Here is a 72,089-nt window from a genome sequence, read left to right on the forward strand (position 1 = left end):
GGTCCTGAACAGTCATTCTGAAAAGTACCTTTTCTCTCATGGCTAACTACCAAGAACTTTGAAAAGACAGGCTGAGTGGACGGGGAGCTTATATTCATGAGCTTGCCTTGACTGACAGCTCTGTGAAATGTCAAGCAACTTGGATACAGTGAGCAGTGTTGCAGTAAAATCATCTCAAGCTAATTTGGTGATACATGAAGCAACTCAAACATTGAAATTGCATCAATGATATATATTTTTTTCATATAGATCTCTCATTTGGCATGTCTCTTGTGATGCGTTTCACAGCAGCACTGACGGATGTGTTGACTTGACAACTGTGTCAGAGTTTTCAATAACCCTTCCCCCCTTTTGTTCTATGCTGTCTGAAACACCTAGCTAGCCAGTAACTAGTTAACACCAGACACAGATGAAAGGGGAAACATATAGTATCTTTGCCATAGGCGAATAGGGTAAACTTTTAATGATAATTTCTGACACCCTACAGTCAAATTCCAAATAACATACACGACTTAGTCTACAAAATACTAATAGACTACTTAGGCTACTTCGTTAGTCTATTCTTATCATAAGTCTCGGCTAAATAATAGGCATGTGCCCCCCCCAAAAAAATTTTATCATTCAGTATCATAAACATAGGCCTAGTATTACGTTGTATGCTCTTTAAGCCCTATGCCCTATTATACAGGCTGTTATACACTGAGTATACACAATCCACAATCCATGTCTCAATTGTCTCATGGCTTAAAAATCATTCTTTAACCTGTCTCCTCCCCTTCATGTACACTGATTGTAATGGATTTAACAAGTGACATTAGGAGCGGATCATAGCTTCCACCTGGATTCACCTGGTCAGTCTGTCATGAAAAAGCAGGTGTTCTTAAAGTGTTGTATACTGAGTGTATTAAGATGATAATATATGACCTAAATTCAAAGCACACAGTAAATGATCTATTTCAATCATCCATGTTTTTAACCGAAAATCATTTGCCCATCTGAAACCACTTGCTTGCTTTCACCTTGTCCTCACCCAAAGAGCTGTCCAATGCGGTGGTGCTGAAATAGCGTCTACACTACCGTGACGTGCGCTGCATAAATGCGTCACCACAGTGAGCTCTCCTGCGGGGTGGGGGGGGGGGGGGGGGGGGGCAATCGTCAATCTGAAGACAATCGTCAATCTGAGGTATTGAAATTAAGTCGTTCCATTATCTTACACATCTCGAACACCCACACAGTATACTGCAATGCTAAAAGAAAATAGTGCCTATTCTTGCTCTTGCATTTTCCTTGCACAATAACAACAACAAATCATAGAGAACGCAATAATAACATAATTATTAAGTTTGGGCGTGCTTCAGGTGATGGTCTACTTGGCTGACGTAGTCTATGGTTAGGCTCTGCACAGACATATTTGGTGCACATACATTACTGTTATAGTAACCTAGTATTAATTCTTATACTCCTGCAAACTTGAATAAAGAAATAGAGGGATATTTTTAGATATAACTTTTCCCTCTGACGCTCTTTCTCCCCAACTGTCTCTCTCGGGACTCGAGCATAGACCCTATCCCAGGTATACCCTCGTTGACGTCAGAGACCCTTCGTAATTTGACGTGTAAACATTCTCGTCCCCTTCCACAGTTTACTCTCCGCTTGCTTTCCTTGATGGTTCAATAAGGCAATAACGCGGTGACAGGACCTCTCATTCCCACCCAGCACGTTGAAGGAAAAAAGACACGAACCAAGGGGAACCAACAGAAATTTATTTATTTAATATTACTTACATTTTCGTTTTGAATTGTCTTATATGCTTTCTAAGAGCATCAATCTAGTCGTATTTTCTCTGAGATGGAAATGAGATGTCGCCCAACAACGGTAATGTGCTGTGCTTTTGTGGTTCTGTTCTCCATCGCTCGTTCCGTGGATGCTTCATTCGGGGACAGACAGTACCTCAACGAATGGGCGGTGGAGATTCCGGGAGGACCGGACGCCGCAAGGTCCATCGCCAAAGAACTGGACTACCGACTAGTCCGCCAGGTATGTTAGCGCCACAGCAACGCCCCGAGACCACGTTTATCCTCGAGTAGTATTTGAACTATGTACTTCTCTCTTTACACTATACAATGAATATGTTAAATTTGGCCCAGGGAACATCCTTGGTCTCAGTAGCCTATTCAGCTTTGTTTTATCAATTATTCAGTTGGTTGTATTAATACATAGCTGTTGAAAGCTCATGGAGGGCGCCACGGCAGCATTGTTGCTGATGTTGTAGCCCGTACAGCAGCATCCTTACTGAACTTCTGCTTCAGCCAAGATTAAAACACTACAACTATAGTGATTGGTGTATTCTGTCAATCATCTTCATTATTCTGGTCAGAGTGAGCAGGGAAATGCAATTGTGTAACCTATGAAATTTCCATTATTGACTTTTTTTTACCATCAGTGTATTTCGGTATCACTGTTACTTTATATTAAGTAAATTGATATCATCAATCAAAAACAAATCATTTAGTCTATCAGTGTATTTGGGAAAAATATGGGGATCCAATCCATATTTTAAGACTTATTCTTTTGAACAAGTTCATTTTGTACTGTATACAATAGCCCCCTTCTGTAAATATGTCTATTGCCAATGTTGTAATTCACTGTCTACCTTGTCCAAAACATTAGGCCTGTACACCCCCTGACGAGCTCTCTATAATCCACTCAGAGGAACCTAGCTCTCTGACTACACAGGTCAACAACCTATGTTTCCATTCGGCCAGGGGGGTGGGTGCCATATCAGCATTATCAATATAATAGGCCTGAACTGTGGCTTAGAATAATTTAAAGGTTAGGCCTAAATAATTTCTGCAATTTTATTTTTATTTTCTCCCTTGACAAAAGCACCCTCTAGTGGCCTCATGGGTGGGTGTTTTAAATATTTTTAATAATTTCGTAATGAATAAACTTATTTTTTTTAACACAGAAAATCTGGTGTTTCTATGTCAAACAGTTTTGTTATATTTCAGTCTACTGTGATGTAAATAAAATCTAATATTGGGATGTAAACTCAAAATGCAATACATTTCAACTATATCTGACATGGTACAGGTTTCTTCTTTTTTTGTGTTAGGCATATGCTTTTGTTTCAAACTAGATTTATTTAAGAATACCAAGAAACACTCTGTGTGACCCTGATTTAAAAGGTAAACAGTAATATCTGTGATTGATTCATTATTTGCACATTTGCACAATTTGTGTGATATCGTGACAAACACCTGTAGATTCCGTGGGTTCAGCTGTGTTAACCTTGCTTTCTGAGGAAATTGCTGAACAAAGCCTGCTGTAAATACAGTCAGGTCCGATATTAATTTGCACCTTTTATAAAGATGAGCAAAAAAGACTGTATAAAATAAACAATACAAATACTGAGCTATAAAAAAAAGGGAAAATTATATTATTGTATATTAATACAATTGCTCAGAAAAATAGATTTTATCAAGTTATATAAAAATAAATCTCCAAAATATAGGGGTCAGAATCATTGGGAACCTTTACTTTCAAACCTTCAGCCCCCATCCCCTTTTTTAAAAACATTTATTCAACTAGGCAAGTCAGTTACAAACAAATTCTGATTTACAATGAAAGCCTACTAGGAAACAGTGGGTTAACTGCATTGTTCAGGGGTAGAACAACAGATTTTTTACCTTAAATAATACTTATTTTCCACCATAATCTGCAAATAAATTAATTAAAAATCCTACAATGTGATTTTCTGGATTTTTTTTCTCATTTTGTCTGTCATAGTGGAAGTGTACATATGATGAAAATTACAGGCCTCTCTCATCTTTTTAAGTGGGAGAACTTGCACAATTGGTGGCTTACTTACTTACCACTCTACAGTGGGGCAAAAATGCAGTCTATGCAGTCTTTTTTGTTCATCTTATCAAGGGGGCTAATAATTTGGGTCCTGACTGTATAAGTACCAAGGAAACTGGCACGGCTATTGTGGTATCTGCCTTCCAGTCACATAAATATAATAATATAATATCAACATCTACCGACGTTTGAGAACGATCTAAGGTAGCCTATTGATTAAACAAGCTGCTCAAGACATTCAAAGTGAGACTGGTGTAACAAGGCGCTTGTATGGCGATGCCAAAGGAAAATGTCCATCCTGGGTGGACCAATAAGGTTCTATTCTTTGATTCTATTCTATAATTAAAAAGGATTGCATTGATAATAACATGCAGTCCTCTGTTAGGGGATTGACAGGAAGAGGTTAATGGTGTTACACCACTGCTGTGAAATATTCAACAACCCACCACTCTCCTCGTCTGCAGATTGGGGCGCTAGAAAACCATTACTTGTTCAAACACCAGAGTCATCCTAGCAGGACGAAACGAAGTGCAGATCACATCACCAAACGCCTGTCTGAGGATGATCGGGTAAACAATCCTGTGTCTGTAACATTGTCTGTGGCTATGTTTGAACTTGTACCCTATGTCCTATTTAGTGCTCTACTTTTGGCCAGAACACTTGTGCGTGTGCATTAGCAACGTAAACAAAATGACAGTATGAACATAAGTAATTGACAGAATGTTTTTGCCTGTGTGGTCCAGCGGTTATAGCTGCAGAACCCGGGCACGCAAGTATGCCAGAGTCGGCATACGTTTGAATCCAGCCCACTGTCCCTTTGACTTTAGCCTGGGTGCCAGTCTGTTTCTGCTATCATGCTAGCTACTTGTGAGATTGTCATGCCAACGACAATGCCTTGGCTTGACAACGACAATGGAGCAGGCAAAATCACAAACAGATCTGAGACCAGGCGACTTTGAGTCCTCCTCCCCTCTATCTTCCCATTTCTCCAACTGTACTATCGCTTAAATAAAGCTCAATGAATATGAAATGAATGGGACTGCCCCACCCCTTATAAAAATGTAGATTGATTCTCTCATCTCGTTGGGTGTCTAGGTATCGTGGGCGGAGCAACAGTATGAGAAGCAGCGCAGTAAGCGGGCGTCGCTGGCATCATGCCGGAACTGTCCAGTGGACAAGCTGTTTGATGACCCCATGTGGAACCAGCAGTGGTACCTGGTATGTCCTGAAGAGCTACACATTCCTTTATCTTTCTCATAGGCTAAGTCATACCCAGTTGGTGACAAATTAGTTTGGATATTAAGATTGGTCCATTAAGGTTGTTTTTTGGTTGTCTGGTGGTCCATGTGGTGTTTTGGTTATTTTGGTTGTCATGGTGGCTAATAGCTGATGGCACAATGTTAGAATTCAAACATAGCTGGTGCCAGAATTGAAGTCCTACATAAACTACAGAAAATGTGTTTTCTGACCCGACCATCAGTTCAGATCCAGCTGGTGTCTTCTGCTGCCTTCTGTTTGGCCTGATTCACAAACACAATCCTAGCCTGGTCCCAGATCTGTTTGTGCTGTCTTGCCAATTCCTAATGGTCATAGTCACTAGGTATTGGCAAGACAGCACAAACAGATCTGGGACCAGGCTAACACAATCCCAGAGCCTTCTGAGATTCAGCGCTGGCAGGGATGGACAGCTCCCCAAATGCTGAGTGTGTCACAGTGCGGAGACTTTGCCTTCACAACCCTTTTGGATGTACAGTCATACATATTGTTTAGTGATGAGCTTGCAGGTCTTGTATTAGGGGTTTGAATATATGTTGTGGGTTAGTTTATATCACAATTAGCACCTGTCAAAATGAAAGGAAAACTTTATATGTGCGAGGAATACTGTGTGTGTGTGTGTGTGTGTGTGTGTGTGTGTGTGTGTGTGTGTGTGTGTGTGTGTGTGTGTGTGTGTGTGTGTGTACATGCGTTTCATAGCGAGAGAGGATGAGACAAATATCTTCAGCGATCACGCATGAATATGTATAGGAAACTTGAGAAATGTGAGACAATAGGTTTTTACTCTGTGATAAACAAATGAATTAGTAATCATCCAAAATCCCAGGCAAAGGACCCATTTGTTGAATTGAACATGCTGGCCTGGTAGGCGATTGTAAGGCAAATCAACTTCCTCCCACCTTAATCCAGTGGAACGGAATAGGCCGTCACGCATTAAGGCCCAATTTAGCGGTTATTTTAACCCATTGAAGCCAAGTGGATGATAGTGTCACAGCTGTGTATTCCCTACCGGATACATTACAGACAGCACATTCACTTTGTCCTGTGTTCAGGATTAACCTACGGTAGTCCAATTGGACTCCTATTCCATGTCATTAGTGATGGATTTCTTTCATCGGTTATGTTTCAATAGCTTCCAATAATAGCATTTTAGCAATTATTGTGAGAGTGGAGAGAGCAGTTTGTAATGGTTGATTCAAAGTACTCGGCCATTTATTAAAAGCATTGGCCGTGTCCGGATACCTTGCGTGTAACGCTCGTCTGAAGAAGAGGAGCATGGTACGTGTTCATGATCATTTATTCAAACTGAACACTGAAACAAAATAACAAAGTGGAGCAAAACGAAACAGTTCTGTCTGGTGCAGACACAAAACAGAAAACAACTACCCACAAACCCAGGTGGGAAAAAGGCTACCTAAGTATGATTCTCAATCAGAGACAACGATAGACAGCTGTCCCTGATTGAGAACCATACCCGGCCAAGACAAAGAAACAGAAAAACATAGAAAAAATAACATAGAATGCCCACCCAAATCACACCCTGACCAAACCAAAATAGAGACATAACAAGCTCTAAGGTCAGGGCGTGACATTGCGTCCTAAATAGTAAGCCGTTTGGGTATGCTGAAATAGAACATTTTATAGTATGTGAAATGTCAAAGATTGTGTATGTTTATGTTTAGATGCCAGGATGTGGTACTCATTTCGGCTTTTTATCTAGTGCGAATTCGCTACGTGCTACCGAGGAAGATAATTGTCTTTTCAGACCCACCTGTGTTTGACAACAGGCCTAGCTAATAATCAGCTGATAATCAGACAAGGGGATTGAATACCGAAATGAACGAATGGTGGTAAACAAAGCAATTGCGCATAAGATGACACATTCTCAGTATGGGTGAGCCTACTATGTTGATATGTGTTACTTACTGAGTATATTTTTACTAAACAGTATGTTCTAAGTAGTATGATTAACACATAGTATGTCATTTCAGTAAGTAGTAGGCAAGACATATTTCAGACACAGCCATTAAGTCACTGTTTCAAATGTCTTAATCAGTTTTCCAGTCAACACCTGTTATTTTAAAGATAGGACGTGTGTTGTCTGTCTGTTTACATGCGTCAGTGTGTGTATTTTATCGGCTCTTTCCATTTTCCCTGAACTTGATGTTATGAGTCACTCATTACAGGAAATAAGAAAATAAATCGAGATGGCCCCTTTTTACTTATCTGGGCTGATGATCCTAATTGAATTGGTCATGAAGTGCTCTCATTTACTGTGCGTCAGTAAACGGCCATGGCTGACAAACACCTACTCCCGCCCACTCACTTGTGACGGCACTCTGATTGGCCTGGGGTGTCCCTAGGGACTGTCAGTCAGGGACATCGAATAGGCAAGAAGCAACGAGACAATGTCAATGTTTTATTTCTTACATTTCTTCTATGACGGCTTTATCATTAGGAGGGCATCTACTCGACTATAGATCGGTAGATATATAGAAAGAAAGAAAGATAGATAGAAAGAAAACAGTAGTAATAACCAAGAAAATAGAGATGTGAGGGAGGGGTGGGTGGGAGGAGATAAAAGGAGGGATAGAGGAAGAGAGAGCAGCAATGAGACCGTAGTTATTGAGAGGATAGAGTGATCGTGAGAGGAAGGGAGGGGAAAATGAGTGCGTAGAGAGGTAAAGGGATGGCGGGAGGGATGGAAGAAGAGGACATGGACAAAGGTATGGCTGTACTGATGGACAGCAGAAACGAAGGGAGGTTGAGTTAGGAGCAGAAGGAAGTGAGGGAGAAAGACACAATTGAGAGAGGGAGAGATGGAGAGAGTGATGTGGAGAGAGGAAAGATGGAGGGAGAGATAGTGACTGCGTGCAGGGAGAGTGTCTCTTTGTGTCCCAGGAGTGGGTGACTGCCTGATAAAGCAATCAAAGGAGTGACTCATAATAGATTGAGATTCCTAGCTCCGTCATGGGCTGTGTGTGTGTGTGTGTGTGTGTGTGTGTGTGTGTGTGTGTGTGTGTGTGTGTGTGTGTGTGTGTGTGTGTGTGTGTGTGCGTGTGTGTGTGTGTGCGTGTGTGTGTGTGTGTGTGCGTGCGTGTCATGCGTGCAGGTCTCAGTTTGTGCGCGTAAGCGCATGTGAATGCCGATGTGTTTGTTTACCGCAAGTGTCCATTCTAAATATATGCTTGTGCGTGTGAGCTGGGCTGTTTGGAGACAACAGGTTATGTGCCAGTCAATAGATGAGTCATCCAATAAGATACCAAGACAGAAGAGCTACAGAAGCCATCAATAGGACTGCACAGCTTGATTTCTGATATCTCCGATATGCTGCCACATTCATACGTTTTATCATATATGTCATATATGCCACTGTTTTGTCAACCGTCCCTGTAGCAGAAACGTATGGTGTGGCATCTGTGTGGATGGATGAATAGGATGGTTTTAAAGATCATTCTAAACAGAGACAGTCTCCCACAACCACCCTGATCCCTTCACTTCCTCCAGTAGCCAGAGGGAAACAGAGAAAGGGGGAGCTAAAGAGGAGAGAGAGAGGGTAGATGGGCAAGTGAGAGAGAATCATTGGGGAGGAAATGGAGGAGGGGAGAGAGAGAGAAACAGAAAGACATGGTCCAAAAGAGAGCGCAAGAAGATGGAGAGACCGGGGTGAGACGGAGCAAGAGGAGAAGAGAAAAAGAAGGCGAGAGAGAGAGAGAGAAAGGAGAAAAGGAGAAAGGATAAAAAAGAGCGAGAGAGAGTGGCGTTCCGCAGTGTCTGTGCATAATGCGGAAGCAGAGCAGCTCCAAAATGTTCCTAGTCTTTTTTTTGTCCTGTCTCCTGCTCTGAATCATCCCATCTGCCCTCAGGGAGGACTGCTGCTAGCACGGCACTGCTGTACTCTTACTCCCCACTGATTAGCCAATTAACACTAGTTGGGCGCCCCACACATATACACACTCATTACATGCATTAAAGGGACCACTGATTATTAGATAGAGGTAGAGGTGACAGAGGCTTAGCCTTGCACTATGACACATAATCATGACATATTATCATTTTATTTTCACATCGCAAGATTCACAACCTTAGCACGGTCTTCAGTGAACCACTTATATAAATAATTTAGTTCTGGGCTGAAATATTAGTCTGAACACTCTACACAAGGTTTTCTACCGTAAGCAGTCAAGAGAGCCAGGACAAAGCAACATATTAATAATGAATTGCTAAAGGTCCATGTGGAACATGACTGTCTCCATTAGCGAAGATGGAGCTTGTGTAGCCCGACGGCCGTCTTAGGTTGACCTTTCTCCATTCTTTTCTTAATACTTGATTTTCACAGAGGCAATTTAGGTGAAGTACCTCATTCCTTAATTGTTAGAATGCCTTTTTTTCCAGTTTCAGTATAGGTGTGCTACTTCCTGTATTTAAATTCTGTGCCAATGTCATGCGTATGTCAATGAGCTTATAAGCTCTATGAACACTGTATATATGCTTTAGGAATAGGGTTCAATAGTTCAACAATTGTCATGAAAACCGCTCTCTCTCCTTCTCTTCCAGCTTATATGACCTTAATGTATGCTTTAATGCTATATGTACTGTAAACATGATTTAATTACAAATAACTAAAACTACTCTCTCTCCTCCTCCTCCTCCTCCTCCTCTCCTTGGTCGGCCATTCCAGCAAGACACTCGGACGTCGTCCTCCCTGCCCAAGCTGGACCTCCACGTAATTCCCGTGTGGAGGAAAGGGATCACAGGGAAAGGAGTGGTCATCACCGTGCTGGATGACGGTCTGGAGTGGAACCACACCGACATCTACCCCAACTACGTAAGTCCACATTTCCATGGCAACAGAAATCACTAAGGGAGACCGTTCCCATAGCAACATCGGTGACACTTACACAGCCATCCATGAAGCACTAATAAGCAGTAATAAATTGCAATATGATAGGTGGTGATGATGGTTGTAAGCGTGCATAGATTATAGAACTGGAAATCAATAATAGGTGGAATTATTATGGTCCTGGATTATTTTTTTGTGGTTGTGTTGACAGGAACTACAGTATAGGTGGCTTGGAGGCAAACAGTTCTTTCTCTATGAGACACAAGGCATTGGGAGACAGCCCTAGGGTCTTTCTAGAGAGGCAGAGAGAGAGAGAGAGAGAGAGAGAGAGAGAGAGAGAGAAAGAGAGAGAGAGAGAGGAAGTATGACAACAAGGCTGATAGAATCGACTCTGACTATAATTAACGCGACTGTGATTAATCAAAGGGACATAATCAAGCGAGACGCTTATCCATCTTGTCTCGAAGCAGACCTGTTTCAGTGATTCTGATGCAGTGTAGGTATAAAAGTGCCGCCTGACCTCAGAGCCATACGAAACATACTATACACATTTTTCTGCATCGCCAAGACTTATGATATGTACTAATCGTGTAGTTACTTTAGACAGAAACAAAAGTAGGTCGGTAGGTCCGCGGAGGATGGGTGGGCATATACCTCGAACCGACTAGCGATCCAAAGGTTGCATCGAGTCGCACAGGGGACAACTGTGGCATTTTAGGTAACCCTTCCCCTAAACCTTTTTGTGTTTCTTCGTTAATAAATAGAAGAATGTCTTCACATCACGCTGCGCCTTGGTCTCCTCCATTCAACGAACGTGACAGTAGCAATAAACCTTTCAGACGAAGACATATTGACAAATGTTCGACATTCCCCTTTCTCAAAAATAATGGCTTTGTTTCAGCCCTAAATAATTTCCTACCTCGCCCTCTTGCCTGGTGTTCAACCATCCATGTAATTTACAGTCCCTCTCAGTGACAGGTCCCCGGTGCGGTCACCTAAGTGGGTTAAGTGGGTTGACAGATTGGGTTTTGGAGCGTATGGTGATTTTCCCTTCTCTCTCTTTCTTCTCCAGGACGCAGCAGCCAGCTACGATTTCAATGACAACGACCCTGACCCCTTCCCCAGATACGACTCCACCAATGAGAACAAGTAAATTGTCTATTTATTTTAGGGATATGCCTGCTATCATGTTTTTGTTGTTGTGAGAAGCGTGTAGCATTTTTCACACACATTTGTCTCTTTTCAAATCCTCACTTGTATATTCATTATTTACATGCATTGGCATATTACTTAGTAGCATAGTAGCCAACAAAAATGATATTGACATCCAGTACTAATGGAAAGTACATGTTCCTCATTGTTCGGGTCCCATGCACTCTGGTGACCACTATAAAACCCATGTAATCCTGTTCCTAGTTACAGCATCCTCACTGTCGATTACACAACTAGATAAGAAGGGGAGCAGCCAGCTATCCTGCTAGACACACACAGGTCACACTCGCTGGAAATGGGCATATCTGGTACACACAGATGGAGCTGTTGATGTAACAACAGTTATATATATATATATTTATTTTTTTCCGCCGATTCCCAAGGAATTTATAGATTTACAATTTTTCTACATTTAACGTAAAATACAGTATTTATTGTACTACATACAGTGAGTATAGAAAGTCATCAACCCTTTTCAAAATGTTCACCCTTTGTTGCCTTACAGCCTGAAATGAAAACACATAAAATCAGACGTTTTTCGGCTTTATTTACAATATCCAAAACATAAAAACTCTGAAAATGAATTACAATGAAGACAGTAAAATACCGTATTTGGATAAGTGAACAACCCCCTGAGTTAATACTTGGTGGAACCACCTTTTGCTTGAATTACAGCCATGGGTCTCTTTGAATATGTCTCTACTAACTTTGCACACCTAGACTGTGCAACATTTGCCTACTCTTCCTTGCAGAATTCTTCAAGATCAGTCAAATTGCATGGTGACCGCTCAAGGACTGCACTCTTCAAGTCCTTCCAAATTCTAGATGGGATTTAGGTTGGGGCTCTGACTAGGCCACTCAAGGACATTCACCTTCTTGTCCTTCAGCCACTGTATGGTTGCTTTGGTGGTGTTCTTTGGGTCATTGTCATGTTGAAACGTGAACCATCTTCCCATTTTCAACTTCCTGGCAGAGGGCTGCAGGCTCTCCTCAAGAATTTGTTGGAATTTTGCACTATCCATTTTCTCTTCTATCCTCACAAGTGCTCAAGTCCTTGCTGAAGAGGTCTTGGAATTTGTGATTTTTGGAAAAGCTCAAACAAGACTTGATGTGGCTTTTTTTGAGGAGTGTTTTTTTTCTCTCGCCACCCTCCCATAGAAGCCAGATTTGTGGAGCGTTTGTGATATTGTGGTCACATGCACACATTGACCAGTCTTTGCCATAAAGGCCTGAAGTTCCTTCAAAGTGGCCATTGGCTTCTTGGTAGCCTCTCTGATCAGTCTCCTCCTTGCCCGGTCATCCAGTTTGGAGGGACAGTCTGATCTATGCAGGGTCTGGGTGGTGCCATACTCCCTTCTACTTCTTAATAATGGTATTAACTGTGCTCCGAGGGACAAAGCCTTTGAAATCTTTTTATATCCATCCTCTGACTTGTGCCTTTCCACAACTTTATCTCGTACATCTTTCCGCCCATAGTGGATTCTTTGCTTTGAATTGCACTACTAAGCAGTAGAGTCCTCTGTGAAGAACTGCTTTTAATCTGACCTAATAAAAATCAGTACAATTGATCACAGATGGATGCCAATTAGCTTGATTTGTGATCTGGAAGGTGGTCGGTTATGCCTCAGAAAGTTTGCAATTGCAATTGTAAGGAGGGGTATTCACTTATCCAAATAGGTTATTTTACAGTTTTTTCAAATTTTATACGTTTTCATTTCAGGCTGTAAGGCAACAAAAGGTGAACATTTTGAAAGGGGGTGGTGACTTTCTATACCCACTGGACATGCCCATAAGATTGTAGCCTGGGAGCCATATATGTTGTACTGTAGGTTAGTGTTTGAGTCAGTAAAATTAGTGCCAGAATGACATTCAGACTGGAAAGATTTAGTTGATAGCCTATCTCCCATTGTGCTTGTTAGCATTAGCTTGTGGTAGATCCCATAGATGTAGAATTACAGAATTACAGATAGTAGAATTATATTAGTTATATGTCTACAGTACAGTGGCTTGCGAAAGTAATCACACCCTTGGCATTTTTGCTATTTTGTTGCCTTACAACATTGAATTAAAATAGATTTTTGGGGGGTTTGTATGATTTGATTAACACAACATGCCTACCACTTTGAAGATGCAAAATATTTTTTCTTGTGAAACAAACAAGAAATAAGACAAAAATATGGAGAGCTTGAGCATGCATAGCTATTCACCCCTCCAAAGTTAATACTTTGTAGAGTCACCATTTGCAGAAATGATAGCTGCAAGTCTCTTGGGGTATGTCTCTATAAATTTGGCACATCTAGCCAGTGGAATATTTGCCCATTCTTCAAGGCAAAACTGCTCCAGCTCCTTCAAGTCGGATGGGTTCCGCTGGTGTACAGCAATCTTTAAGTCATACCACAGATTCTCAAATGGATTGAGGTCTGGGCTTTGACTAGGCCATTCCAAGACATTTACATGTTTCCCCTTAAACCACTCAAGTGTTGCTTTAGTAGTATTCTTAGGGTCATTGTCCTGCTGGAAGGTGAACCTCTGTCCCAGTCTCAAATCTCTGGAAGACTGAAACAGGTTTCCCTCAAGAATTTACCTGTATTTAATGCCATCCATCATTCCTTCAATTCTGACCAGTTTCCCAGTCCCTGCCAATGAAAAACATCCCCACAGCATGATGCTGCCACCACCATGCTTCACTGTGGGGATGGTGTTCTCGGGGTGATGAGAGGTGTTGGGTTTGCAACAGACATAGCATTTTCCTTGATGGCCAAAAAGCCCAATTGTAGTTTCATCTGACAAGAGTACCTTCTTCAATATGTTTGGGTAGTCTCCCACATGCCTTTTGGGGAACATCAAACGTGTTTGCTTATTTTTTTCTTTAAGCAATGTCTTTTTTCTGGCCACTCTTCCGTAAAGCCCAGCTCTGTGGAGTGTATGGCTTAAAGTGGTCATACGGACAGATACTCCAATTTTTGCTTTGCAGCTCCGGGTTATCTTTGGTCTCTTTGTTGCCTCTCTGATTAATGCCCTCCTTGCCTAGTCTGTGAGTTTTGGTGGGCGGCCCTCTCTTGGCAGGTTTGTTGTGGTGCCATAGTCTTTCCATTTTTTTATAATGGATTTAATGGTGCTCTGTGGGATGTTCAAAGTTTCTGATATTTTTTTATAACCCAACCCTGGTCTTCTCCACAATTTTGTCCCTGACCTGTTTGGAGAGCTACTTGGTCTTCATGGTGTCGCTTGTTTGGTGGTGCCCCTTGCTTAGTGGTGTTGCAGACTCTGAGGCCTTTCAGAACTGGTATATATATATATATATATATATATATATATATATATATATGTACTGTATATATATATATATATATACTGAGATCATGTGGCAGATCATGTGACACTTAGATTGCACACAGGAGGACTTTATTTAATTAATTATGTGACTTCTGAAGGTAATTGGTTGCACCAGATCTTATTTAGGGGCTTCATAGCAAAGGGGGTGAATACATATGCACACACCAGTTATTTTTTTCACTTCACTTCACCAATTTGGACTATTTTGTGTATGTCCATTTAATAAAATCCAAATAAAAATCCATTTAAATTACAGGTTGTAATGCAACAAAATAGGAAAAATGCCAAAGGGGATGGATACTTTTGCAAGGCACTGTATAGCCAACCATAGCAACTCAAAGCAGTCCATTTGACCTCTGACAAAATGCCACATCGTCGGAATCTCTCTTTCTCTCTGTCTCTCTCTCTCCTCTCTCTCTCCCTCTTTCTTTCTTTCTGGGCCTTTGTCTCACAGACAATACCTGTAAATGATGACTCACTCTAAGCCAGCTGTGAGGGTTACACAAACACACACTCAGCCCCCCTTCCCACCCCTGTTAGTGCACTCTTTTGTTGTCAATGTACTCTGATCACACACTGTATAATTTAGACTCCAGCAGTAGGCTGTTTATTGTCTCCTATAGTCATGCCCGAATTACATGAAACCAAAGGGCCTTCCATTTTTGGTTGACAAGATTCTCCCTCAATATCAATATTTTCTATGGCAAGCACATAATTAAATGAAGAATCTCACATAACCACATGAAACTAATTGAGGGACACTGGCACTCTTTCAAGAGGTTTTATAATGGATTCAATCTGTTTGAGATTTTTACGTTTACTGTTAACAATACTGAGATATACTATAAACCAGTTTGTAAAGGTTCCAGATCAGACTTGTTTATTCTGAATTCACTGCTACATGTATATGAATTCAAAGAAATTTGAATTTTGTCAGTTAGTGGGCCAGTTTGTAAAGAAAAAAGCAGTTATGTATAGTTAGTTGTAAGTGTGTGTTCTGTTTCTGTATGTACTCAGGCATGGAACCAGGTGTGCCGGTGAGATCGCCATGCAGGCAGATAACAATAAATGTGGAGTTGGGGTGGCGTACAACTCCAAGGTTGGAGGTAAGAGATGTAGCTAGCAACGTGCATGCCCCACCCACCTGATGATCTTTCTTTTTCTATTTCTGTGTTTGAGGGCTGCAAAATCCCCTATTCACTTAAATATGCCTAGATTAATTGTTCGAATTTGACTCTGGAGACTCCTTCCCACTCTTGCTATAACTACCGTTGTAATGACGTGTCAAACACTCCAATAATGGCTGAAATGGGCTCAATGGAAAAACATTGTCTTTCCGTTGCACCTAGAAGAATGTTAATGCTTCGTCAGGATTTAACGCGCCGTCTCAACACTTACATCACAACAAAGAGAAGAAAGATAACTTTATTTTGGTGTGTGTAGATTTTTTGTACAATTGATATAAAAATCCATGATTTAATGTAGTTGAAATGATTATAAATGAGATGTGCTGAAATGAAAGCAACTTTCGAAAAAGAACACTCAGATTATAGTGATATTATCTCTAATCTCACAAAAAAAAGGTATAGTACAGTATGTACAGATAGGTGTTATCTAGAGCCAAGCGTTTTGATTTTAAATCGTGTGGCTATCCTTCTCTTATGCAAGAGAACATGACAATGACAGTAGTGAATTAATCATTAATGAGGAAGTCTAGACAGCACAGGTGAGCACAGGTAGGCCTAGACAGAGCCCGTTTTTGGTGGTTGCAGGCAACTTGCAGCCCTTTATATTAAGTTATTAATGTATGCAAATACACCCAGTGTATATATGCAAATGAGGCAGATATAATTTTCTTTATTTTATCCCAAAGTATTACAAAGATACCTGATATACTAAGAAAGAAAATATGTATGACTGCATAATAATATTTTTGTGGGACATTTTACAATAAATTGAATACCTGAACTCCCACCAATGCCTCAATTTATTTATTACAGAACAATCTTTTATGTACTATAATTCAGTCAATATCTGAGCGATTTGTGTGTGTGTGTGTGTGTGTGTGTGTGTGTGTGTGTGTGTGTGTGTGTGCCGGATTATCAAACGTGACCCGGAGGTCGAGGGGCACCCAAATAGCATATGTGTAGAATTGCATGAAATATGCTTTCAAACTGCTACATTTTATCTCTGCCCCATGGCAAAAAGTGTAGAATTGCAGGAAATGTGTTTTAAAACTGCGACATTTTCTCTTAACCTCATGAAAAATGTGCAGAAAAGCATTGTGAAACTACACATTTTTCTATCTGTATATATAAAAAATGGGGGGGTGGTGGGGCCCCTCAGAGGTTGGTGCTCCAGGGCTCCAAATGCTGTAGTCCGGCCCTGTGCGTGCTGGTTTGTGGGACCTAGACAACAGCTGGAAGATGTCCTGGTGGTGGCCTACTTTTTTGAGCGGATGATTACGCAATACCACTTAACCAAATGACTGAGCAACAATTGGGCATCTGTTCCTCAGGGGGCTAAAACATAGCCACAGAGGAGGCAGCTCATATATAATATTAAAATGAGAAAATCTATTTGGGGGCACAAGACCACTCTACTTTCGAAGTATGACTTAAAACACTTCAACTACAGTTAAAAACAACTAGTTGCTGAGGATTTTCATCATGTTGACCCTGCAGGGATCCGCATGTTGGACGGTATCGTGACGGACGCCATCGAGGCCAGTTCTATTGGCTTCAACCCAGACCATGTGGACATCTACAGTGCCAGCTGGGGACCCAACGACGATGGCAAAACGGTGGAGGGCCCCGGTCGCCTGGCGTCAAAAGCCTTTGAGTACGGCATCCAGAAGGTAACACACCACAGTCCTCTCTTTTTTACCCCCTCAAAAAACATATTCATTGTAAAATTTACTCAAATTATTATTTACCTACAAAGCAGTCAAAACAAACTGAAATCCAAACAAATGGCCTATCTAAATACATTGAAATTTGATAAAAAGGGAAGATAGAAAAGGGACCTAGGCTAAAGGCTACTAAAAACAAACTTAACACTAACTCCTCACCTGTCTCCTTCCCCTCAGGGCCGCGGCGGGAAGGGCTCCATCTTTGTGTGGGCATCGGGGAACGGGGGCCGTCAGGGGGACAACTGCGACTGTGACGGCTACACGGACAGCATCTACACCATCTCCATCAGCAGTGCCTCCCAGCAGGGCCTGTCTCCCTGGTACGCTGAGAAGTGCTCCTCCACCCTGGCCACCGCTTACAGCAGCGGAGACTACACCGACCAGAGAATAGTGAGTTAAAGTGAACTCCACACCACACCACTGGATAGTGGAGATTGGTATTGTGCTACATTTTGTTATGGTACATTGCGTTTTTAACTTGACTTTTCTTTACTGTACCTGTGGTTTCTTTGTTTACTTCTGTGTCCCTGCAGACCAGTGCTGATTTACATAACGAATGCACCGAGACGCACACAGGAACCTCCGCCTCCGCCCCACTGGCTGCTGGGATATTTGCCCTGTCGCTGGAACAGAAGTGAGGCAACAATCTTGACTTAAACAATGTCAATGGAATATGTGTTTAGGACTCCCTGTCATAATGAAATATGTGTGCAGGACTTCCTATCTGATTTCTTATTTGTCCATCCCCACTAACCCCTCCCCCAGCCCTGAGCTAACATGGAGGGATCTGCAGCACTTGGTGGTGTGGACTTCTGAGTTCGACCCGCTGGCCAACAATCCCGGCTGGAAGAGGAACGGGGCAGGCCTGATGGTCAACAGTCGTTTTGGATTTGGCCTGCTCAACGCTAAGGCCCTGGTGGACCTGGCCGACCCGGCCACCTGGAAACACGTCCCCGAGAAGAAGCAGTGCATCGTCAGGGACGACTCCTTCCAGCCCAGGTACAAATACACTGCACTAGTCTAGTAGATCAGAAACATCTAATCCTCCTGACATAACATACATGTTGTATTGTTCACTTCAGACTAATTCTGGTGGGCAAGCAAACTTAAAGTGTACCAGTAATTCCTTTATGGACAGAGTCCCGTGTCCTAAGATGTCCCTGTGTTTTGGCTCTTCTATTGACGCAGATCAAGAGCTCTTTGATAAGACACTATCTCTACTTTTGACTAGTTTCCCATATGGAACAATATATCAACAGTAAAATGAAAGCTAGAGGTTTGTGTTTGCTCAAGTGTGTTTTTGTGTATTTTATGTTTATGTGTATGTGCGTATGTGCACATGGTCCGTATTGGTAGGAAAGCTGGGATTCCGGCTTTGATTTCTGTAACGGAGGGCTCAAAAAATCTTTGGAGAAATCTTTCATTTGTTAAATCACTTTAGGTTTTTAGGCTTTAGGATAAGCTAAGGCTAGCTGGTAATATTGCTATGTCAACATTTATCTCCAGACTAAATCTGTTCCCGGAGGAAGGGATTTTTTTATCTGAGCAGATGTTTAGTGCACTAACTACAATAGGTTAGCCACCAAGGCTAGGCTACATCATCTAAATTACCTTCATCTTAAAGGATAGGTTTGGTATTTTAGAGCTTTGCATCATCATGATGATTTAACATGTTAAAATATGTTTTTTGAAAGTACTATATAATCTACAAAAATGACATGAAACGGTTTCCCAATCTGGCCCATTGATTTGTGGTTAGTGAATAAAAAGTTAGTAATGGCTGTTTAAATAATTCTCTGGCCCGTAGACTACTGTCAGTATGAGGGACCATATAACTGTCAATTCTAAAATACCAAATGCATCATTTAAGTTTGTTATCATCTCTAGCTAATAACTAAATTATTGATGATGTCCCTATTTTATTTTTATTTTACCTTTATTTAACCAGGCAAGTCAGTTAAGAACAAATTCTTATTTTCAATGACGGCCTAGGAACAGTGGGTTAACTGCCTGTTCAGGGGCAGAACGACAGATTTGTACCTTGTCAGCTCAGGGGTTTGAACTTGCAACCTTCCGGTTACAAGTCCAATGCTCTAACCACTAGGCTACCCTATGCCAGGCAGCTTGGGTTAAGCGACTCAGTGGCATTGACACCCAGTTTCCCCTTTACCTAGGCCATCATGATCATGCCATCTCAGCATCTCAGGAGGATTTAAGACTCCACTTGTGTCATTGCTCACTGGTCTGCAGGCCCCTTCCTCCAGTCCTGTATGCCAGATTGTTGTGTTTGACTGTATTCGTTAATATATGAATAATGACCATTATATGTTAAGCTAAAGGTTTGGTATGTTGTGCTGTGTTGCAACCACAGTACTGATTTCTCTGTGCTGTGTCTTTCTGCCAGGGCATTGAAAGCAGCAGGGGAGATCACCATTGAGATCCCCACCAAGGCCTGTGCCGGCCAGAACAACGCTGTCCTCTCACTGGAGCATGTGCAAGTGGAGGCCAGCATCGTGTACACCAGGCGAGGAGACCTACACATCAAAATCACTTCCCCATCAGGTTCGTTAGACACACGCACATGCACGCATGCACACACAAAATCTATATGTATACAGTACCAGTCAAAAGTTTGGACACACCTGACACAGGGTTTTTCTTTATTTTTTACTTTTTTCTACATTGTAGAAAAATAATGAAGATATCAAAACTATGAAATAACACATTTGCAACCATGTAGTAACCAAAAAAGTGTTATTCAAATCAAAATATATTTTATGTTTGAGTTTGCCTCAAATTTTGCCTTGATGACAGCTTTGCACAATCTTGGCATTCTCTCAAACAGCTTCACCTGGAATTATTTTCTAACAGTCTTGTTAGAAAAGCATTCCAGGTGAAGGAGTTCCCACATATGCTGAGCACTTGTTGGCTGATTACAGCGTATCGCTGCAGAATTCTGTGGTAGCCATGCTGGTTAAGTGTGCCTTGAATTCGAAATAAATCACAGACAGTGTCACCAGCGAAGCACACCCACACCTCCTCCTCCATGCTTCAAGGTGGGAACCACACATGCGGAGATCACCTAATCTGCGTCTCACAAAGACACAGGAATTGGAACCAAAATATCTCCAATTTAGACTCATCAGACCAAAGGACAGATTTCCACTGGTCTAATGTCCATTGATCGTGTTTCTTGGCCCAACTAAGTCTCTTTGCAGCAATTCGACCATGAAGGCCTGATTCACGCAGTCTTATCTGAACAGTAGATGTTGTGGTGTGTCTTTTACTTGAACTCTGTGAAGCATTTATTTGGGCTGCAATTTCTGAGGCTGATAACTGTAATGAACTTATTCTCTGATGCAGAGGTAACTCTGGGTCTTCCTTTCCAGTGGCGGTCCTCATGAGCCAGTTTCATCATAGCGCTTGAGGTTTTTTGCGACGGCACTTGAAGAAACTTTCAAAGTCTTAAAGTAATGATGGACTGTAATTTCTCTTTGCTTATTTGAGCTGTCCTTGCCATAATATGGACTAGGTATTTTACCAAATAGGGCTATCTTCTGTATACGTTGTCAAAACACAACTGATTTGCTCAAACACATTAATTAAAAACGAAATAAATTCCACAAATTAACTTTTAACAAGGCACACCTGTTAATTGAAATATATTCCAGGTGACGACCTCATGAAGTTGGTTGAGAAAATGCTAAGAGTGTGCAAAGCTGTCATCAAGGCAAAGGGTGGCTACTTTGAAGAATCTCAAATATAAAACATTTTTTTGATTTGTTTAACACTTTTTTGGTTACTACATGATTCCATATGTGTTATTTAATTGTTTTGATGTTTTCACTATTATTCTAAAATGTAGAAAATAGTAAAAATAAAGAAAACCCCTGGAAAAACCCCTGGGTTGTCAAAACTTTTTACTGGTACTGTATATATATATATAAAGCTCTGGAAAAAAATAAGAGACCACTCCAAAATAATCAGTTTCTCTGGTTTTACTATTTATATTTACAGTTGAAGTCGGAAGTTTACATACACTTAGGTTGGAGTCACTCCACACATTTCTTGTTAACAAACGCTAGTTTTGGCAAGTCGGTTAGGACATCTACTTTGTGCATGACCCAAGTAATTTTTCCAACAATTGTTTACAGACAGATTATTTCACTTATAATTCACTGTATCACAATTCCAGTGGGTCATAGGTTTGAATACACTAAGTTGACTGTGATTTTAAACAGCTTGGAAAATTCCATAAAATGATGTCATGGCTTTAGAAGCTTCTGATTGGCAAATTAACATCATTTGAGTCAATTGGAGGTGTACCTGTGGATGTATTTCAAGGCCTACCTTCAAACTCAGTGCCTCTTTGCTTGACATCATGGGAAAATCTAAAGAAATCAGCCAAGACATCAGAAGAAAATGTGTAGATCTCCACAAGCCTGGTTCAGCCTTGGGATCAATTTCCAAACACCTGATGGTACCATGTTCATCTGTACAAACAATAGTACGCACGTATAAACACCATGGGACCACACAACTGTCCTACTGCTCAGAAAGGAGACACGTTCTGTCTCCTAGAGGTGAACGTACTTTGGTGCAAAAAGTGCAAATCAATCCCAGAACAACAGCAAAGGACCTTGTGAAAATGCTGGAGGAAACAGGTACAAAAGTATCTATATCCACAGTAAAACGAGTCCTATATCGACATAACCTGATAGGCCACTCAGCAAGGAAGAAGCCATAAAAAAGGCAGACTACGGTTTGCAACTGCACATGGGGACAAAGATCTTACTTTTTGGAGAAATGTCCTCTGGTCTGATGAAATAAAATAGAACTGTTTGGCCATAATGACCATCGTTATGTTTGGAGGAAAAAGGGGGATGTTTGCAAGCCAAAGAACACCATCCCAACTGTGAAGCACGGGGGTGGTAGCATCATGTTGTGGGGGTGCTTTGATGCAGGAGGGACTGGTGCACTTCATAAAATAGATGGCATCATGAGGGAGGAACATTATGTTGAAGCAACATCTCAAGACATCAGTCAGGTAGTTAAAGCTTGGTCGCAAATGGGTCTTCCAAATGGACAATGACCCAAAGCATACTTACAAAGTTGTGGAAAAAGGACAACAAAGTCAAGGTATTGGAGTGGCCATCACAAAGCCCTGACCTCAATCCCATAGAATATTTGTGGGCAGAACTGAAAAGCGTGTGCGAGCAAGGAGGCCTACAAACCTGACTCAGTCACACCAGCTCTGTCAGGAGGAATCGGCCAAAATTCACCCAACTCACGCCAACTTCACAACCAAATTCACACCAACTTATTGTTTCGGCTATCCGAAATGTTTGGCCCAAGTTAACAATTTGAAGGCAATGCTACCAAATACTAATTGAGTGTATATAAACTTCTGACCCACTGGGAATGTGATGAAAGAAATACAATTCTGAAATAAATAATTCTCTCTACTATTATTCTGATATTTCACATTCTTAAAATGAAGTGGTTATCCTAACTGACCTAAGACAGGGAATTTTTACTCTGATTAAATGTCACGGATTGTGAAATACTGAGTTTAAATGTATTTTGCTAAGGTGTATGTAAACTTCTGACTTCAACTGTATGTTTTTGGGTAAAATGAAACATTTTGGTTTATTCTGTAAACTACTGACAAAATTTATCCCAAATTCCAAATAAAAATATTGTCATTTAGAGCATTTATTTGCAGAAAATAATAACAATGATGCAGTGTTGTCAGACCTCGAATAATGCGAAGAAAATAACTTAATATTCATTTTTAAACAACACAATAGTAATGTTTTAATAACTTAACAAGAGTTCAGAAATCAATATGTGGTGGAATAACCCTGATTTTCAACAATAGCTTGGCATGCTCTCCACCAGTCTTTCACATTAATGTTGGGTGACTTTATGCCACTCCTAGTGCAAAAATGCAAGCAGCTCGGCTTTGTTTGATGGCTTGTGACCATCCATATTCCTCTTGATCACATTCCAGAGGTTTTCAATGGGGTTCAGATCTGGAAATTGGACTGGCCATGACAAGGTCTTGATCTGGTGGTCCTCCATCCACACCTTGATTCACCTGGCTGTGTGGCATGGAGCATTGTCCTGCTGGAAAAAACAATCCTCAGGGTTGGGGAACATTGTCAGAGCAGAAAGAAACAAGTTTTTTTCCAGGACAACCTTGTACATGACTTGATTCATGCGTCCTTCACAAAGACAAATCTGCCTGATACCAGCCTTGCTGAGCACCCCCAGATCATTACCGATCCTCCACCAAATTTCATGTGTTTCAGATTAAATCCTTATTAATCTGAAACATAATACCCCATAATGACAAAGCGAAAACAGGTTTATAGACATTTTTGCAAATGTATTAAAAATAAAAAAAACAGAAATACCTTATTTTCATAAGTATTCATACCCTTTGCTATGAGACTCAAAATTGAGCTCAGGTGCATCCTGTTTCCATTGAACATCCTTGAGATGTTTCTACAACTTGATTTACCACCTGTGGTAAATTCAATTGATTGGACATGATTTTGAAAGGCACACACTAAGGTTCCACACTTGACGGTGCATGTCAGACCAAAAACCAAGCCATGAGGTCGAAGAAATTGGTCCGAGACACCGAGACAGGATTATGTCTAGGCACAGATCTGGGAAGGGTACCAAAACAATTCTGCAGCATTGAAGGTCCCCAAGAAAACAGTGACCGCATCCATTCTTAAATGGAAGAAGTTTGGAACCACTAAGACTCTTCCTAGAGCTGGCCGCCCGGTCAAACTGAGCAATCGGGGGAGAAGGGCCTTGGTCAGGGAGGTGACCAAGAACCCGATGGTCACTCTGACAGAGCTCCAGAGTTCCTCTGTGGAGATGGTTGTCCTTCTGGAAGGTTCTCCCATCTCTGCCTCAATCCACCAAACAGGCCTTTATGGTAGAGTATCCAGATGGAAGCCACTCCTCAGTAAAAGACACATGACAGCCAGCTTGGAGATTGCCAAAAGGCACCTAAAGGACTCCAGATTCTCTGGTCTGATGAAACCAAGATTGAACTCTCTGGCCTGAATGCTAAGCGTCACGTCTGGAGGAACCTTGGCACAATCCCTACGGTGAAGCATGGTGGTAACAGCATCATGTTGTGCGGATGTATTTCAGCGTTAGGGATTGAGAGACTAGTCAGGATTGAGAGAAAGATGAAGGGAGCAAAGTACAGAGAGATCCTTGAGGAAAACCTGCTCCAGAGCGCTCAGGACATGAGACTGGGGCGAAGGTTCACCTTGCAACAGGGCAACAGGATTAACTTCCGGCACCGACAGAGATGGCCGCCTCGCTTCGCGTTCCTAGGAAAATATACAGTATTTTGTTTTTTTACGTGTTATTTCTTACATTGGTACACAAGGTAATCTTAGGTTTTATTACATACAATCGGGAGGATCTACTGGATATAAGAGCAACGTCAACGTACCATCATTACGACCAGGAATACGACTTTCCCGAAGCGGATCCTGTGTTTGGCCCACCACCCAGGACAATGGATCGGATCCCAGCCGGCGAACCAAAACAACGATGCCGTAAAAGGGGCAGACGAAGCGGTCTTCTGGTCAGGCTCCGGAGACGGGCACATCGCACAACGCTCCCGAACATACTACTCGCCAATGTCCAGTCTCTTGACAACAAGGTTGATGAAATCCGAGCAAGGGTAGCATTCCAGAGAGACATAAGAGACTGTAACGTTCTTTGCTTCACGGAAACATGGCTCACTCAAGACACGCTATCGGAGTCGCTACAGCCAGCTGGTTTCTTCACTTATCGTGCCGACAGACACAAGCATCTTTCTGGTAAGAACAGGGGGGGGGGGGGGGGGGGGGGCTTGCCTTATGATTAACGAGACGTGGTGTGATCATAACAACATACAGGAACTCAAGTCCTTCTGTTCACCAGACTTAGAATTCCTCACAATCAAATGTCGACCGCATTATCTACCAAGAGAATTCTCTTTGATTATAATCACAGCCGCATATATTCCCCCCCCCAAGCAGACACGTCAATGGCCCTGAACTGACTTTATTTGACTCTATGTAAACTGGAAACCACATATCCTGAGGCTGCATTCATTGTAGCTGGGGATTTTAACAAGGCTAATCTGAAAACAAAACTCCCTAAATTCTATCAGCATAACGATTGTGCTACCAGGGCTGGTAAAACCATGGATTATTGTTATTATAACTTCCGCGACGCATATAAGGCCCTCTTGCTCCCTCCTTTTGGAAAAGCTGACCACGACTCCATTTTGTTGCTTCCAGCCTATAGATAGAGACTAAAACAGGAACCTCCCGCGCTCAGGTCTGTTCAATGCTGGCCCGACCAATCTGATTCCACGCTCAAGATTTCTTCGATCACGTGGACTGGGATATGTTCCGCATTGCGTCAAACAACAACATTGATGAATAAGCTGATTCGGTGAGCGAGTTTATTAGCAAGTGCATCGGTGATGTCGTACCCACAGCAACTATTAAAACCTACCCAAACCAGACACCGTGGATTGATGGCAGCATTCGCACGAAACTGAAAGCGCAAACCACTGCTTTTAAACAGAGCAAGGTGACCGGAAACATGACCGAATACAAACAGTGTAGCTATTCCCTCCGTAGGGCAATCAAACAAACTAAGCGTCAGTATAGAGACAAAGTAGAGTCGCAATTCAACGGCTCAGACACAAGAGATATGTGGCAGGGTCTACAGTCAATCACGGATTACAAAAAGAAAGCTAGCCCCGTCGCGGACCAGGATGTCTTGCTCCCAGACAGACTAAACAACTTCTTTGCTTGCTTTGAGAACAATACAGTGCCACTGACACGGCCCGCTACCAAAACCTGTGGACTCTCCTTCACTGCAGCCGATGTGAGTAAAACATTTAAACGTGTTAACCCTGGCAAGGCTGCAGGCCCAGACGGCATCCCCAGCCACGTCCTCAGAGCATGCGCAGACCAGCTGGCTGTTGTGTTTACGGACATATTCAATCAATCCTTATCCCAGTCTGCTGTTCCCACATGCTTCAAGAAGGCCACCATTGTTCCTGTTCCCAAGAAAGCTAAGGTAACTGAGCTAAACGACTACCGCCCGTAGCACTCACTTCCGTCATCATGAAGTTCTTTGAGAGACTAGTCAAGGACCACATCACCTCCTACCTGACACCATAGAACCACTCCAATTTGCTTACCGCCCCAACAGGTCCACAGACAACGCAATCGTAACCACACTGCACACTGCCCTAATCCATCTGGACAAGAGGAATACCTATGTGAGAATGCAGCTCAGTATTTAACACCATAGTACCCTCCAAACTCGTCATCAAGCTCGAGACCCTGGGTCTCAACCCCGCCCTGTGCAACTGGGTCCTGGACTTCCTGATGGTAAGGGTAGGTGGTGAGGGTAGGTAACAACATCTCCACCCCGCTGATCCTCAACACTGGGGCCCCACAAGGGTGCATTATGAGCCATCTCCTGTACTCCCTGTTCACCCACGACTGCATGGTCATGGACGCCTCCAACTCAATCATCAAGTTTGCAGACGACACTAAAGTGGTAGGCTTGATTACCAACAACAACGAGACGACCTACAGGGAGGAGGTGAGGGCCCTCGGAGTGTGGTGTCAGGAAAATAACCTCACACTCAACATCAGCAAAACAAAAGGAGATGATCGTGGACTTCAGGAAACAGCAGAGGGAGCACCCCCCTATCCACATCGACGGGACAGTAGTGGAGAGGGTAGGAAGTTTTAAGTTCCTCGGTGTACACATCACGGACAAACTGAATTGGTCCACACAGACAGCGTGGTGTCCGCAGCAGCGCCTCTTCAACCTCAGGAGGCTGAAGAAATTCGGCTTGTCACCAAAAGCACTCAAACTTTTACAGATGCACAATCAAGAGCATCCTGTCGGGCTGTATCACCGCCTGGTACGGCAACTGCTCCGCCCACAACCGTAAGGCTCTCCAGAGGGCCATGAGGTCTGCACAACGCATCACCGGGGGCAAACTACTTGCCCTCCAGGACACCTACACTACCCGATGTCACAGGAAGGCCATAAAGATCATCAAGGACAACAACCACCCGAGCCACTGCCTGTTCACCCCGCTATCATCCAGAAGGCAAGGTCAGTACAGGTGCATCAAAGCAGGGACCGAGAGACTGAAAAACAGATTCTACTAACATTGAGTGGCTGCTGCCAACATCCTGACTCAACTCCAGCCAGGAAAATTGATGTAAAAAAATTATCAGTAGCCACTTTAAACAATGCCACTTTACATACCCTACATTAGTCATCTCATATGTATATACTGTACTCTATACCATCTACTGCATCTTGCCTATGCCGTTCTGTACCATCACTCATTCATATATCTTTATGTACATATTCGTCATCCCTTTACACTTGTGTGTATAAGGTAGTTGTTGTAAAATTGTAAGGTTAGATTACTTGATGGTTATTACTGCATTGTCGGAACTAGAAACAGAAGCATTTCGCTACATTCGCATTAACATCTGCTAACCATGTGTATGTGACAAATAAAATGTGATTTGATTTGACAACGACCCTAAGCAAACTGCTAAGACAACACAGGAGTGGCTTCGAGACAAGTCTCTGAATGTCCTTGAGTGGCCCAGCCAGAGGCTGGAGTTGAACCCAATCGAACATCTCTGGAGTGACCTGAAAATAGCGATGCTCCCCATCCAACCTGACAGAGGTTGAGAGGATCTGCAGAGAATAATGGGATAAACTCCCCAAAATATAGGTGTGACAGCTTGTAGCATCATACCCAAGAAGACTCGAGGCTGTAATTGTTGCCAAAATGTGCTTCAACAAAGTATTGAGTAAAGGGTCTGAATACTTATGTAAATGTGAGAAATTTTATTTAAATTTTTAATACATTTGCAAAAATAAAAAATAAAACATGTTTTTGCTTTGTCATTATGGGGTATTGTGTGTAGATTGAACAAAATGTGGAAAAATTCAAGGTGTCTGAATACTTTCCGAATGCCCTGTATATAGGTAAATCTGAAAACTGGAGTTAAACAACTCTATATTGTACATTATTTTCTCCCATTAGGCACCAGCACAGTCCTGCTGGCGGAGAGAGAGAGGGACACGTCATCTAACGGCTTTAGGAACTGGGACTTCATGTCAGTTCACACATGGGGAGAGGACCCCACTGGCACCTGGACCCTTAAGATCACTGACACAGTGAGTCCCTGGGCTCGAGAACACTTTGGCTGTTTCACGAGTTTCATATATTTTAAGGGATATTTCCAATCCAGTATTTTCCAACAAATTTCGAACCACATAGACAATGTAGCTGGTAATTGCATCAACATGTTGTCTAAACAGGGTGATTTTTACACTCTTTTTCAATTTCCCTCTGTCAGTCGGGGCGAATGGAGAACGAAGGTCAGATCCTAAGCTGGAAGCTTATTCTCCACGGCACGTCAGAAAAGCCTGAGCACATGAAGAAACCCAGAGTGTACGTCCCCTACAACGCTGTCCAGAATGACCGTAGAGGAGTGGAGCACATGGATGACATGATAGAGGTGAGCTTGATAATTAAAGTGGCAATTCACTTCTTTTTAACCTCCTATTCATTATCTCCAGAAGCATACCAGTTTCTACATACAGCAGCATACCACCCTGCAGCCCACTGCTGGCTTGCTTCTGAAGCTAAGCAGGATTGGTCCTGGTCAGTCCCTGGATGGGAGACCAGGTGCTGCTGGAAGTGGTGTTGGAGGGCCAGTAGGGGGCACCCTTTTCTCTGGTCCCAAAAAATATCCCAATGCCCCAGGGCAGTGATTGGGGACATTACCCTGTGTAGGTTGCCATCTTTCGGATGGGATGTTAAACGGGTGTCCTGACTCTCTGTGGTCACTAAAGTTCCCATGCCACTTATTTGTAAGAGTAGGAGTGTTTACCCCAGCGTCCTGGCTGCATTTCCTATCTGGTCTTCAAACTGTACCATCATGGCCACCTAATCATCCCCAGCTTACAATTGGCTCATTCATCCCCTCCTTTCCCCTGTAACTATTTCCCAGGTTGTTGCTGTAAATGAGAATGTGTTCTCAATCAACTTACCTGGTAAAATAAGGGATAAATACTGTATGTATGTGATGTATGTATGTATGTATGTATGTATGTATGTATTGTCTGTTGACTGACCAGAAATTGAATTCGGTGTGGCTTACTGACCTTATCCACTGAAAATGTGCAGAACTGAGGAGTTAAATCAACTCCTAGGTAGAAGCTACCTCTAAACCATTTTCTGACTTTCTGTTCGTCCTTCTCCCTGTCATATAGGAGCTGCCCACCCAGGCTGAGGTTCACCCACCACAGAAGACCCAGCCCCCTCCTCCTGCCACCCCTGAGAGGAAGGAGACAAGACCCTCCTCCTTCCCCCCCTCCCTGGCCCTTCTGAGTCTCCTCCAGACGGCCTTCAACAGACAGACCCCAGCCGCCCTGTCCCAGTCCCCAGCCAAGGCCTCTAGCTGGGGAGAGCAGCACACTGGCAGGGCCCCCTCCCTTCCATGGAGAGCAGGCCCTCATGTCGCTCCACAGAAGCTGTACCAGGCCCTGGACAGGATCAACCAGTACCAGCAGGGTGGGCAGGACAACAGCCTGTATAGCGACTACAGCGACGGCTTTTATAGCACCAAGCCCTACAGACACAGAGATGACCGACTGCTCCAGGCGCTCTTCGACATGCTCTCTGACGACAGGCAGTGAGGAGGGAGGATATGGGAGGAGAGTGGGTAAGGCAAGGGCGGAACTCCAGTCCTGCAGTGTGTGTAGGCTTTTGTTCTAGCTTAACAGAACCGGCCCCCGAATCCCAACTTGAGTCGAGTTAGGATTCGGGGCCAAATGAACACACCCGATTTAACCAAACACGGTCTACATTGAAGACCTCCTTCGTTGACTACCGGTAGGTGAATCAGGTGTGTAAGTGCTGGGCTAGAGTCTGCACAGCCCTGCCATTCTCCTTGGTCAAGATTGGCCACCCATGGGGTAAGGGGTGAGAGAGAAAATGTGAGGAGGTGGGAGCTGGGCATGGAAGGAGAAAGCGAGGGAGGGGGAGAGTGAACGCCAGATAGAAACTCTTCCAGCCAATTGTGATGTTGTTTTTCCAAAACGCTACTTTTCTTTCCTTGCAGCATTCTAGCCTGTCTGTCTGTAGTTTTGTCTTTCATTCTGTACAGTTAGTTGTAAGTCGGTTGCATCTCAATACCCACAAGTGGCTTCCTTTCCTCCTCCTCCTTCCTTTCCTCCTCCTCCCCCCTCCTCCTGATGTATTGAAGTCTAGCTAACCCATAGACCATAGATCTCTGTCATATTGCTTCAGTCTTTTCAGATCAATATGCAGGAAGGAAAGGAGACAAGGAAAGGGAACCCCTGTAGCGTATTTAAATGAATCTGTGATTGCATTCCACCCCTCCTCCAGCCATCTATCCAATAGTCTTAAAGTGACAGTTAACATCAAAGTCAACGTTCAGCCGATGTTTTCAGCCCTCAAAAGTGGTCTGATGTCAGGATGAGTCCAGGCCCCACGACATCTGTTTTGTAGATCCAGCTGTATCCCTCAACTCCAAATTAATGAAAAACATAGCCACTGCACTGCTAAATGCATATAGGGGAAATGCTGCTCTATTGGCCAAGTAAGGAGACAAGAGAAGGAGAAAGAGATGAGGAAAGGATGTTTTTAAGACTTTTGGGACACAGCCCTATTCTCCCTTCACGGCACTACCTGCTTGAGCATGCTATGTACAGTACCTTAAGAATTTCAAGTTCATAATTGAATTATGACTGACACTATTATCTATATATTATACAAAGACAATGAATGTAATGTTGTTTTTACACTGAACAAAAATATAAGCGCAACATGCAAAAATGTCAATGATTTTACTGAGTTACAGTTCATATAAGTAAATCAGTCAATTGAAATAAATTCCATAGGCCCTAATCTATGGATTTCACATGACTGGAAATACAGATATGCATCGGTTGGTCATAGATACATAAAAAAAAGGTAGGGGCGTGGATCAGAAATCCAGTCAGTATCTGGTGTGACCACCATTTACCTCATGCAGCGCGACACATCTCCTTCGCATAGAGTTGATCAGGCTGCTGATTGTGGCCTGTGGAATGTTGTCCCAATTCTCTTCAATGGCTGTGCTAAATTGCTGGATATTGGCGGGAACTGGAACATGCTGTCGTACACTTCGATCCAGAGCATCCCACACATGCTCATGGGTGACATGTCTGGTGAGTATGCAGGCCATGAAGGAACTGGGACATGTTCAGCTTCCATCTGTGTACAGATCCCTGCGACATGGGGCTATGCATTATCATGCTGAAATATGAAGTGATGGCAGCTGATGAATTGCATGACATGACAGTGGGCCTCAGCATCTCGTCATGGGATCTCTGCATTCAAATTGCCAATCGATAAAATGCAATTGTGTTCGTCGTCCGTAGCGTATGCCTGCCCACACCGTAACCCCACTGCCACCATGAGGCACTCTGTTCACTAGGTTGACATCAACAAACCGCTCACCCACACGGCACCATACATGCTGTCTGCCATCTGCTTTGTACAGTTAAAACCAGCATTCATCTGCGAAGAGCATACTTCTCCAGCGTGCCAGTGGCCATCGAAGGTGAGCATTTGCTCACTGAAGTCGGTTACAACGCCAAACTGAAGACACTAGTGAGGACGACGGGCACACAGATGAGCTTCCCTGAGACTGTTTCTGACAGTTTGTGCAGAAATTTATTTGGTTGTGCAAACCCACAGTTTCATCAGCTGTCCGGGCGGCTGGTCTCAGACAACCTCGCAGGTGAAGATGTGGAGGTCCTGGGCTGGCGTGGTTAACCGTGGTCTGAGGTTGTGATGTCGATTGGACGTACTGCCAAATTCGCTAAAACGACGTTGGAGCTTATGGTAAAGAAATTAACATTACATTCTCTGGAAACAGCTCTGGTGGACATTCCTGCAGTTAGCATGCCAATTACATGCTCCCTCAAAACTTGAGAAATCTGTGGCATTGTGTTGTGTGACAACTGCACATTTTAGAGGGGACTTTTATTGTCCCCAGCAGAAGGTGCACCTGTGTAATGATCATGCTGTTAAATCAGCTTCTTGATATGCCTCACCTGTGAGGTGGATGGATTATCTTGGAAAAGGAGAAAGGCTCACTAACAGGGATGTAAAAAAAATGTGTGCACAAAACTTGAGAGAAATAAGCTTTTTGTGCGTATGGAAAATGTCTGGGATCATATATTTCAGCTCATGAAACATGGGACCAACAATATATGTTGCGTTTGTGTTTTTGTTCAGTATAAATATACTTGACCTCTAAACTAACCACCTCTCTAAACTCCAAATATGAAATCTGTATTTAATATTTATATATTGACATATTTATTTTGGCATATATTTGTTTTTTTGCAAGAGTAGACGTACTCACTGTGCTACTGTATCTCAGCCCCAAATCCTGATTTGGGGAATGTAATTTTGAGGTATATTCACAATTTCAATTTAGGATTCCGACCATACTTTATTATGCATAAAAAAATGCAATCCCCTTACTGTTTTTCAAACTGAAAACTATTTTATGCTGTTCTATTGAGAAAAAATGTGTAGTAAAGTTCAATTCTTTGCGATTTTCTTTTATAATAGAAAAAAAAGAAAGAACAAGAAATGGGGACAATAAATGACCAAGAACCAATTGGTTGAGTAATTCTTATGGAGGTTATTCGACCCTCGAGATCTATAGATATAATGAATGATTAAAGCTTTTGCAAATTGGTCATGTTGAAACCATTTGAATAATTATTTAAACTGACAATATAAAATAACTCTAAAAGGAAACATTTCAAATATATATCTATATATACAGTATAACTATATACATATATATATATATATACTACACATGTTGTGTAATTTGATTTATTTTAGATTCAAAGTACAACGCTGCATTAAATGAAATATTTTTCTAGAAATTCATCAGTTTCTAAAAAATGATATACGTATATATAAATCCCTTAATTCATTCCGTTTATATTACAAGTGGTTTTAGTTGACATTTTCAGTTAAATTCTAGGTTTAAATTAAAACAAAATAAATGGAATTATGAATAGAAATGAACATTGCCAAACTGTTGTGCTGCCGAAGAAAAATAGCTTTTCTGTGTTTGGGTGATTGTAAAACAGGCTTGGATGTCGTTGCTTCATTTACAAACTCATGTTGACACAACTACCTAGTTACATGCAACGCATTGGATATCTTCATTTCTACTCTTTGGTATTAGTGGACCTATCATCATTCAATCCAAGTATACTTTAGTAAACTGTATACTGGTAATACTTTAATGTAGGAGCTTTACACTAAAAGACTATAACACATTTATAAGCTATATATTATACCTTCATATGCCCTACATAAACGTTCACATTTATGCTCTCAACTGCAGGTCGGTAGATGTCACTGCATATCTTATGTCAACTTGCGGTTGTTAGTCTTAGCTGACATTTACATGTATAAATGCTTATGTAGTGCTTATGACAGTGTAATGAACTGCTATGAATGTGATGTTTCCCTATGTATGTAGAGCCCCATACATTACAGTGTTAAGTAGCCCCTATTTTCTGTGGTATTGGCTCTAGCCCTGCTCTCTGCCAAACAAGGTGAAAGATTGAGACGACAGATGAAGAACAGTTTACATGCATCCTATAATTATACATCTTTCAATGTAGCCAGTGTTGTTCTAATGTTTGTTTATATTTTGGATTTAAATCGATGCTTCTGTCCAAAATTGTTTACAAAAGCTGAAATATTCTGTATGGATGTACAAAATTAGATTTATCGTAATAAACTGCAAAGTGACTTTGTGAGTGTGTCTGAGTTGTTGGGATTGTGACTGATCTGCCACTTGAGTTCATATAGACATTTCAGTTCATATAGACATTTTAGTTCATATGGACATTTCTGTTCATATAGACATTTCAGTTCATATAGACATTTCAGTTCATATAGACATTTCAGTTCATATGGACATTTCTGTTCATATGGACATTTCAGTTCATATAGACATTTCTGTTCATATAGACATTTCTGTTCATATGGACATTTCTGTTCATATAGACATTTCTGTTCATATAGACATTTCAGTTCATATAGACATTTCTGTTCATATAGACATTTCTGTTCATATAGACATTTCTGTTCATATGGACATTTCTGTTCATATAGACATTTCTGTTCATATAGACATTTCAGTTCATATAGACATTTCTGTTCATATAGACATTTCAGTTCATATAGCGTAGACATTTCAGGTCATATTACCTTTCCAAACAAGCTATTGTTTCTTCTGGCCTTGCTGGGAACATTTTGAGTTCCATCACTGATTAATTGCTGTGAATATGGATATTGGAATAGAACAAATATGTGCAATGGCTGGGGGTTCCTGAGGACTAGGTTGGCCTATGTCATACTTTGTCATTTGAAATTCCTAGTCATGTCATATGCCAATTTCATGTTAAATACCACCACCTTGTGGCTAAAAACACAACAATACACAGTGGTGGGATAAACAGTGAACGCTAAACCATTGGGAGAAATCTGCCAAAAATGAATAGCTACCCTTTTTCAACGCAGCCAACCAGTATATTACAGTTCCAACACAACTGGACGGGTGAAAGCATACTCCTAGCACCACATCACTTCCACCTATCCTGTATTTTCAGATTGGTACAGTAGATGAGAGATGGGTGCAAAAAGTAATAGCCTTTTTTTTCATGAATTCATTTATACACGTTTTTACAAAGTAACTTGAAGTAATGTTCAACCTATAGGCACTGAACAATAAACAAACACATTACCCATCAATCCTTAACTGTAGAGATACAGTATGTCTGTGCACTTGAAAAAAAAGTAGAAATGTTGTGGGATAAATATGGTGTAGTTCTCCTTGTTTAACTTCTTATGGCAGGGGGCAGTATTGAGTAGCTTTGATGAATAAGGTGCCCAGAGGTGTCCAGAGGTGCCCAGAGTAAACTGCCTGCTACTTAGTCCCAGTTGCTAATATATGCATATTATTAGTATATTTGGATAGAAAACACTCTGAAGTTTGTAAAACTGTTTGAATGACGTCTGTGAGTATAACAGAACTCATATGGCAGGCAAAAACCTGAGAAAAAATCCAACCAGGAAGTGGGAAATATAAGGTTGGTCGTTTTCAACTCATTCCCTATTGAAGATATTGGTCATGTTGCACTTCCTACGGCTTCCACTAGATGTCAACAGTCTTCAGAACCTTGTTTGATGCTTCTACTGTGAAGTGGGGGCGAATGAGAGGGGAATGAGTCAGAGGTTTGCCAGAATGCCTTGAGCTCGTGACGCTCGTTCACATGAGAGTTAGCTCGTGTTCCATTGCTTTTCTACAGACAAAGGAATTCTCCGGTTGGAACATTATTGAAGATTTATGTTAAAAACATCCTTAAGATTGATTCTATACATCATTCGACATGTTTCTACGGACTGTAACGGAACGTTTGGACTTTTTGTTTTTGGAAGTTTTCGTGCTCGTGCGTAATGAAATTGGATTACTGGGCTGAACGCGCTAACAACAAGGAGGAATTTGGACATAAATGATGGACATTATCGAACAAAAACAAACATTTATTTTGGAACTGGGATTCCTGGGAGTGCATTCTGATGAAGATCATCAAAGATAAGTGAATATTTCTAATGTTATTTCTAACTTCTGTTGACTGCACAATATGGCGGATATCTGTTTGCCTTGTTTGGGCTCTGAGCGCCGTACTCAGATTATTGCATGGTTTGCTTTTTCCGTAAAGCTTTTTAGAAATCTGACACAGCGGTTGCATTAAGGAGAAGTGTATCTGAAGTTCCATGTATAACACTTGTATTTTCATCAACATTTATAATGAGTATTTCTGTAAATTGAGGTGGCTCTCTGCAAAATCACCGGATGTTTTTGGAACTACTTAACATAATGTGCCAATGTATACTGAGATTATTTGATATAAATATGAACTTTATCGAACAAAACATACATGTATTGTGTAACATGAAGTCCTATGAGTGTCATCTGATGAAGATCATCAAAGGTTAGTGATTCATTCTATCTCTATCTCTATTTCTGATTTTTGTGATGGCTACTTGAGCGACCACCCCATGAGAGCCCTCTGTGGCCAAGAAACAGTGGGGTTATGACAAGCTAACCAGGGTAGGCTCAGCACCACGGGATACGCAGGAGAATCAATAAGGAAAATACTAATCTTTCCCCCCTGCGTTACCATACTCAAAGGAGCGGTGGACTCCCTGATAAACTCTGACCCTAATGGTCGACTATCTAAGGTGTGAACGGGGAAAAGCACATCGACAGGAACAATGGAGATCCATAAACTATGAGCTAATACTTCATTAATGATTTTCCCAGCCGCTACTGAATCTACTGGCGACTTATGCTGGGAACGCGGGGAAAATTCAGGAAAAGTGATAGAGACAAACATATGTGCAACAGACGGCTCTGGATGAGAATGGTGCCTACTCACCTGGGGTGACGAGTGCCCTGTCTGCTACCTCGATTCCCAGAGGAACCAACCCGGCACCGACCAGCAGTGTGACCTCTGCAACCACATATGGTGCACGAGCGGGAACCCCCTCCGGTCTGCCTGCGTTCCGTCCCTCCCAGCTCCATGGGTATCGGAGAGTGTGTGCGGGAGGATGGAACAACCAGACCCCGATCTGGACGTCTGCGAGTAGCCAGCAGGTTGTCCAGCCGGATGGACAGGTCTACCAGCTGGTCGAAGGTGAGGGTGGTGTCTCTGCAGGCCAGCTACCGACAGACGTCCCTGCGTAGACTACAGCGGTAATGGTCGATCAGGGCCCTGTTGTTCCATCCAGCGGCGGCAGCCAGGGTCCTAAACTCCAACGCAAACTCCTGGGCGCTCCTCGTCTCCTGCCTTAGATGGCAGAGGCGCTCACCCGCCACTCTGCCCTCGGGTGGGTGGTCGAATACTGCCCGGAAACTGCAGGTGAACTCCTCAAATTGGTCCAAATCTGCATCTCCCCCTCCACATACAGCGCTGGCCCACTCCAGGGCTTTCCCGGTGAGGCACGAGACGAGGGCGAAACTCTTCTCACGGTCCGATGGAGCTGGGTGGACAGTGGCAAGGTACAGGCTTAGTTTGAGGAGGAAACACTGGCAGCCGGCAGCATATCCGTCGTACCCCTGTGGCATGGATAGATGGATCCTGCTGGGTTCAGGCAGGAAAGGAGCACTCAGAGGAGACCCCGGTTGTGCTGGTGGAGGCACTGGAAAAACTCCCTGTGTCTCCCAGCGGTCCATATTCTGGACAACGCGATCCATGGCGGCGCTCAGATTGTAAAACATCTCCGGGACATGTGCAGCTGTGAGGAGGAGGGTTTATTCTCCAGGTCTTTCACCGTTTTCCAGAACTTCTTAGGGTTAAACCCACAGAGCAAGAACTGCTCCTTAAAGTAACTAGCTTTAGCCTTTCGCATTGGCGACCCATCCTGACCCACACCTGTTTTGAGACCCACATTTTTAGCAACAAAAAATATATATAAGTATCATTGAGATAATAAAGCAAACATGGTCTATTTTATGTTTTCTTGAGTAAGGTTTCTCCAAAATGCAGGTGTTTCAGCCTAGCTCAGTGCTTTCTGTTGTGGTGGGGAAAGCCAGCAGAAAATACGGAGCGTTGCGCCGTGATTGGCTCAGTGTTCTGTCACTCATGGGGACACTACGTCACCGCAAAGTCTAAGGGTAGAGCTACAAAATTCTATCCCCATGGATGCTGCCTGAGTTACATTAGAAGTGCCCATCCAAGAAGGCTCAAGGTCATTGGCCATAGAAAAAATGATGTCAAATCACATTATACAGTGCCTTGCGAAAGTATTCGGCCCCCTTGAACTTTGCGACCTTTTGCCACATTTCAAGCTTCAAACATAAAGATATAAAACTGTATTTTTTTGTGAAGAATCAACAACAAGTGGGACACAATCATGAAGTGGAACGACATTTATTGGATATTTCAAATTTTTTTAACAAACAAAAACTGAAAAATTGGGCGTGCAAAATTATTCAGCCCTCTTAAGTTAATACTTTGTAGCGCCACCTTTTGCTGCGATTACAGCTGTAAGTCGCTTGGGGTATGTCTCTATCAGTTTTGCACATCGAGAGACTGAAATTTTTTCCCATTCCTTCTTGCAAAACAGCTCGAGCTCAGTGAGGTTGGATGGAGAGCATTTGTGAACAGCAGTTTTCAGTTCTTTCCACAGATTCTCGATTGGATTCAGGTCTGGACTTTGACTTGGCCATTCTAACACCTGGATATGTTTATTTTTGAACCATTCCATTGGAGATTTTGCTTTATGTTTTGGATCATTGTCTTGTTGGAAGACAAATCTCCGTCCCAGTCTCAGGTCTTTTGCAGACTCCATCAGGTTTTCTTCCAGAATGGTCCTGTATTTGGCTCCATCCATCTTCCCATCCATTTTAACCATCTTCCCTGTCCCTGCTGAAGAAAAGCAGGCCCAAACCATGATGCTGCCACCACCATGTTTGACAGTGGGTATGGTGTGTTCAGGGTGATGAGCTGTGTTGCTTTTACGCCAAACATAACGTTTTGCATTGTTGCCAAAAAGTTCAATTTTGGTTTCATCTGACCAGAGCACCTTCTTCCACATGTTTGGTGTGTCTCCCAGGTGGCTTGTGGCAAACTTTAAACGACACTTTTTATGGATATCTTTAAGAAATGGCTTTCTTCTTGCCACTCTTCCATAAAGGCCAGATTTGTGCAATATACGACTGATTGTTGTCCTATGGACAGAGTCTCCCACCTCAGCTGTAGATCTCTGCAGTTCATCCAGAGTGATCATGGGCCTCTTGGCTGCATCTCTGATCAGTCTTCTCCTTGTATGAGCTGAAAGTTTAGAGGGACGGCCAGGTCTTGGTAGATTTGCAGTGGTCTGATACTCCTTCCATTTCAATATTATCGCTTGCACAGTGCTCCTTGGGATGTTTAAAGCTTGGGAAATCTTTTTGTATCCAAATCCGGCTTTAAACTTCTTCACAACAGTATCTCGGACCTGCCTGGTGTGTTCCTTGTTCTTCATGATGCTCTCTGCGCTTTTAACGGACCTCTGAGACTATCACAGTGCAGGTGCATTTATACGGAGACTTGATTACACACAGGTGGATTGTATTTATCATCATTAGTCATTTAGGTCAACATTGGATCATTCAGAGATCCTCACTGAACTTCTGGAGAGAGTTTGCTGCACTGAAAGTAAAGTGGCTGAATAATTTTGCACGCCCAATTTTTCAGTTTTTGATTTGTTAAAAAAGTTTGAAATATCCAATAAATGTCGTTCCACTTCATGATTGTGTCCCACTTGTTGTTGATTCTTCACAAAAAATACAGTTTTATATATTTATGTTTGAAGCCTGAAATGTGGCAAAAGGTCGCAAAGTTCAAGGGGGCCGAATACTTTCGCAAGGCACTGTATGTACAGTAGCTTTGATTGGACTGATCATGTCAACATCATACTTTCAAAATCTTAGCTAGCAGTCATCATCATGAATCAAGTTGAGAATCTACTGGCAAATCCTTTTTAATCCTTGTCATATGAAGAGAAATAATGAAGAGAAATTATAGATAAAACGTATTGGTGCTAATCACCCATTGGACATAAACATTACAGAACAAGTTGGAAATCGCAAATTCAACAATGAGTGGTTTGGCAGGAATCAGTGACAGCGGTTAACTGCAAGCATTGCAAAGCAATCACTAGCCTGCTATTCAGTGGAGTGGATATGAGGACCCAAATCTGGGATTACGGGTCTCTTTTCCAAGTTTAAAATGATAAACACTCAACATTGGCCATGCTGTTGTCACACCCTGATCTGTTTCACCTGTCTTTGTGAGTGTCTCCACCCATCTTCCCCATTACTCCCAGTGTATTTATTCCTGTGTTCTCTGTTTGGCTGTTGCCAATTTGTCTTGTCTTGTCAAGCTTACCAGCGTGATTTTCCAAGCTCCTGTTTTTTCCTAGTCTCTGTTTTTTCTAGTGCTCCCGGTTCTGACCTCTTGCCTGCCCTGACACTAAGCCCGCCTGTCTGACTATTCAGCCTGCCCTGACCTCGAGCCTGCCTGCCGCCCTGCACCATTTGGACTCTGACCTTGTTTATGAACTTGTGCTTGTCCTCGACCTGCCTCTTGCCTGCCCCTTGTTGTTTAATAAATATCAGAGACTCTAACTATCTGCCTCATGTGTCTGCATCTGGGTCTCACCCTGTGTCATTATAGCTGTCAATGAAGCATGATTTGTGCCTCGCTCAAAACAACAGTTAATTCGGAAATGCGAAAACTGGACTTTGGGAATAAACGAGCTCTGAAAATAAGTTGTGCACGGTCATCCAACTCGGAATTGTAAATTCGGGCTCTTTCTAGAGGTACGACCTGAAGATCAATGACGTCATCATGATCAAACCTTGTTTTTTTAAAGTTCCAAGTTGTTTTGAATGCACCATAAATACAGAGAATGCCAGACTTTCATGACAAAATTTGCCCACGAAGGACCACAGCATCACCTTCTAATTCTAGTGAGCACAGCACAAGGTGAGTCCAAAAATGTATTGTATGCTGCTACATAAATGATGTAATATACCAGGTAGATATGTATACCGTAGCTAAGAAAGTAATACTAAGTGTATGTTGTGTAGAAAGATAGTTAGTAGCCCATGTGCCTCAGCCTAATAATTTGGTCTATTTACCCCTCTCAATTTCACCTACTGTTCTGACTTGGTGGTGCACATGTAGCCTATAACCTGTTTTAGAGAAATGTAATCATCAAATATTGTAAGAGCTTTCATTGTCTGCTTATATACCCCCTTTATTTATCCTATGGTTCTGACTTGGTGTACAAGAAGAATACTGTAAGAACGGCCCATGTTCTGAATTCTGTCGCTGTACATTTCAAAGGTGCTAAACAAATAGTTATATTGACTATGTCCGTCCTAGCTGGCTAATTAATGTCTTAATTGAAATTACGTCCCCTTATGCCATAGTTTGTACATCTCAATTGTCACTAGAAACCACATTTGTTTAAGCAAGTCAGCCATATCAGCTACAGTATGTTTTTTTAAGGCAGTAAATGAGGCTGAATGAACTATTTCGCTGCCAGACAAGGCTCTGCTGATAGCCAGGTGTAGCAGTGGTAAGATGTCGGGACTGTTGTTGGGACAGCTTTATGTATAGGCCCTAACAGTTTATGGCCACTGTTAGTCACCGTTTTAGGGCAATTAATTTATTGTTTATTGTTGTGTTGTGCAGTGGGTTTGCTGGCATGCATCCCACTTTATTTATTGTTTGCCCCACCAAGATTTACATGTTAAAATCGCCACTGGCCTTTCGGACAGCCCGAGTGCACTTATTCTCTTTTGCCTGAAATACAGCCAGTCAGCATGAGTATGTGTGTGCCGAGCTTTTCGCCAAATGGAATTCTTGAGGTGGAGTAACTCTGCCTGATCACGGTCGAACCAGGGGCTGAACCTGTTTTTAATTCTCTTTTTCTTTATGGGGCGTGTTTGTTAACAATACCACTGAAAATGCCAAACCGAAGGTCCAAGCGTATTCGACAGAGGGGATCAAGCTTATTCTATACCAATTTACAGAGGCCAGGTCATGAAGGAAGGCTTGCTGATTCATCTCTGGAGAGACCTGAAAATAGCTGTGCAGCAACGCTCCCCATCCAACCTGACAGAGCTTGAGAGGATCTGCAGAGAAGAATGGGAGAAACTACACAAATACAGGTGTGCCAAGCTTGTAGCGTCCTACCCAAGAAGACTTGAGGCTGTAATCGCTGAAAAAGGGGCTTCAACAAAGTACTGAGTAAAGGGTCTGAATAACTATGTAAATGTGATATTTCCGTTAGTTTTTTGTTTTGTTTTTGGCAAAGATTCCTAAAAACCTGTTTTTGTTTTGTCATTATGGGGTATTGTGTGTAGATTGATGAAGGAAAAAATAAACAATTTAATCCAATATAGAATAAGGCTGTAATGTAACAAAATGTGTAAAAAGTCAATGGGTCTGAATACTTTCCGAATGCTCTGTACCTGTTTAGCTGAAATGACAGCGGAGAACTAACATTAGGCAGAAATATTAGGCAGATGGAAAGTATGAGGTGATGTTCAACCGTATTGGTAACATTGAGGAGAGTCTACTTCCATAACCTGGTTGAGGAACGTACACTGTACAGTAAAGATGGTGATGAAATTGTTGAAATAATATTACCCAGTTATACATTTTCATTGCTGACATCCTCCACTTGTTTATCGCTCTCTTCCAGTAGGTTGTCCTTCTCTGCCAGTCTGTGGCTCCTGGCTTCTAGTTGAATGTATTTTTCCTGCAGTAGGACTCTAAAGTTATCTACTTGGTTGTTCTTGTCCTGCAGGTCCTTCCCCAGTGCCTCCAGTTGTCTCTTACTTTTCTCCACCTCTTTAATAGTGTTTTCCAGTAGTCTCCCATTCTCTCTCACTTGCTTGGTCATATCATCCAGTTGCGTGTCTTTCTCCTGAAGGTGTTTGATGTCCTCATTCCGATGCTTTGTGGTTTTTTCTAGGCTGCCCTCTGTGGCGGTAAAGATGCTTTGTGTTTTTTTCTAGGCTGCCCTCTGTGGCCGTAAAGATGCATTTTCTAACGTTTGTGTAATTTCAGCCAGTAGTTTTGAAAGAGGTGTTCACTAGCCAAAACGGGTCCCTGTTTTTTGTATACTACGTCATCCAATTCTGTACTCCATCATCCATTTTGTGTGATATGTTACGAATTTTGCAATTTGTGTGATATGTACAAATCCAATTTGTGCTACACATTACGAATTTGTTGCGCTTAAGATTCTGGCGTGCATCTTTCAATTATTTCTCTCCTCCACAGTTGTGTTCTTCTCTTTTAGCTTCTCTTCAGATTCACTCGATGCCTTCCTCTTCTCCTCAAGTCTGTCGTTGTCTTCTTATTTCTGGCATCCTGTCTGTCTCATTTAGTTCTTCTTCCAACTTCATCTCTGAGGGAGAGCAATGAGAATCTTTAGATTTTTATTGATCACTGATAATTGTGATGACCATCTTCATGTTATAAAAAGGATGAACCTGATACTATGAAGTAAAACAGAAAGGCTTTCTTGATCCTCCATTATCCAAGATGGAAAACCATGAATAATAATAACAAGACAGAATGTATTCGTTATTATCATTATGAAATTACCATCTGTCACATTATCCAATCAATTGGCATAAGTAATGGCACATTCTTTTGAATTTCAGGAAATTAACTTTAACTGCAACACAATCTGGCTTAGGGCCCCCAAAAGGCTAGATCTCTGCAGCTCACTGGAATTCAGACAGGCAAACCTCAGGTTACTAGCCCACCTCTCTTATCTTAAGACTACCACAACCTTTATGCATTTGTTTTCTTGTAAAGAATTAAATGAAGGCCTCATGTTGTATCATTTGAAAGCACCCTCCACTCTAATTTCCCCTCTTCCACTCCTTCTCGTCTGCTTTCTCTCCATATCTTATTTCCAAACTCATCCCATCTGCCCAGATTCCCAAAACATCTGGTTGCTTTGGGCATGCTCCAGATGAGAAGCCTCCAGAATCCTGAAGCGGAAAGAGTGAAAAGAGAGGGGGAGAAAAGAAAGAGAGGAGGAAAGACAAGGGAGTGGGATATGAGAGAGGAAAACACAACGGAGAAAGACGACTGAGAAAGACAATATTGATATCTTAAAAAGTGCTAGACGTAGAGAAAGATATATATATATATATATATATATATATATATATATATATATATAGAGAGAGAGAGAGAGAGAGAGAGAGAGAGAGAGAGAGAGACAGAATAGGAGTATCCTGGCAGCTATCCAGGCCTCAGCCCAAAGCCAGGTCCTGCTGCCGCTTCTTGTCTGTCCAGAACATGGTGCTGTTCCCACTCTGCAAACTGCTCTCAGGTCAGTCCAACTTATCCATCAAGGCACCTTCACTTCTTCTTTTCATCTCTCTCTCCCTCTCTCTCTCTCCTTATTTCTCTCTATATCTCACTTTCCCCTCTCTGTGAATCCTCACATCGCAGGCAATTGGTAAACAGGTCATGGTTTTTCCAATTGCGAAATGGAGGAGAGTGAGAGATGTTTTTTTGGTTCATGTTTTAACCTCATACTGTTTTATCCAAAGCAATCAACCTGTTCAGTAGAAACAGAAGAAACAGAAGAAAACGCTGCAAAACAGAGTGAAACAGGAGACCCAAAAAGAAACAATTGTTTTCATTTTCTATTGCAAAAGTTTTTCTACTGTGTCCCCTAATGAACACAATCCTGGTGTCCTGATTTTATATTTTGGATCTAACACAGTTGTTTCATAGATAAGATCTTGGTAGCTCACTGACTACAAGACTTTCAGGACACGATGGTAGGCCTACATGAAGCAGGATCATTTAGAAAGTAGCCTTGGGTGACACAGCCTACAAGTTCTGTAATGGTACCGAGAGAGACTTTCACTACTAAAATAATTGCAAGTTGTCATGGTTCCAAAGTGTAAGTGCATTCTTCTCATTCCCAACCTGGACTTGTAACATTTCTTCCCTCATCAATGCTTCATTTTCAGAGCCACTGAGACATTTGTAAGCTGTGTACATAAAGGCCCAATGCAGCTGTTTTTATCTCAATATCAAATCATTTCCAGGTAACAATTAAGTACCTTACTCTAAAATAAGAAAAATTGCTTTTTAGCAAAGAGAAAATAACAATTTCTTAAACAAGAATTTTGCTAGGACTGTCTGAGAGTGTTCTGAGCAGGGATGGGAAAACTGAAAACTAGCTGTTAGTTCCAAAACTCTCTGCCAATATCTTCTATCTTCTTCTAGGTGTTTCTACATATGCATTGCTTGCTGTTTGGGGTTTTAGGCTGGGTTTCTGTATAGCACTTTGTGACATTGGCTGATGTAAAAGGGGCTTTATAAATACATTTGATTGAATGATTGATTATTGGTCTATTAACTAATTTACTGCCTGGTGATGTCACCAGGCTGCATTTTCAGGTAGGCTGTTCAAACAACTGTTACACTAAAAGGGCATTATCATCATTTTCACAACTTCACAGTATTATTCCAACCTCATAGTGTGGGAATATATATAAAACACATGTTTGACTGCACTGGGCCTGTAGCCCTTTCCTGCAGTGAAATAACCAAATCGCCATCTAGTGGCCTCATGGGTGGAATGTTATTAATATTGTTCATAATTTCATAACTAATCAACATTATTTCAAAAACCTGCTTAAAATCTGGTGTTTCTATATAAAATGTTTTTGCTATATTTCAGTCTTCTGTGATCTATATACAGTTGAAGTCAGAAGTTTACATACACCTTAGCCAAATACATTTAAACTCAGTTTTTCACAATTCCTGACATTTAATCCTAGTAAAAATTCCCTGTCTTAGGTCAGTTAGGATCACCACTTTATTTTAAGAATGTGAAATGTCAGAATAATAGTAGCTTTTATTCAGCTTTTATTTCTTTCATCACATTCCCAGTGGGTCAGAAGTTTACATACACTCAATTAGTATTTGATAGCATTGCCATTAAATTGTTTAACTTGGGTCAAACGTTTTGGGTAGCCTTCTACAAGCTTCCCAGAAGAAGTTGGCTGAATTTTGGCCCATTCCTCCTGACAGAGCTGGTGTAACTGAGTCAGGTTTGTAGGCCTCCTTGCTCGCACATGCTTTTTCAGTTCTGCCCACAAATATTCTATGGGATTGAGGTCAGGGCTTTGTGATGGCCACTCCAATACCTTGACTTTGTTGTCTTTAAGCCATTTTGCCACAACTTTGTAAGTATGTTTGGGGTCAATGTCCATTTGGAAGACCCTTTTGTGACCAAGCTTTAACTTCCTGAATGATGTCTTGAGATGTTGCTTCAATACATAATTTTCCTTGCTAATGATGCCGTCTATTTTGTGAAGTGCACCAGTCCATCCTGCAGCAAAGCACCCCAACAACATGATGCTGCCACCCCTGTGCTTCACAGTTGGGATGGTGTTCTTCGGCTTGCAAGCATCCCCCTTTTTCCTCCGAACATAACAATGGTCATTATGGCCAAACAGTTCTATTTTTGTTTCATCAGACCAGAGGACATTTCTCCAAAAATTAAGATCTTTGTCCCCATGTGCAGTTGCAAACCATAGTCTGGCTTTTTTATGGCGGTTTTGGAGCAGTGTCTTCAGTTAACCAGGTGTGAGCGGACTTTCAGGTTATGTCGATATAGGTCCCGTTTTATTTTTGAATCTGTTTCCTCCAGCATCTTCACAAGGTCCTTTGCTGTTGTTCTGGGATTGATTTACACTTCTCACACCAAAGTACGTTCACCTCTAGGAGAACGCATCTCCTTCCTGAGCGGTATGACGGCTGCGTGGTCACATGGTGTTTATACTTGCATACTATTGTTTGTACAGATGAATGTGGTACCTTCAGGTGTTTGGAAATTGCTCCCAAGGATGAACCAGACTTCTGGAGGTCTACAATTTTTTTCTAAGGTCTTGGCTAATTTCTTTTGATTTTCCCATGATGTCAACCAAAGAGGCATCGAGTTTGAAGATAGGCCTTGAAATACATCCACAGGTACACCTCCAATTGACTCAAATTATGTCCATTAGCCTATCAGAAGCTTCTAAAGCCATGACATCATTTTCTGGAATTTTCCAAACTGTTTAAAGGCACAGTCAACTTAGTGTATGGTAACTTCTAACCCACTGGAATTGTGATACAGTGAATTTTAAGTGAAATAATCTGTCTGTAAACAATTGTTGGAAAAATGACTTGTGTCAGGCACAAAGTAGATGTTTTAACCGACTTGCTAAAACTATAGTTTGTTAACAAGAAATTTGTGGAGTGATTAAAAAACAAGTTTTATGACTCCAACCTAAGTGTATGTAAACTTCTGACTTCAACTGTAAAGTATAGTGTATAAAAATTGAATACATTTCAACTCTATGTCTGACACGGTATAGGTGTTTTCTTTTTTTTAAGCCCATAACCATGTGTGTGAAGTGTATACTTTTGTTTCAAAATAGATTTGTTTAAGACTACCAAGAAACACTCTGTGTGACCCTGATTTAGCCAACTGCAGTAAATAAGACAGGAATGTATGTTCTCACTCTTTGACTCAAAAGGGCCACAGATCCATTACTGTGTATTCTAGGCTGATGGAACCAGTGTGGTAATTTTGTTTGTGTGTGTGTGTGTGTGTGTGTGTGTGTGTGTGTGTGTGTGTGTGTGTGTGTGTGTGTGTGTGTGTGTGTGTGTGTGTGTGTGTGTGTGTGTGTGTGTGTGTGTGTGTGTGTGTGTGTGTGCGCGTGTCTGTACACACCAGCCCCAGGTCAGTTAACCAGTAGGCTATGTTGTGTTATATCCAACAGGGTCAGTCAGAGTGACCAAGAAGCAGCTGGTCCTGTACTGTCTGCTCCTATCTCTGCTCGTATGTGAGTGTTACATCAGTATTTGTTCTCTCGTCACATTCTGTGCTCAGGAAGTGGAGAACGCTTTTGTTTTTGTCAGGGTACCTTTCGTGCTGTAACCTCATTTGCTCTGACTGGTGTCTAAAAGTAGTTCCCTTCATTTCAGCCATTTTCAGCAGTCTGCTAAGAAAATACGATACTGACAAACAATTCGGTGACACGTCTTTCCAAACATTCTGTGGTAATATGGACAGATGAAGATAATTAAGACCAACTCAATACATTCTAAACTTAATTAGAAAAGTGCACTGCTCCCATTGCTTCACATTGTAATAGAACCACTCACACTAAATATTTGATTTGTTCCTATCGTATAGTTGATGTGTTTCTATGTAATTCATCTGTAAAAGTGAATAAATTGCACGTTATGAACATGGTTGACAAATTGTTGACTTTTTTTCTCCTCAGACTTTTTAAGATGGAGGAGAGCAGTGCTCAAGGTGGACACGCACCCTCTTCCTCTTTCTCTGGAGGCGGAATCAGGAAGTGTGGTCAGAGACATAGTGGTGGGCAGTGTGGAGGAACAGCAACAGCGCCTCCCGCTGGAGACATCCTGGGGCGCTCCTCTGGTGTGGGGCGACTCTGACGGCTCAGCGTGGCGGAGGGCCGAGTTTGCCCACCGCAGCGTCCGCACAGGCCTGCTGACGCTCGCCGTGGGGCCCTACGGCCACTTCCTACGCCGCTTCCTCTCCTCGGCCGAGCTCTACTTCCTGCCCGGTAACAGTGTGGTCTACTACGTCCTTACGGACAGCCCTCGCGCCCTGGATCCCCTGACCCCGCTGGGCCCTGGCAGAGAGCTGAGGGTGGTCCCTGTGGCAGAGATGCCCGGCTGGGAGCGTCTGGCCCAGGGCCGCATGGCCCTGCTGGCGGCCACCATTAAAGAGCCGGTTAGGCACGAGGTGGAGTACGTCTTCTGCATGGACGTGGACCAGGAGCTGGTGGCCCCGGTGGGAACTGAGATCCTGGGGGAGCTGGTGGCCGCGCTGCACCCGGAGCTCTACGGCATGCCCCGCCACACCTTCCCGTACGAGCATGAGCCCGCCTCGCTGGCCCATGTGGATGAGGACGAGGGCGACTACTACTACACGTCGGAGCTGTACGGGGGTCTGTGCGCTGATGTGTACGCCATGGCCCAGGCCTGCTCCCAGCTCATCCTCCAGGACCAGGAAAAGGGGCTGAGGGCTCGTGGACTGGAGGAGAGCTACCTCAACCGCTACCTGATCAACCGCAGGCCCACCTGTGTCCTCTCGCCCGAGTACAGCTGGTGGGACTCAGCCCTGGCCGCCGACGTGCCCACAAGAAGGGTGGTGTCCCTGGGGAGGCAGTGTGACTCCCTGGAGCCACAAAAGAGACAGGAGCAGGACTGCTGAGAGGGTTATTTCTTTGCTTTGTCATAGAATTAGAACAACCATAAAATGTAGACAAATTCAAAAAGCAATTTTAAGGCAAACACAAGGATCCCTAGGAATCTGTTGATGTGTCAGTAAATAAACTAATGGCAGCAGACCCATTGGAGTGAATACTGTGTGTGTGTGTGTGTGTGTGTGTGTGTGTGTGTGTGTGTGTGTGTGTGTGTGTGTGTGTGTGTGTGTGTGTGTGTGTGTGTGTGTGTGCGTGTGCGTGTGCACGTGTGTGTTTGCAGTCTATCTCTTCTGCACCAGACAAAAAAAAGAATTAACCTGTCTCTTTAGACACAGGCCTATACCATTAATGTCAGCTTGGAGATACGACTCCAAAGGCTTTTGTGGTTTCCAATAAGAGTCAACATTGTAAGTGCCCACTTTCACTGCACTGGCCAATCATTAACTGGTGGAGCTGCCGTTTCAAGGTCTTTAAATACACAGCAGTGGGATGCTGCTTCCCCACATGCCATGTTGGCCTTTGTGTTCAGGGCTGTGTGTGTGCAGAACTAGAGGACGCTAGGCAAAGTTTTCCCATTGTCAATATAATAAGTATCCTCTTTCTTATACTGCTTACGAAAATGTTTGTTCCCCAACCGGGCGTTTACAGCATTTTCGGTCCTGGGTGAAAAAGAATATGCACTCGGCATATCAATATAGTGACAGGTGCTTAGGAAGAAACATGAGAATACTGAAAATTCCACAAAAAAGACCCGCTATAACTCACCAACTTTTTAAACGCACAATTGTTTCAATATCTTCCTCGGGGGAAGAGAAGCTTAGCAATGTCCATCTCATAAGACACTCATTCTTAGTTTTATGTATTTAATAAAATTGTACTTTTTTAGGTTCTTTAACATGTTCTGGCATTACGCTCTCTCTCTGTTTCTCTCTCGCGCTCTCTCTCCACCCATTCTTGCATGCTACTACTCTTCAATGGGAAGGCTAACACAGGCAGATGGCTTTTTCCCACTGCCAAAAGTGGCTGTCTCCAGGGCCAAATCGCCACGTGTAGTCATTCTACAGTTTTTACTGTCTCACAGTCCCAGTGAACTCTTAACAGTCTTGGTCACGCTTCCACAGTAACACTTCCTTTTGATAGAACACATCTGTAGAGGTTAAACTATCCAAAATATCCACAAACAAGTTTTTGGATATTTATGTAATTTGCATAGCTGATAGCTTAAAGGGCAACTTCGCCACTTTTCAACCTCATATTCATTATCTCCAGCACCAAACCAGTGTCTATATATGTGAAAACTTTGCATTTCTACATTTTGTAGAAAAAAATATAAATGTTAAAAAGTTCTACCCAGTGACATCATCAAAAGTTTTTTTTAAATGTACACCTGATCTTCAAACACTATGAGATTGTGATGTGGGCAGCAAGAAGATACACTCTCTCTGGCTAGAAAATTGTTCCAGGTTTGGAAAATCACTGTTTTTCTTACTTTTAATCCTACCATGTGAAGTCACCGAGAAGCATTTTTTTAGGCCCTTTCTTCTAATATTTTTGACCACAGATAATAGAAACGCACTGTTTTCACATGTATGTAGACATTACTTTGGTGCTGGAGATAATGAATATGAGGTTGAAAAGTGGCGGAGTTGCCCTTTAATTGTCACAAATATGCATCCTCATCTTTAGTGCAAGTTAACAGAAAAGCAAGCTCAAACTTCAAATAAACCACTATGTTTCATCTTTATACACCGATATTAACTTTAAACACTGATAAAAGGAATAAGTGATTTTCTCATGCTACTTGAAGAATGCTAACAGAGGTCCTACCTCTTCTTTTGAACTCAATCATTTTAAGCTGTTGCTTAGTAAACAAACCCCCAAATGTAGGATCACTGACTCTCTGGGTCCATAGCAGACTTTCTTGTGTTTCAATAAGAGTTCAACATTATTATTATTTTTTTACCTTTATTTAACTAGACAAGTCAGTTAAGAACAAATTCTTATTTACAATGACTGCCTAGGAACAGTGGGTCAACTAACTAACTGGTGATGCCTCGTCGCAATTGGTTATTCCCTATCATTTCCTACAATGTCAATGAGCATCATCGCAATTTTTCATTTGTGGTACCTCAAAATTTTGTGATTACCAGCTGAGATAAACTTTTATGAGTTTGTCTGGGCAGTGTCTTAAACCTTTTACTGCAGTGGGCTAAAGCAGGGTCACACAGAGTGTTTCTTGGTATTCTTAAAAAAATCTACTTTGAAACAAAAGTATACACACATGGTTAAAAAAGAAGACACCTGTACCATGTCAGATACAGTGCCTTGCGAAAGTATTCGGCCCCTTGAACTTTGCGACCTTTTGCCACATTTCAGGCTTCAAACATAAAGATATAAAACGGTATTTTTTTGTGAAGAATCAACAACAAGTGGGACACAATCATGAAGTGGAACGACATTTATTGGATATTTCAAGCTTTTTTAACAAATCAAAAACTGAAAAATTGGGCGTGCAAAATTATTCAGCCCCCTTAAGTTAATACTTTGTAGCGCCACCTTTTGATGCGATTACAGCCTTAAGTCGCTTGGGGTATGTCTCTATCAGTTTTGCACATCGAGAGACTGAAATTGTTCCCATTCCCATATTCCCATTCCTCCTTGCAAAACAGCTCGAGCTCAGTGAGGTTGGATGGAGAGCATTTGTGAACAGCAGTTTTCAGTTCTTTCCACAGATTCTAGATTGGATTCAGGTCTGGACTTTGACTTGGCCATTCTAACACCTGGATATGTTTATTTTTGAACCATTCCATTGTAGATTTTGCTTTATGTTTTGGATCATTGTCTTGTTGGAAGACAAATCTTCGTCCCAGTCTCAGGTCTTTTGCAGACTCCATCAGGTTTTCTTCCAGAATGGTCCTGTATTTGGCTCCATCCATCTTCCCATCAATTTTAACCATCTTCCCTGTCCCTGCTGAAGAAAAGCAGGCCCAAACCATGATGCTGCCACCACCATGTTTGACAGTGGGGATGGTGTGTTCAGGCTGATGAGCTGTGTTGCTTTTACGCCAAACATAACGTTTTGCATTGTTGCCAAAAAGTTCAATTTTGGTTTCATCTGACCAGAGCACCTTCTTCCACATGTTTGGTGTGTCTCCCAGGTGGCTTGTGGCAAACTTTAAACAACACTTTTTATGGATATCTTTAAGAAATGGCTTTCTTCTTGCCACTCTTCCATAAAGGCCAGATTTGTGCAATATACGACTGATTGTTGTCCTATGGACAGAGTCTCCCACCTCAGCTGTAGATCTCTGCAGTTCATCCAGAGTGATCATGGGTCTCTTGGCTGCATCTCTGATCAGTCTTCTCCTTGTATGAGCTGAAAGTTTAGAGGGACGGCCAGGTCTTGGTAGATTTGCAGTGGTCTGATACTCCTTCCATTTCCATATTATCGCTTGCACAGTGCTCCTTGGGATGTTTAAAGCTTGGGAAATCTTTTTGTATCCAAATACGGCTTTAAACTTCTTCACAACAGTATCTCGGACCTGCCTGGTGTGTTCCTTGTTCTTCATGATGCTCTCTGCGCTTTTAACGGACCTCTGAGACTATCACAGTGCAGGTGCATTTATACGGAGACTTGATTACACACAGGTGGATTGTATTTATCATCATTAGTCATTTAGGTCAACATTGGATCATTCAGAGATCCTCACTGAACTTCTGGAGAGAGTTTGCTGCACTGAAAGTAAAGGGGCTGAATAATTTTGCACGCCCAATTTTTCAGTTTTTGATTTGTTAAAAAAGTTTGAAATATCCAATAAATGTCGTTCCACTTCATGATTATGTCCCACTTGTTGTTGATTCTTCACAAAAAAATACAGTTTTATATCTTTATGTTTGAAGCCTGAAATGTGGCAAAAGGTCGCAAAGTTCAAGGGGGCCGAATACTTTCGCAAGGCACTGTATATATGGTTGAAATGTATTCAATTTTGAGTTTGCATCCCAATATAACATTTTAGATATAGTACCAGTCAAAAGTTTGGACACACCTACTCATTCATTTATTTGTACTATCTTCTACATTGTAGAATAATAGTGGAGGCATCAAAACTATGAAATAACACATGTGGAATCATGTAGTAACCAAAGAAGTGTTAAACAAATGAAAATATATTTGACATTTGAGATTCTTCAAAGTAGCCCGCCTTTCCCTTGATGACTGCTTTGCACACTCTTGGCATTCTCTCAACCAGCTTCAACTGGAATGCTTTTTGAGGGAGTTCCCACATATGCTGAGCACTTGTTGGCTGCTTTTCCTTCACTCTGTTGTCCAACTCATCCCAAACCATCTCAATTGGGTTTCGGTCGGATTATGACCTGGCCAAGAGTCTGAACAATCTGGAGGGCCACAATTTTAGAATAAGCCAGAATTGGTGTTTCACTTAAACTTTTCTGGGGTGAGGCTTATCAAGTGGATTTCTTCCAAATGCTATTTCTAACTCAAATTTAGATTTGTGATAAAAAATCAATATCCTACAATTGACCTAAATTCTGGGGCATAACACATTCATTAACAGGGCCTCTGAGTATTGGCAAAGGAGAAAGAGCATCTTTATCTCTTTGTGTACTGATTAGAGGCTTTAGGGGCAGTCCAGTGAGCATGTGCTGTTGATTATCACCGACGAGGGAGCCTGTCCAAATAGCACGCTGATTAATGATTGACTTTTTTTCTTGTCGTTCAAAATAGATTCAGAGGTGGGAGGAGAGTCTGAGTGCCAGACAGGCAGAGCGTGTATTGCAAAATGAATGGAAATTATAAGAAGTGAGTTCTTGTACAATATGCATATGGAGATAGGCCAGAACCTGTGTATCTCAGGGATGTACATTTCCCGCTGTCTAGAATCACTGTGCTGAACCTTACCTACGGGTATTCAAAATGCAATGTGATATAAGCCTAATGAATCCAAAGAAGCCATTTTGGAATAAAAACGGACACTTAAGGCTTTACAGTGCCTTCAGAAAGTATTCACACCCCTTTGACTTTGTCCACATTTTGTTTTGTTATAGCCTGAGTTTAAAAATGGATTCAAATTAAATGCTGTTTCACTGGCCTACATACAATGCCCCATAATAGAAGAGGAAGGAAACCACTCAAGGATTTCACTATGAGGCCAATGGTGACTTTAAAACAGTTATAGAGTTTAATGGCTGTGAGAGTAGAAAACTGTGGATGGATCAATACCATTCTACTTACTCCAGAATACTAACCTACATGACAGAGTGAAAAGAAGAAAGCCTGTACAGAATAACAAATATTCCAAAACATGCATTCTGTTCGCAATAAGGCACTGAAGTAAAATTGCAAAAAATGTGGCTCAGATATTAACTTTATGTCCTGAATACATTGCGTTATGTTTGGGGCAAATCCAACACAACACATCACTGAGTCCCACTATTCGTATTTTCAAGCATGGTGGTGGCTGCATCATGTATGGGTATGTTTGTCATCAGCAAGGACCATATCATTTTTGGGGGGATAAAAAGAAACGAATAGTGCTAAGCAAGGCCAAATTCAAGAGGAAAAACCTGGTTCAGTCTGCTTTCCAACAGACACTGGGAGACAAACTGTCACACCCTGACCTTAGATTCTCTGTTTTCTGTATATTTTGGTTAGGTCAGGGTGTGACTAGGGTGGGTACTCTAGTTGTTGTATGTCTAGGGTTTTTGTCATCTAGGGTTTTTGTATGTCTATGTTGGCCTGATATGGTTCCCAATCAGAGACGGCTGTTTATCGTTGTCTCTGATTGGGGATCATATTTAGGTAGCCATTTTCCCCATTGTTAGTTGTGGGATCTTGTCTATGTTTAGTTGCCTGTCAGCACTATTTTGTATAGCTTCACGTTTCATTTGTTCTATTTAGTTGGTTTGTTCGGGATTCATTTATTAAAAGAATATGTACGCATACAACGCTGCGCCTTGGTCCGATCCTTTCTACGAATGTGACACAAACTCACCTTTGAGCAGGACAACAACCTAAAACACAAGGCCAAATATGCACTGGAGTTGCTTACCAAGTTGACATTGAATATTCTTGAGTGGGCCTCCCGGGTGGCGCAGTGGTTAAGGGCGCTGTACTGCAGAGTCCCTGGGTTCGTGCCCAGGCTCTGTCGTAACCGGCCGCGACCGGGAGGTCCGTGGGGCGACGCACAATTGGCCCAGCGTCGTCCGGGTTAGGGAGGGCTTGGTCGGTAGGGATGTCCTTGTCTCATCGCGCACCAGCGACTCCTGTGGCGGACCGGGCGCAGTGCGCGCTAACCAAGGTTGCCAGGTGCACGGTGTTTCCTCCGACACATTGGTGCGGCTGGCTTCTGGGTTGGATGCGCTGTGTTAAGAAGCAGTGCAGCTGGTTGGGTTGTGTATCGGAGAACGCATGACTTTCAACCTTCGTCTCTCCCGAGCCCATACGGGAGTTGTAGCGATGAGACAAGATAGTAGCTACTATAACAATTGGATACCACGAAATTGGGGAGAAAAAGGGGGTAAAAAAAAAGAGGAAAAAAAATAGAAAAAAATATAAGAATATTCCTGAGTGGCCTAGTTACAGTTTTGACTTAAAACGGCTTGAAAATCTATGGCAAGACTTGAAAATGGCTGTTTAGCAATGATCAACAACCAACTTGACAGAGCTTGAATATTTTTTTTACGAATAATGTGCAAATATTGTACAATTCAGGTGTGGAAAGCTCTTACATGCTGCCAACTCCGCTCGCGTCGCATTCGTGAATGTTGAAAAATAAAGTTACACCTACATGTTATTTAATCATTGCACCTACACTGCTCGCACGTGCCAACAAGCGTTTGTGTTGCCAAGCACTAAAATAGAAGTCAATTATATTTGTGACGCTGAACGCGGTGCAAGTCCTGCCTCTCCCTTCTCATTGGTTTATAGAAGCAGATAACCAATGAGGAGCTGGCACATGGGTATACCCACGTGGGTGATTGAAAGATGAACTGAGGTCGGTCGGTCGTGGTAATAGACCTTATTATGCGTGCGGTTTGAGCATGGTGTTACAGACTTACCCAGAAAGACTCACAGCTGTAATTGCTGCCAAAGGTGCTTTACAAAGTATTGACTCAGGGTGTGAATACTTATGTAAATTTGATATTATGTAAATGAGATTCAATAAAATGGCTACCCTGTCACATCCTGACCTTAGTTCCCTTTTTATGTCTGTTTTAGCTTGGTCAGGGCGTGAGTTGGCGTGGGCATTCAATGTTTTTGTTCTATGTTTTGTATTTCTGCTTTTGGCCTGGTATGGTTCCCAATCAGAGACAGCTGTCAATCGTTGTCTCTGATTGAGAACCATACTTAGGTAGCCTGTGTTCCCACTATGATTTGTGGGTAGTTGTTTTCTGTTTAGTGTATGTCACCTTACAGAACTGTTTTGTTTCTTCCATTCACTTTGTTATTTTGTTTTGTGTGTTCAGTGCTAATAAAGTAACATGGACACGTACCACGCTGCGTATTGGTCCGATCCTTCATACTCGTCGTCAGACGACTAAGAGATCCGTTACATACCCAGACTATTTGTAATGCCCCACCCCCCTCTTTTATACTGCTGCTACTCTCTGTTGTTAACATCTATGCATAGTCACTTTAATAACTCTACCTACATGTACATATTACCTAAACTAACCGGTGCCCCCGCACATTGACTCTGTACCAGTACCCCCCTGTATATAGTCTGGCTATTGTTATTTTACTACTGCTCTTTAATTACTTGATACTTTATTTCTTATTCTTATCCGTATTTTTTAAACTGCATTGTTGGTTAGGGGCTAGCTAGTAAGTAAGCATTTCACTGTATGGTCTACACTGGTTGTATTCGGAGCATGTGACTAATAAAATTTGATTTGATTTTTATTTGAATTCCGGCTGTAACACAGCAAGACTTGGAATAAGTCAAGGGGTATGAATACTTTCTGAAGGTACTGTAGGTAAATGTCATGATCACTTTCACTTTAAAATCAGCCTAAACAAAGGGAGGTGTACTCAGTACTCAATCTAATGTATTTCTTTGTCTAACATTATGCAAATGTAAATAAATAGGGCACAAAGTGACTTTCTTCAGTGACACAGGTCTTAAGACCCTGTGTAGCGGATGCTTTAGGATATGTTATTGATATGTTAGTGAATTAGCCCAATCACATCCGTTGCGCTTTATGTGCCCAGCAGGGTGCCTGGCTTGAATAGGAGCACAGTCTTGAGGACCTCTTCTGTCACCCCACTCAGTACTGACAACCTCAAACAATGAGCACTTGTGTCAACAAAGAGGAGGCATGCTACAGAGGAAATGTCATCATATGAGATGACATGAATCTGTGAAGAAATCTCACTGTTATTATGCAGTAATTCCTGTAAAACGACGATGACAATATGTCATCAGGGTACGTTGACTGGTTTATCAAGGTCCGGATGACTGTTTCAGGTGTGTGTTTGTGTTAGAGAACGACAATATGTATTTTTTTAGGACCGATATCGATTTTTGGGGGTCAAGGAGGCCGATGGCTGATATTTTTGGCAGATATTCAATGTAATTACATTTGAAACTGTTGACGACAAAATCTATTCAGTGAAAATGGGTCCAACGTAACGTCATGATTTGTGATCACTGATGCTTATGAAACTAGTATTTTTTGTCATTTTCCGTGATGGAAAATGTCATTTTTTGGGGGCTGATCAGAACGCATCTCTGCTAACAGAACAAAATTAGAAATTAGAAACAAATCAATTGGCTAGTTCAGCTATCTATCAAGACACGGTGTTGTAACTTGATCCTACTGTTTTCGATTAGATAGAGCGAGGCTGTAACTCCTGTCCCTTTCAAATCTCTCATATCTCTTGCTGCCATTTACTGCTACTATGAGAACTCCTGTAGCTCAATGGTGATTAAATTTGTTATCAAGCCATGAATGTGGATAATATCTAACAAGGAGAGCGAGGGTATGCCTCTAAATGCCTAAAATCTGCTCATAGTTTGAGAAGTGAGAACGCAAAAAAAATTGTATTAGTCGCGCACCCATACATACGAAACAGGAACACATGCTCTTTCCATGAGATAATCTGACCAGGTGAAAACTATGATCCTTTACTGATGTCACTTGTTAAATTAACTTCAATCGGTGTAGATGAAGAGAGGAGACAAATTAACTAAGGATTTTTAAGCCATTCGTGTGTGCCATTCAGAGGGTGAATGGACAAGGCAAAATATTTAAGTGCCTTTGAACTGGGTATGTATGGAAGTAGGTGCCAGGCGCACCGGTTTGAGGCTGTCAAGAACTGCAACTCTGCTCTGTTTTTCACGCTCAACAGTCGTATCAAGAATGGGCCACCATCCAAAGCACATCCAGCCAACTAGACACAACTGTGAGAAGCAATGGAGTCAACGTGGGCCAGCATCCCTGTGGAACGCTTTTGAAACCTTGTATAGTCCATGCCCGATGTATTGAGGCTGTTCTGAGGGCAAAAGTGGGTGCAACTCAATGTTAGGAAGGTGTTCCTAATGTTTTGTACACTCAGTGTATTTTGCAGATGTTATCGCAGGTGCAACAAAATGCTTCTGTTTCTAGCTCCAACAGTGCAGTAGTACCTAACAATACAAAACAATACACACAAATTTAAAGACAGAAATGAAGAAATATTTAGAACAAGCAATGTCAAGAGTCCTGAATATAAATACATTCATTATGTATATGAATAGAAAATGTGTATACAGCAGTAGTTATATAGGATGAGCCTGGACTAAAATACAGTTTATACATATGAAGTGGGTAAAACAGTATGTAAACATTATTAAAGTGACCAGTGTTCAATGACTATGTACAGTGCATTCGGAAAGTATTCAGACGTCTCGACTTTTTCCACATTTTGTTACGTTACAGCCTTATTCTAAAAATATACACTGCTCAAAAAAATAAAGGGAACACTAAAATAACACATCCTAGATCTGAATGAATGAAATATTCTTATTAAACACTTTTTTCTTTACATAGTTGAATGTGCTGACAATAAATCACACAAAAATTATCAATGGAAATCAAATTTATCAACCCATGGAGGTCTGGATTTGGAGTCACACTCAAAATTAAAGTGGAAAACCACACTACAGGCTGATCCAACTTTGATGTAATGTCCTTAAAACAAGTCTAAATGAGGCTCAGTAATGTGTGTGGCCTCCACGTGCCTGTATGACCTCCCTACAACGCCTGGGCATGCTCCTGATGAGGTGGCGGATGGTCTCCTGAGGGATCTCCTCCCAGACCTGGACTAAAGCATCCGAGCGAGACATGATGTCCCAGATGTGCTCAATTGGATTCAGGTCTGGGGAACTGGCGGGCCAGTCCATAGCATCAATGCCTTCCTCTTGCAGGAACTGCTGACACACTCCAGCCACATGAGGTCTAGCATTGTCTTGCATTAGGAGGAACCCAGGGCCAACCGCCCCAGCATATGGTCTCACAAGGGGTTTGAGAATCTCATCTCGGTACCTAATGGCAGTCAGGCTACCTCTGGCAAGCACATGGAGGGCTGTGCGGCCCCCCAAAGAAATGCCACCCCACACCATGACTGACCCACCGCCAAACCGGTCATGCTGGAGGATGTTGCAGGCAGCAGAACGTTCTCCACGGCGTCTCCAGACTCTGTCACGTCTGTCACATGTGCTCAGTGTGAACCTGCTTTCATCTGTGAAGAGCACAGGGCGCCAGTGGCGAATTTGCCAATCCTGGTGTTCTCTGGCAAATGCCAAACGTCCTGCACGGTGTTGGGCTGTAAGCACAACCCCCACCTGTGGACGTCGGGCCCTCATACTACCCTCATGGAGTCTGTTTCTGACCGTTTGAGCAGACACATGCACATTTGTGGCCTGCTGGAGGTCATTTTGCAGGGCTCTGGCAGTGCTCCTCCTGCTCCTCCTTGCACAAAGGCGGAGGTAGCGGTCCTGCTGTTGGGTTGTTGCCCTCCTACGGCCTCCTCCACGTCTCCTGATGTACTGGCCTGTCTCCTGGTAGCGCCTCCATGCTCTGAACACTACGCTGACAGACACAGCAAACCTTCTTGCCACAGCTCGCATTGATGTGCCATCCTAGATGAGCTGCACTACCTGAGCCACTTGTGTGGGTTGTAGACTCCGTCTCATGCTACCACTAGAATGACAGCACCGCCAGCATTCAAAAGTGACCAAAACATCAGCCAGGAAGCATAGGAACTGAGAAGTGGTCTGTGGTCACCACCTGCAGAACCACTCCTTTATTGGGGGTGTCTTGCTAATTGCCTATAATTTCCACCTGTTGTCTATTCTATTTGCACAACAGCTTTTGGAATTTATTGTCAATCAGTGTTGCTTCCTAAGTGGACAGTTTGATTTCACAGAAGTGTGATTGACTTGGAGTTACATTGTGTTGTTTAAGTGTTCCCTTTATTTTTTTGAGCAGTGTATATATATAATATTTAACATTTATTTAACTAGGAAAGTCAGTTAAGAACAAATTCTTATTTACAATGACGGCCTACCCCGGACAAACCCTCCCCTAACCCTGACGACGCTGAGCCAATTGTGCGCCGCTCTATGGGACTCCCGATCACGGCCGGTTGTGATACAGCCCGGGATCGAACCAGCGTCTGTAGCGAAAACAGGTTTTTAGACATTTAAGCAAATTCATTCAAAATATTAAACAGAAACACTTTATTTACATTAGTATTCAGACCCTTTGCTATGAAACTTGAAATTGAGCTCAGGTGCATCCTGTTTCCATTGATCATCCTTGAGATGTTTCTACAACTTCATTGGAGTCCACCTTGGGTAAATTCAATTGATTGCACATGATTTGGAAAGGCACACACCTTTCAATATAAGGTCCCACAGTTGACAGTGCATGTCAGAGCAAAAACCAAGCCATGAGGTCGAAGGAATTGTCCGTGACAGGATGGTGTCAAGGCACAGATCCGGGGAAGGGTATCAAAGAATTTCTGCAGCGTTGAATGTCCCCAAGAACACAGTGGCCTCCATCATTCTTAAATGGAAGAAGTTTGGAACCATTAAGACTCTACCTAGAGCTGTCCGCCCGGCCAAACTGAGCAATCGGGGGAGAAGTGCCTTGGTCAGGGAGGTGACCAAGTACCTGATGGTCACTCTGACAAAGACCCAGAGTTCCTCTGTGGAGAAGGACAACCATCTCTGCAGCACTCCACCAATCAGGCCTTTATGGTAGAGTGGCCAGACGGAAGCCACTCCTCAGTAAAAGGCACATGACAGCCCACTTAGAGTTTGCAAAAAGGCACCTAAAGACTCTCAGACAATGAGAAACAAGATGTTTTGGTCTGATGAAGCCAAGATTGAACTGAATGCCAAGTGTCACGTCTGAAGCAAACTTGGCATTTAAAAAAAAATGTATTTATTTAACCAGGTAAGCCAGTTGAGAACAAGTTCTCATTTACAACTGCAACCTGGCATCATCCCTATGGTGAAGCATGGTGGTGGCAGCATCATGCTGTGGGGATTTTTCAGCGGCAGTGACTGGGAGACTAGTCAGGATCGAGGGAAAGCTGAATGGAGCAAAGTACAGAGAGATATTTGATTAAAACCTGCTCCAGAGCACTCAGGACCTCAGGCTGGGGCAAAAGTTAACCTTCCAACAGGACAATGACCCTAAGCACACAGCCAAGACAACACAGGAGTGGCTTCGGGACAAGCCTCTGAATGTCCTTGATTGGCTCAGCCAGAGCCTGGACTTGAACCGATCGAACATCTGTGGAGAGACCTGAAAATAGCTGTGCAGCAACGATCCCCATCCAACCTGACAGAGGTTGAGAGGATCTGCAGAGAAGAATGGAAGAAACTCCCCAAATACAGGTGTGACAAGTTTGTAGCGTCATACCCAAGAAGACTCGAGGCTGCATTCGCTGCCAAAGGTGCTTCAACAAAGTATTGAGTAAAGGGTCTGAATACTTATGTAAATGTGATATTTTATGTGTTACCATTTCTAAAAACCTTTTTCTTTGTTATTATGGGGTATTGTGTGTAGATTGATGAGGGGGAAAAACAATTGAATCAACTTTAGATTAAGGTTGTAACGTAACAAAATGTGGAAAAATTCAAGGGGTCTGAATACTTTCCGAATGCACTGTACATAGGGCAGCAGTCTCAGGTGCAATGTAGAGTACAGGATGGTAGCCGGCTAGTAACAGTGACTAAGTTCAGGGCAGGGTACTGGGCGGAGGCCGGCAAGTGGTGACTATTTAACAGTTTGGATGGCCAGTAGATAGAAGCTGTTTTTCAGTCTCTCTGTCACAGTTTTGATGCACCTGTACTGTCTCCTCCTTCTGGATGGTAGCAGGGTGAACAGGCCATGGCTTGGATGGCTGAGGTCCTTGATAATTTTCTTGGCCTTCCTGTGACACCGGGTGCTGTAGAGGTCCTGGAGGGAAGGCAGAGTGCCCCCGGTGATGTTTTGGACAGACCGCACCACCCTCTGGAGAACCCTGCAGTTGCGGACGGTGCTGTTGCTGTACCAGGCGGTGACACAGCCCGATAGGATGCCCTGAATGGTGCATCTGTAAAAGCCAAGTGAGGTTGAAGATGCACTGTTGTGACTTCTTCACTGCACTGTCTGTTTGGGTGGACCATTTCAGTTTGTCAGTGATGCGCACGCCGGGGAACTTGAAGCTTTTCACCCTCGACACTGCAGCCCCGTCCATGTGGATAGGGACGTGCTCTCTCTGCTCTCCTGAAGTCCACGATCAGCTCCTTCATTTTGTTGACATTGAGTGATAAGGTTATTTTCCTGGCACCACTCTGCCAGGGCCTTCACCTCCTCCATGTAGGCTGCCTCGTTGTTGTTGGTAATCAGGCCTACCGCTGTTGTCATCTGGAAACTTGATAGTTGAGTTGGAGAAGTGCGTGGCCGCACAGTCAGCACACACACACACGCTGATCTACAGCTTTCTTTGTCCATAAACATGCAGAAAGATTCTTAGGTATCTAAACCTATCGCCAACCTTTATTTAGGAATTTTAAAGCACTTATTTTCCTATTATGACAGTCATCTAATCCGACTATTAACGGTCAATTTAAGGATACGATTCTCGCTGGTCAGATCAGCACACCAGTAAATAGCTAACGTTACACCGCAAGTCAGATGTCTTGTTGCCAAAAATGGTGCTTGTTCAAAATGATAACTAGCTAACGTTAGCTAGCTACGTTGGTTATTATCTCCTATCTGATATCTTAGCACCATGTTTATCTAGCCAGCTAGCTAGTATACTAGCTAATATAGCTAGCTAGCTAACACCACAGATGAAAGGGTTAGGTATTGTAATCTTTGCTAACAGGTTACATAGCTAGCTTATGTATTGCATTTACATCATGTGTGTGTGTTAAAGAACAGGCACGTCAACACAAGGCTTATTAATATTTGCAACAGGTGTTACATTTTGGTCACTGTGTCAATTCCTCCATTTCTCAATACCGCACCTTTCTGTTGAAAAATTAGCTAGCTTGTTGCTTCTGCTGATTTTCCCAGCTAGACATTCCTCTGCCTTGTGCAGTGCTCATGGCTCAGGTGGTGAGTGGCGGCTGGCATAGCAGCAGTTTTGCTATGTAGCGGGACTATCGGCAAAACCGATAGAGAAGGGCCAATAGACTAGAAAAAGTCAATATCGGCCTGATATATCGGCCCGGCCGATTATCGGTCATTCTCTAGTGTGTGTGTCTGTGTGTGTGTGTGAGATTGACTAAATTGACAGGATGGGTGTGGTGGACAGGCTACAGTAATCTGCTGGATTCACACAGGCTTTCCCACACCCTGGCTGATGCTACACCACACCAAAACACTCTGCATAATCAACCTTCAGTGAGGACTGACTGGGTGAGATAGTGCAGGTGTGTACACACAAGGAGACTTGGTCTTTAATGCCCTTTTGAGTCCACTCCCCTACTATTTTCAAGCATGATAAAAAAAAAGTGCATTATAGAACAGTGGTTCTCAACCTGGGGTAGCCTACATGTACCCCTGGAGGTACTTGGCCTAGCCACAGAGGGTACTGGTAAAATGTACGTGGGGGTACTCCAGACAGAGCAAAATGTGTAAACAAAAAAAGGTTGAGACAACTGGGTTCCCTTCAAGATATATTAATTGTGAGATCATCTGAATTGTCAGTGAAAAGCAAACTAAAATAATAGACGTCAAAGTAATCCCTGTAAGTATGACTTTATAGAGTAAAAAAATGTCAGCAATAAATCGTTGTTCGTTGTACCATGTCAGCACACATACATTTCTACTGATAGCAGTGAAGGTTGTTATGTTGTTAAGCATAATGACATGACTGATAAAAAGTCTAAGTATACATAGCTATATGACATAACAGTGGACAGAACACATCTGATTCGATCGATAACCTTTAAAATAGTTCTACAATTACGAACTGTACTAGCATTCATATACTGAGGGAGAGAAGTCTGTGAGGGAGCAAAAAAAAGTCAACCCAATCAGACGAAAAAATCTAGAACAAGCCTTTGTGGAAGTCCCTCCCTTGAATTTTAGCGAGGTAGAGCTGCTATATGCTCGGACGTCAGAGGGACGATGGTGGAGGGCTGGTAAAGATGGCGGCGCTCTCCGAGGATGGGAGGTATGGACTGAATTGTGGCCGACGGAATGCAGATCGAGTCACCGTATTGCACGTAAAATTGACAGAGACAGCTTTCAGAGCAATAGAGAGCCACCAAACCTGTAAGGTAAGTTGAATGAATATGTCTTATAGCTTACGTTATACGAGGCTATCAAAACTGGTGAACAAACTGCCACGCACAGCCAGTTTGAGCTAACGTTAGCTGTCTAGAGCTACATTATCCCCGGCCAAGTCAGTTTTATTCTACTTCAAGTACTTTGAAATAGATGAATATTTGGATGGCAGTTTCGCGTGACATCTTTCGCTAACGATAATTTACCGTATGTTCAGGAACTGCAGTCGGTATTTGGGCGTTTGGATATGTGTTAAAGAGTTTAACATTACAAGTTTAGCTAGCTAACGTTAGTTATCTGGGGGCTATGAGTGACAAACGTCCTACCTATAAAGAAGTTGGCAGACGTAAACTGAATTTCTGACAATAGTCAAACGTTAGACAGCCAATCTAGTTGAGAAAAAAATATTATCGGATAACGTTAAACGTTACCTGGCAAAATGGCTAGCTACTAACAGCTGAAGCTGAAGTGACATTACTCAAATTACAAAATAAATTGGCTAATGTTGAAAGTAGTCAGATAGTTGTCAACAGTTTGTGTTTACTTAGCCACTATCACCGGCTGTTACCATACCATTATAGGGAGTTCAAATCAGTTCTCAATATTAAAAAATAAGTACATTTTCACGCCACTATGATCGATATTTTCTTACGTGTATTTTACCACTTACATTTATCTCCCCCCAAAATCACCTTCTTTTATTCACAAATTATCAAATTCACTCCATTGGCATTGTCACTTCCTTTAATCCGCATCAAATTGTTGGTTTTATACCCCCCAAAAATTGGAATGGCAGTAGGCTACACCATATGACATAACTTTACTGTTTTGGCCATAGACCTATCCAGTTGCTCTTGCATTCCACACTGAAAGTTCGTCCATTTTTTACGGCGCGTTATGTTCATGACTAAACTCTTGATTTAAATGTGAATGTTATTTTCTCTAGCTATCTTCCCAGGCGAGTAATTTTACGACCAATTTTGCTAATCTTTGTAAGTACACAGTCATGTAGCCTAGGATATGTTGTCGGTTGACTGCGATTTGTTATGAAAACGTTACAGCTAGGCCCATTTAATATTGATCGGATTATTTGCGGTTTTCCTAAAATACTATTCACTCGATGACGATTTCTGGTGTTTTCTCGCATTTTACTTCTAATCTGGTGTTCTCCCTTAAAGCTACAGTACTGTACCTTACACAACTTTCAAAATCCCAACATCGCTGAGCCTCTAAATGGGGTCCCGGCTAGAAGGGATCCAGTTTTTGTCAAATTAGCGTCAAATGTTATTTTTCTGTGCATTTTAGCTAACCTTAACACTTTTCTAACCATAACCTCATTCGCCTAACCTTTTGCGATAATTATCCTAACATGCTGCGTAAATTCTCATAACCTGCTACGAAAAGTAAAATCTACATTAATTTGACAGAAGCTAGATCCCATCTAGCCATGACACTAACAGTCACTGACTCTTTCCTTTTTAGTTTTACCAGCATAGTGGTTGGTGCGCACACTAAACGATGTGGCATACATAGTACGTGGGTCACACACACTAAGATTCTTAGCGTGGTATAGAGAATCCTGAAGACCACGTATGTCCTGAAGACCAAGTATGTGATTAGATAGAACAAGCTGTGGCTCAAAGCAGACATTTTCAGTCTGCCATACAGAGTTGAAATATTTAGCCGATAGCCTACATTTTTCATTGAATCCCATTGCTTGTGAACTTCAGAGCTTTAACGCTTTGGTTTTGTAGAAAACCAGATTCCAGATACATTCAGGGTGATGCGATACCATAGAATTAGGAATAAATAGTAATTTAATAGGATTTCTATGTGTGATACAACATCTCACTGGCTTCCTTTCTGGCAAGCTCTCATTGGCAATTGCTGATCACCCATCTCAAAATATGTCGTTGCATATCTCACACTACAACAATTGCAGATTTTGTGCTGATAAAAATTGCTGTAGCAGAGGCCTATTATGTCTGGGCCCTTACAGATGCTGTTAGGGAACCAACCTGTAGGGACTAGAGGTTGACCGATTTAATTAGGGCCGATTTCAAGTTTTCATAACAATCGGAAATCTGTATTTTTGGACACCATTTAAAAAAAAATAAAAAAATAAATAAATATTTATTTATTTACACACACCTTTATTTAACAAGGCAAGACAGTTAAGAACACATTCTTATTTTCAATGACGGCCTAGGAACGGTGGGTTAACTGCCTTGTTCAGGGGCAGAACGACAGATTTTTTTTTACCTTGTCAGCTCGGGGATTAGTTTTGCAACCTTCCGGTTACTAGTCCAACGCTCTAACCACCTGCCTTACATTGCACTCCACAAGGAGCCTGCGTGGCAGGCTGACGACCTGTTACGTGAGGGTAGCAAGAAGCCAAGGTAAGTTGCTAGCTAGCATTAAACATATAAAAAAACAATCTTCACATAATCACTTGTTAACTACACATGGTTGATATTACTAGTTTATCTAGCGTGTCCTGCGTTGCATATAATTGATGCGGTGCCTGTTAATTTCTCATCGAATCACAACCTACTTTGCCAAACGGGTGATGATTTAGCACTCGTTGCACCAAACCTAACCATAAACATCAATGCCTTTCTTTAAAATCAATACCCGAGTATATCTTTTTAAACCTGCATATTTAGTTAATATTGCCTGCTAACATGAATTTCTTATAATTATGGAAATGATGTCACTTCTCTTGCGTTCCGTGCAAGCAGTCGGTATATGCAGCAGTTTGGGCCGCCTGGCTCGTTGCGAACTGTGTGAAGTCCATTTATTCCTAACAAAGACCGTAATTAATTTTCCAGAATTGTACATAATTATGACATAACATTGAAGGTTGTACAATGTAACAGCCATATTTAGACTTAGACCCGTTAGATAAAATACGGAACGGTTCTGTATTTCACTGAAAGAATAAACGTTTTGTTTTCGAAATGATAGTTTCCGGATTCGACCAAATTAATGACCAAAGGCTCGTATTTCTATGTTGTGTTATAATTAAGTTTATGATTTGATATTTGATAGAGCAGTCTGACTGAACGATGGTAGGCAGCAGCAGGCTCGTACGCGTTCATTCAAACAGCACTTTCCTGCGTTTTGCCAGCAGCTCTTCGCAATGCTTCAAGCGTTGAGCTGTTTATGACTTCAAGCCTATCAACTCCCAAGATTAGGCTGGTGTAACCGATGTGAAATGGCTAGCTAGTATCGGTGTTGGAAAATCATAATCGGTCGACCTCTAGTAGGGACCAAATAAACTAACATGTTAATCCGATGGCCGTACAACCTGTATTATCTGGATGCACTTCAGAGATGCAGGAAACGGGCCTCAGGGGCCTGTGATCAACTGAGGCCAGGAGCCCTGGGAAGTTCAATGGACTGTCAACAACAGTTGTAATTCCAGCAACAAGCTAGTCAGACTTGGTGTAGCATATGTTCAGGGCCTAGTTAATAAAATAAAAAAAATCCAGATCAAAATTATTTCATTTGAAATTGAGAAACTGCCGCAGTTACAAGCCTGCTAGAGATAGCGGCACGCAGATAAAAAAAAATGTCCACAGTCGTAGTATAGATAAAGCCTGAGCTGGAATGGGAAGCTAGCTTTAGAAAACGCTGAGTAGATCTAGCTTGTTTCGTAGTTAGTATACCCCTCTGGAGTAGGCTAATTCAAGTCTGGGGTGTCAGGAAAGGGTGTCAGGCGGTGCTATGGGAAGGAACACCGCCTTGGTGAATAGGCACTTAGGACAAGCCAATCAAAGTTAGAAAATTAGCAGGATCGCGTCACTGTATCTGACTGGTACAGAACACACGAATACATGATAGGCCTAGCAGACATCACACAAGTGTTTTGTATTCTATTGCCTGTTTTTATATCTAAATGGTTTCTGACTAGACCTACTTGCTGCAAAGTATATTGCCGTAGGGGGATAATGAAACCTCTATACTAAAATCTACTCCAAGTCCTAGTAGTTAGCCTAGGCCTATATTCTGATGACCCAACAACCTTATTGGAAGTGTAACAGTAGGCCTTGTATGCTGCAATGACCAGCCTACCATCTCTTGCTGACTGAGCAGCCAAAACTGCCTGCTTTTTGTTTCTTTCTCTCTCTCTGATTTGTGTGGGGGCTGAACTATATCTACTGGAGTGGGAAAGCTGTCTAGCCCTGGCACTGTGTGGTGGCATGAAATGTGATCAGGAGTGTGTATGTGTGGACTGGATGGTCTGGGAGTGTGTGTTGGGGGATGGGTGAAATGCTGTGGCTGGTTCTACAAACTTCTGTAGAGGAAACTGTGCCGAATTCAGCATTCAGACCAAATGCAAGAGAACACTGTTTACTTTACAGAACTTTACTCAACATGGGCTAATGGACTGTAGCTAGTTAGTTTGGTGTGTGTGAAGTGAACTGCACTTTTTTTTTAGTGTTAACTATCACTTACCTATTGTTTGAGGACGGATATCAAAATAAAATGGTGATACACGTTTGTTAGGAAATGGCTGAATGATGGGATTATGGCAACGAGTTTTCTTAGAAACCCAGAAATAAAACCTTGTTTATTTGAGACTAGTCTTTAGCCTACTCTAAAGATATTTATGCTGAAGAGCCACAAATATACGCTAACTCATGAATTTTGTGTGGCTTAGGCTGTGTGTTATTGGGATTTTGTTGTTTAGAATTGATGTTGTGAGCTCAGAAAATGGTTTGTGGCCTGTAAACCCTGCCCAGGAAACAAACTTTGGGAAATGTTCGTATGGTCTATCCCTGTGCAAGTTTACTTACCCTAATCATTTTCGGTGTACACTGTTAAGGGAAAGTTGCTGGAGGGAAGTTCCTGAAGTTTCAAAACAGCCAGTGAAGAACCTATTCTGCAGTGCCGATGTTTCCTCATGGTGCTACCATTAAATGCAACCTGCTGATGTAATTGGAATACATGTGATTTGCTATCATAATCTGACATAAATTCCATTAGCTAATTCTGAGGAAAAGCTGATATTCCTGACCACTTTGTTTGAGATGCCTATGATTTAGGCGAGTGGAGTTGCTAATTCCTGCTCGTAATTCCTACTTTTACTCGTCACAAATGTATGAAACTATAAACATGCTAGCTAGCACACCAGTAGGATAGTAGTAACAGAATAGCCTAATTTTGTCACTAAATTAGAAAACGCTTTGGGTGTTTTTCTCAACCACAGCTCAGTGATACTCCAATTGTAACAGAGATTTTCCATCATAATCAGTCAAATGTCAATCTCGCAGTCAACACTTACGTTGAAGATGTCCAATCCCTGTCCTCTCTTTTTCAGAATGTACCGTCCTCGCGGCCAACAATACAATTCAAGGGACTCCAAGGGGTAAGTATGTTCACACCTAAAATCTTCATTTTGACTTCAGTACTACGGGCCAACCCTGTGGCTGGTAGACTGAGTTTTGTAAATCAACCATGAAAGGTTGAATAAGTTAACATTTGAGTGCTGAAAATGATGACCAATGTTGTTGAAGACCCAATGATTGTCTTGGTTTCAGTGAAATGTGCATTTGTTCAGCTACGAGGTGTATTTGGTGGCTTGTTGCCTGACTCTTGCTACCCCTCTGAAAGCATCCAGTTAACCCCTGACTACCCTGGCTGTGCACTATGAAGAGTTTAACTCTCCAATGTCCCAAGATCTATAAATACTGCTCTAACAGTCTGCAACTGGGCCCAGAGCACAGGGACCAAACTAAGGTTACAACATTTCCATAAATTCCCTGGTTTTCCCAACATCTAATTTTTGTGGATTCCCAGTATCAGGGGGGAGAAAGCAGTAAATCCGGAAACCTCCAACCAGGATTTCAGAAAAAACAGGGAATTTATTGAAATTTCCCAGAATGTAGCAACCCTAGTCTGGTACCTGTGCTCTGGGCCCAGCTGCAGACTGTCAACACACACACTACCAGCAACTTAGACCTCAAAGATCTGCCTGTCATGCAAACTCACATTCATTAATCTGAGATCCCATAGCTCAGATCAGTCTATATTGACAGAAGCAATACACACACATCACTGTAAAGGGATAATGTTACAAGACCATGAGAAATGAGGCCCACTTGAAGTGTTTTTACAGATGGTTCGCTATTTGGCATGACTGACTCTCACATTCAAATATGAGCGAAATCTCTTCCCAGCCCGACGCTATAGCAGTAGAGCAAAATGAATCCCCATTTCACACCCCATTCAGAAAGATTGAGTACCTACATTCAATTCCTCACTAATGCATACAGCTTGAGGGCAAAGAGAGGCCGTCCTGGTTTTCTGTGGTAAAATGTTTTTACAATTAATTTTCTTTAATTGTCATTTTTATGTGAACCTCACAGCGCATTAAGATCCCAAGGACTGACTCTCTGGATGGCTCTCAGAACTTTGACTTTTATCTGTCCAACGTGAGCAAGGACAACCCTCAGGGAAGCTTTGAGTGCATCCAACAATATGTGTCCAGGTAAGCACCCTCTGGAACTAAACCGAGCATGCGCCAGTGCTCGCTACTGAAGACCCAACAAACTGGTTCGTTAACTGGAATGCATGTCACTCTGGTGTCAGAATTTGACCATGTCATTGAGCCCTGTTAATGAGGAATTGGTTTAATTGAATTGGGTCCAAGGTGAGAAACCCTGTGCTGTATGACTGAACCCCACCCATCCTTTCCAGCTCAGGGACCCCCCACCTGGTGTCCTTGGGGACGGTTCAGGACAAAGTCACGGTGTGTGCCACCAACGACTCCTACCAGGTGACCCGGGAGCGCATGGCGCAG

General features: G+C 42.3%; 3 protein-coding genes across 6 annotated transcripts in view; all 3 read left to right on the forward strand.

Annotated features, from left to right (window-relative positions):
• Positions 1–1,736: 1,736 nt before the first annotated feature.
• LOC139370771 (neuroendocrine convertase 1-like) lies at positions 1,737–31,149 on the forward strand. Its single transcript, XM_071110522.1, has 14 exons — positions 1,737–2,037; positions 4,326–4,430; positions 4,957–5,079; positions 9,818–9,964; positions 11,052–11,128; positions 15,545–15,633; positions 17,212–17,384; positions 17,616–17,828; positions 17,972–18,072; positions 18,204–18,437; positions 19,843–20,000; positions 28,570–28,703; positions 28,886–29,047; positions 29,805–31,149. The coding sequence occupies exons 1-14, from the start codon at positions 1,849–1,851 to the stop codon at positions 30,228–30,230; spliced, it is 2,331 nt and encodes a 776-aa protein (XP_070966623.1). The 5' UTR covers positions 1,737–1,848; the 3' UTR covers positions 30,231–31,149.
• Positions 31,150–44,403: 13,254 nt separating this feature from the next.
• Positions 44,404–49,644, forward strand: LOC139369735 (globoside alpha-1,3-N-acetylgalactosaminyltransferase 1-like). The gene is made up of 3 exons (XM_071108995.1): positions 44,404–44,565; positions 48,026–48,088; positions 48,533–49,644. Exons 1-3 carry the CDS (start codon positions 44,532–44,534, stop codon positions 49,492–49,494), a joined length of 1,059 nt encoding a protein of 352 aa, XP_070965096.1. The 5' UTR covers positions 44,404–44,531; the 3' UTR covers positions 49,495–49,644.
• Positions 49,645–65,081: 15,437 nt separating this feature from the next.
• Positions 65,082–72,089, forward strand: part of LOC139370772 (RNA polymerase II elongation factor ELL2-like) — a 24,906-nt gene continuing 17,898 nt past the window's right edge. For 3 of the 4 annotated variants that reach the window (XM_071110523.1, XM_071110526.1, XM_071110527.1), the window contains exons 1-4: positions 65,101–65,274; positions 70,608–70,655; positions 71,656–71,777; positions 71,987–72,089. The exon at positions 71,987–72,089 is cut by the window's right edge and continues 61 nt beyond it. In XM_071110523.1, coding sequence (XP_070966624.1) covers positions 65,101–65,274; positions 70,608–70,655; positions 71,656–71,777; positions 71,987–72,089 — 447 coding nt within the window. Of the gene's footprint in view, positions 65,275–70,607; positions 70,656–71,655; positions 71,778–71,986 lie in introns of all 4 variants that reach the window. The other variant, XM_071110524.1, reaches the window with a different exon arrangement.

This window comes from Oncorhynchus clarkii, chromosome 17 (genome assembly GCF_045791955.1).
Source record: "Oncorhynchus clarkii lewisi isolate Uvic-CL-2024 chromosome 17, UVic_Ocla_1.0, whole genome shotgun sequence".
NCBI lineage: Eukaryota > Metazoa > Chordata > Actinopteri > Salmoniformes > Salmonidae > Oncorhynchus > Oncorhynchus clarkii.

What these genes read in the sequence shown, in the direction of transcription:
- LOC139370771 (XM_071110522.1), top strand. Translation starts at nt 1,849, where the DNA reads ATGGAAATGAGATGTCGCCCAACAACGGTAATGTGCTGTGCTTTTGTG. An exon ending in ACTACACCGACCAGAGAATA is followed by an intron (nt 17,829 to 17,971) that starts GTGAGTTAAAGT and finishes GTGTCCCTGCAG; the next exon opens with ACCAGTGCTGATTTACATAA. An exon ending in CAAAATCACTTCCCCATCAG is followed by an intron (nt 20,001 to 28,569) that starts GTTCGTTAGACA and finishes TTCTCCCATTAG; the next exon opens with GCACCAGCACAGTCCTGCTG.
- LOC139369735 (XM_071108995.1), top strand. Translation starts at nt 44,532, where the DNA reads ATGGTGCTGTTCCCACTCTGCAAACTGCTCTCAG. An exon ending in ACTCTGCAAACTGCTCTCAG is followed by an intron (nt 44,566 to 48,025) that starts GTCAGTCCAACT and finishes TATATCCAACAG; the next exon opens with GGTCAGTCAGAGTGACCAAG. An exon ending in GCTCCTATCTCTGCTCGTAT is followed by an intron (nt 48,089 to 48,532) that starts GTGAGTGTTACA and finishes TTTTCTCCTCAG; the next exon opens with ACTTTTTAAGATGGAGGAGA.